This window comes from Schistocerca nitens, chromosome 5 (genome assembly GCF_023898315.1).
Source record: "Schistocerca nitens isolate TAMUIC-IGC-003100 chromosome 5, iqSchNite1.1, whole genome shotgun sequence".
NCBI lineage: Eukaryota > Metazoa > Arthropoda > Insecta > Orthoptera > Acrididae > Schistocerca > Schistocerca nitens.
The window spans coordinates 391964384-392036472 of NC_064618.1; positions in this window are offsets into that span (position 1 = coordinate 391964384).

The window sequence follows — 72089 nt, forward strand, 5'->3', positions numbered from 1 at the left end:
ATTGCACAATAATACACCTTCTTTTATTTCAGATATTTTCTGGCTTTTTTTGCAAATACATTTAGCTCATTTCTTATTGGAAAGCTGGCAACATTGGAGGAATTTTAATAGTAACCTTCTCCGTGGTGCACAACGCCTCTCTTGTAGCGTCTGCCACAGCAGTTTGATTAACATATCCTTGGCGCTTTGGAGCTTACTAAACGAACCTCTGGTGAAACCCTACAACCTCTTTGGACTTTCACCATCTCTCCAAACAATCCTACCGATTAAAGGTTCGAGATTGGCGAGGAACAATCAGGAAACGGCCGAGCTGTCTGGTTCAAATGGCTCTGTGCACTATGGGACTCAACTGCTGTGGTCATCAGTCCCCTAGAACTTAGAAGTACTTAAACCTAACTAACCTAAGGACATCACACACACCCATGCCCGAGGCAGGATTCGAACCTGCGACCGTAGCAGCAGCGCGGCTCCGGACTGGAGCGCCGAGCTACCTGTTTCGTGGGCGAGTTACCGTTCAGTAGAATTGTTCCAGTCAATCCCAGCCTGGTATGTGATTTTCCTGTAGCTAGTATCGTTTATTTTCGTTCTATTTTACGTTATTCTGGTCGGTTGTTGGTTCCAGTTGGTTATCGTCAACAATGTAATCTAATAGTAATGGTCATTTCTGCCTTTTTACGCGTAGTGCGTAACATTTATTAATGAAACTTCCTGGCAGAATAAAGCTGTGTGCCGGACCGGGACTCGAACTCGGGACCTTTCATATCAGCGCACACTCCGCTGCAGAGTGAAAATCTCATTCTTTAAACATCCCTTAGCCTGTGGCTAAGCCATGTCTCCACAATATCCTTTGTTTCAGGAGTGCTAGTCTGCAGGGTTCGCAGGAGAGCTTCTGTAAAGTTTGGAAGGTAGGAGACGAGGTACTGGCGGAAGTAGAGCTGTGAGGACGGGGCGTGAGTCGTGCTTGGGTAGTTCAGTTGGTAGAGCACTTGCGCGCGAAAGGCAAAGGTCCCGAGTTCGAGTCTCGATCCGGCACACAGTTTTAATCTGCCAGGAAGTTTCATATCAGCGCACACTCCGCTGCAGAGTGAAAACCTCATTCTGGAAACATCCCTTAGGCTGTGGCTGAGACATGTCTCCGCAATATCTTTTCTTTCAGGAATGCTAGTTCTGGAGGGTTCGCAGGAGAGCTTCTGTAAAGTTTGGAAGGTAGGAGACGAGGTGCTTGCGGAAGTAGAGCTGTGAGGACGGGGCGTGAGTCGTGCTTGGGTAGCTCAGTTGATAGAGCACTTGCCCGCGAAAGGCAAAGGTCCCGAGTTCGAGTCTCGGTCCGGCAGTTTTAATCTGCCAGGAGGAGGAGGAGGAGATTAGTGTTTAACGTCCCGTCGACAAAGAGGTCATTAGAGACGGAGCGCAAGCTCGGGTGAGGAAAGGATGGGGAAGGAAATCGGCCGTGCCCTTTTAAAGGAACCATCCCGGCATTTGCCTGTAGCGATTTAGGGAAATCACGGAAAACCTAAATCAGGATGGCCGGAGACGGGATTGAACCGTCGTCCTCCCGAATGCGAGTCCAGTGTGCTAACCTCTGCGCCACCTCGCTCGGTTTAATATGCCAGGAAGTTTCATATCGGCGCACACTCCGCTACAGACTGCATTCTGGAAACATTTATTAATGTTGAGTGTCAGCTGCCAGTCCCTGTAATAAGTTAAGCGTCTGGAGGGGTTCGTGCGTTTTGCTACAATTTTCAAAAAATGGTGGAAATGGCTCTAAGCACTATGGGACTTAACATCTGATGTCATCAGTCCACTAGTCTTAGAACTACTTAAACCTAATTAACCTAAGGACATCACACACATCCATGCCCGAGGCAGGAAACGAACCTGCGACTGTAGCAGCCGCATGGCTTGGTTCAAATGGCTCTGAGCACTATGGGACTCAACTGGTGTGGTTATCAGTCCCCTAGAACTTAGAACTACTTAAACCTAACTAACCTAGGGACATCACACACATCCATGCCCGAGGCAGGATTCGAACCTGCGACCGTAGCAGTCGCACGGTTCCGGACTGCGCGCCTAGAACCGCGAGACCACCGCGGCCGGCTGCAGCCGCATGGTTCCGGATTGAAGCGCCTAGAACCGCTGGGCCACAGTACAATTTTCTGACGGTGCAACTTTCCTATACTCAAAATCATCGTCCTTACACCAACAGGATGCGTAACTTGCTATTATTGAAGCTCGTATACCATCGATATTACTTCTGCCTCAACATGCTTCGTATATGATAGCTTCTGTGTAATTAAATCAAAGTGTTTGCATGTCGAATTGTGGATTAGACTTTCTCTGCGCCTAACAGCAATGATTTAGTGTGCGTTTTAGGAGTTGTTGTGTCTTATGTTATCCGTTCATGACACTGGTTTGATATTTGGGACTTGTCTCAGAAAGCGGGAACCATGGGAAACTTTACGCCTCAATGTCTCTTTTACGTGCTGATCAAATACTACTGCCGGGATCTGAACCAGCTACCTTGAGAGAGGGCGCCATTATGTCACCGTAAATTACCACAGTTCATCGCTTCGGTGTGTGCAGCTTGTGTCCTTCACACCAGATGCAAAAGTGCCGGAAAAAAAATAAAGCAAGAATGTTCACGGGGGAATTTGCTTACTGTTTCAGCATAATTTCCATTGTCTTTACAATTTAAGCGTAAAAGCAGCGTACTTCGCGTTGGAATTAACGTGGACTACTTTGCTGGTAGCTTGAGTCAGTATTAGATTGTGGTACCGGTACCCAGCGACAATTGAGCAAACTGGGCGGGGCGGGCTGGAGGAAATGCAGATATAATAGCCGGTGAGTGAGTCAAGGTGCTTGGCAGGCGTGGCGCGTTGTTTCGGCGTGTCGCGCCTCTGTATGCAAATACGGGGAGGCGCGGGCCCGCTCCGCACTCGCGATGCGTTCGCGGCTGACGTAACCGGCCCAGCGACTCGCGGGCGCCCATCCGGCTGCCTAGGTGCCTCCGCTGTACACAGCAGCTGGCCGGCCTCAGTGTTATTCTTCAGAACTAATTCGCACGTCGGTCTGTTGCAGAATTTTGTAACAAGTTCTACGCTCCCGAATTACGACATTTCTGGAGAGCGAAAATCTTTGCTTGAGAAATAAACAACGGTTCCGAAGACAAAAGATCGTGTAAGACCCAGCTCGCTCTTTTCGTTCTCGAGACCCAGAAAGCAGTAGACTCCGGCTCCCAGGTTGATACCGTGTTCCTTCACTTCCGCCTAATGAACGAAATAGGAGCTTACGGAACACCATCCCAGCTGTGTGATTAAATAAAGAAAAAGAACCACCATAGGCGTATCATCAAAGAAATTTATTTCAGACGACAAGTTTCGGCGCAACATTTACGCCATTTTCAGGTCGTGTCTACCACAGGACGGTTTATATAGCTACAATGCTTAAGTCTAATCGCTGCCAAGGGGACCCTCCATACTGTAAATCACGGATTTTGATGCGCTTCAAATATATTGTAGAGCCACTTACTCGGAGTACCTGGCTATCCGGTTTTTTAGCGACGGGCCTTGGTCTTTGAGAAAAGCGGTTTTGAAGTTCATTGCGCGCTTTGTATATCCGTAACATGAGATGTATTTCGAGCAAGTCAGCGTTCACGGCTACCGCGCTGGAGGTACTGTGTTCGAATCCTGCTTGTGTACTTTTCTTTTTTCCAAAATCGACCGAATTTTTCAGTTTTATTTCAAAGAATATCAACAAACAGTGTAAAGTGTGCGAAATTATAAAGATGTATTCAGTTATAAATTTTTTCAAATATAATCCCCACAAGGATGAAGAGCAATTCATCCTTAAATTGCCACCGTAAATATGAAACATGTACATCTTTTCCTCAGATTACTTCTGAGTTGTCGGTGTAGAAATTCCAATTTGAAGTCGTAACCAGTTATAACCACGTCACGGGGACCGACGGTTTACGGTCTTACAGTCAATAATCGCACAAACCCGGTTTTTGCTTTTTTTTTCTCGATAAAAAATTTTGTCTTTAATTTTGAGGCTGCCAAGGAGTTAACTCTTCACAAAGCAGCAGAAACACAGTATGCCTACAGTATTTAACAAAACAGTACTGCTGGAGAGGGATTAAACAGAATTTTTCTTATGTTTATGCAGTACGTTCAGGAATAAAATGCCAGCAAAATGCAAACACCTTTGAAAAGTTAAGAAAGTAGCAGCAGCATTGTAAATTACTGAATAATGTCGAACACGATCTTGGGTAATGAATGAGATAAATTGTTGAGCATGTTTAGAACTTGCTGTAAGTTCTGTATATTATACCAGGCACTTCATTGTAAATAGCAGAGTAATCACGTAGATGTAGATGATAGTCATGAATGACACACCTCCGTTCCTGTTACTTAGTTATGAAATTTAACCAACAGTACCAAAATGAAAAGACAGTATTCTGTACATAAATTACATGAAGGCCTACACTTTCTCCTATATCTCGTTCAAAATGTTTTACAAGTGTGATGTACTGTACCTAACACGCACTAACACAAAACATCAATAACGAAAACACTGTTATTCAACTTCTGTACATTGAAAAGTAACACATTTTGGAATTTAATTTTCTTGTTTTCTACGCTCAGAGCAAAGACAGTGTTGTTAAGTTTTTTAGCCATTTACTTTAACTTTAAAAGGCAATACAGTAACGCATACTGCAGTATCCTATCCTGCTTAAGGTAATCAGTTATATTTGTTTGCTTTTTGCATCTAAGATGTGCGTATGCATTTTGCAGTAATCGATGATGTATTCGTTTTGACGTCTGATTTGGAATCAACAATCTGCAGAAAACAGGAGTTTGGCAGTAAGCATTATATCGTTCTTAGTTATCGCCAAACACGTAACAAACAAAATTGAACATTGGACATTATAGCCGATATATTTATCTGAAAATGGAATAAAAATACGTCGCTTTATGAGATAAGTCGCAATGAGCGATGTCGTACTAAGAATTTTTTTTAAATATAGCGTTTACACAGGTTTTGGACGGGATCGTTAGATCTCGCTGCTATAGCCAATACGTCGTTAAAAGCGATGTCGCTATAAACGGTGTCGACTGTAGGATTATCCGTGTAATTAGAACGTTTAATAGGGATGTGTTCCGCGGAGTAACTTATTCAGAGAAACTGATTAATTATTAACTGCCTGCTCTTCTGAAGAGCGTCGTTTTCACATCTTTTAAATGTATAAACCTGCCAATCGAATAACTTCGCGGATAGTGCGGTTATTCCTTGCAGATTTACGCATAGTGAACCTGGTCGCTTACATAGACATCATTTGTGAAGTGACGTGTCTTCTGTCGCTTTTGTTTCAAGTTGTGGATCAGATGTGTAACGCCAGGTTTGTTCACTAGAAGAGGATGTACGGGTGAGACAATGCGGGCACTGGCGTGCGCTCAGCGTCACGTGCCGGTCACGCTTCTGCGTGCGGTGAGGGCCGCAGGCCGTCCTCCCCCCCCCCCCCCCCCCCACTCATCGCAACATTAATGACAGAGAGTAGTCGGACGCTATTCCTGTTGCCACCGATTCCTCCCCGGAACGGAATTTCTGTACCCCATCTGACTACATCTAGTGTTATATCTTAAGTGAGGATAACAGTCTGATACTCATTTAGTCGGATGTGGGAACCCGCGTAAATCACAAATCCAATCCAGGCTGGCTGGCATACCGGTTCAAAAAAAAAAAAAAAAATTCAAATGGCTCTGAGCACTATGGGACTTAACTTCTGAGGTCATCAGTCCCCTAGAACTTAGAACTACTTAAACCTAACTAACCTAAGGACATCACACACATCCATGCCCGAGGCAGGATTCGAACCTTCGACCGTAGCAGTCGCACGGTTCCGGACTGCGCGCCTAGAACCGCGAGACCACCGCGGCCGGCTAAATCAGGACACTTTGTAGGAAAATGATGCATTTCTTCTAAATGTTGCCACAAGTTTAGTCCGGTGGACGTGAGACACTTCGCTGTGGAAGGTACAGCTTTGTGATCCTCAGTGACATGACGGCCACTCAACCCAGTTTGCATTACTGGAAGATCTGTGCAGTTCTTTGGATTCAGGGCTGATGATGATGATGATGATGATTGGTTTGTGGGACGCTCAACTGCGCGGTCATCAGCGCTCGTTCAAAGGCCCAATTTTTAGACAGTCCAACCGAGCCACTGTCACGATGATGATGATGATGATGAAATGACAACACGAACACCCAGTCCCCTAACAGAGAAAATCCCCGACCCGGCCTGGAATCGAACCCGGGCCCCTTGATCCAGAGGTAGCAACGCTAACCACTAGACCACGAGCTGTGTACGGATTCAGGGCTGAGAAGCCCCGATTTAATTCCAGCTCTTTATAACAAAGGAACATCAAAGTCTTCAGCGTATCGTACCATAGCTTGAACCCAGTCATTCGGCGGGTAATCGTCCTGAAGCCGCGCGTAGTGGCCGCGTGGTTAGAGGCGCCATGCACGGTTTTGCGCCGCCACTCCCGCCGGAGATTCGAATCCTTCCTCGGGCATGGGTGTGTGTGTTGTTAATAGTATAAGTTAGTTTAAGTAGTGTGTAAGTCTAGGGACCGATGACCTCAGCAGTTTGGTCCCTTAGGAATTCACACACATTTGAACATTTTGTAGTCATCCGTGGTCTACAATGATCACAACGACGTGCAAAATTCAAATGCTGGAAGAAACTTGAATTGTCTCAGCAAAGAACAACCTTTCCGTCCTTCAGAAGCCACCAGTTCTCTGTACTACTCTAAAGTTAAGCTGTGGTCGTTGTGGGCATGATCTAGCGCGCATCTCTTTGTTCGTCGCTTCTGCAGATGCACGTGCGATGCTTTCCTCGCCTGTAATGAACATTTGCAAAATTTGTTGGGCTTGCGTAACATTCGAGAATTGATGACTCATCGGCTGATGACAGCGAAAGGCGAAGATCTAGTTATCAAAGCTAGCCCAGTTTTAAACTGTTTTGTGGGTCATCATGAACGAACACAATGCTTAAAAGTTAAAGTTTTATTCTGTTATTTAACTATTAGTGTCGGGTATGATGGAAATTTTCGTTGTAAGATGTCAGACATCAAAAGGTAAGCATTTCACTTTAGTTATAGCATATTTGTATGTTAATATGTAGGATCCAAAATAAAATGTACAACTACAAGTGGAAGAGGGATAAATTGTACAGTCATTGTCGAAAACCTTAGGAAAGGAGCACAAATTTGTTTAGGATAGAAGTGGGGGAGGAAAACGCGCGCGATGATGAAGAAGGATGCATACGAGCAGTCATTTAGGGTAATACGAGGGGCGTTCAACAAGCAATGCAACACTTTTTTGTGGGGGGGGGGGGGGGGGCAATTTCGGTGCAAAAATGCGGAATTTGTTGTGCGACATCGTGGAATATTCCCGCTTCAGCCTCTATAGTTTCATGAAAGTCTGATAGGTAGCAGCGCTGTACGCAGCCTTGAAAGTGGCGTTCCGAACAGAGAGATGTAATTTACGTTTCTTTTGGCGGAAAACCAGAGCATCGCAGATGTTCATAGGCGCTTTCAGAATGTCTTCGGAGACCTGGCAGTGAACAAATGCACCGGGCAGCAAGGTCGTGCAAACCTGTCCGATCACAGTGCGCCGCACACAACTGTGACTACTGCATGTTGGAACGTTTGGAAACTCATGGGAGGTGGTCGACGATAGCAATCTAACACCTCCCTGCTCAACTGGACATCGCTGTTGATAGTGCTGACACGCTCGCTTATCAGTTCCCTGATTCCGGGGAGGGGACGAAACACACCAGTTCGGGTACTCAAATGCGTGTGCCCGCTGGGTTTCTCACTGCCTATTAGAAGACCGTAAAGAGCAACGAAGGACCATCTGTGCGGAGCTGATTGAGCGTTGCGAGGCTGACGTGACAGTATTTTGTCGAACATCGTCAAAGGGGGTTCGTCACTTCGAATCGGAAATGAGTCGACAATCCATGAAGTGGCGGCACACCACCCCTCCTCTGACGAAGAAGTTCAAAGCCACGCCCTCAGCTAGTAGAGTCATGGCAACAGTCTTCTGGGACTCTAAAGGTGTTACCTAGATGTCCTCAGCCACGGTGATGTGTGTTGTGTTTCCCTTAGGAAAGCGTACAAACGACTTGAGAGTTTTCGTCTCCACAATAATTCCAAACGAATTTCTCCTTCTCCATGACAACGCAAGACCACACACACACGCACGCAAGAGTAGCTCGCAAAACTTCGACGGACAGTTTTTCCTCATCCATCCTATAGCCCAGGTCTCTCACTTTCCGAATTCCGTCTCATTGGCACACCGAAGGATGCACTCCGCGGGAAGCAGTACGTGGATGACGGGAAGGCTACTGATGCAGCAAGATGTTAGCTTCGACATAGACCAAATAAAAGTCCAGTGCGTTAACCTCTGCTCCACGACGCTTTCCGTTACGGCGGGAGCACTACCTCCATTGGAGAAGGCTGATTCAAAAATTCGGCGGCGATCTTGCACAAGGAAACATGTTTCCTAGCATTCGCATACGTTGCTTAGAGAAGATCTTGGATATCAGTAAACCGTTTCAGCTGTATTTAGTCCTTTATTTTTAGATCACTACCGATTTCGTGGTACTAAAAGCCAGATATTCAGGCGAACATCTGTACAACAGTAAATCCAGAAGCAATAACAACCGTGAGACATCCACTGATACGGTAATCTAAACTTCGTCCGAACAGTCCCCTAGAACTTAGAAGTACTTAAACCTAACTAACCTAAGGACATCACACAAATCCATGTCCGAGGCAGGATATGAACCTGCGACCGTAGCGGTCGCGCGGTTCCTGACTGTAGCGCCCAGAACCGCTCGGCCACTCCGGCCGGCTAGACTACAGGCGTAACTGGTTGCGGATATGGAGAGGCATGTGGTCAGCACACCGCTCTCCCGGCCGTATGTAAGTTTACGAGACAGGAGCCGCTACTTCTCAATCAATAGCTCCTCAGTTTGCCTCACAAGGGCTGAGTGCACCCCGCTTGTCAACAGCGCTCGGCAGACCAGATGGTCACCCATGCAAGTGCTAGCCTACCGCGACAGCCCTTAACTTCGGTGATCTAACGGGATCCGGTGTTACTACTGCGGCAAAGCCGTTGGCACTGATACGATAAATTTTCTAAAATTCTTTTAAGATTAAAAAAAATGAGAAACTATTAAAAACTTGAAATGAGAACATTAAAATATTACTCATGGCTGTGGTTGCTTTACCTACAACTTTGTCGTCATAAGTAATCCTCAGTAATGTTGAAATATACGAACTGGACTTGTGTATGGTCTTCGGAGTTACAAAAGAGGGTTCAGTGCTTTAATCTTAAGCTCGAATTAGGCGGTGGTGTCTGTAAGCGTAAAAACGTTTTCCAAGATATTGTTAGCCACACGGAAAAAATAAGAAATTTCGACACACGTTTTAACTACATTTCAAAGTTAGACTGTTGGTACAGGTGGAGCTTTGTCTAACTAGGTGACGGATGTGGTCAAGGAAGGTAGGTAACTACGTGATGGATGTGGTCAAGGCAGGTGGAATCACTACCCGCGAATAGACTGAGTGAAGAAGGTGACGACGGTGTTACTGATTCACGCGTCGCGTGAAGTTAGACGCGATTAGCAGTGCGTGGACAGCAGTAGAGAGAGGAAGCGAAGCACAAATGCGCCGGGCGGCGCGCCAGCAGCGGTGATCGCCCCTCTGAGAGGAGAGCGGCACCAAGACAAAAACCACTCGCTAACCGCCGAAACGCAATCCCGGCGTCGTTAAACGCCGGCGCTAAGTGTTTATACGAGTCTCCGGACAGAAAAACGCGCGGCGGGTCTCTCTTCCTCTCTTGTCTTCCCGCTTCCCGGACGATCGTGCCCAAGTCGGGCCCGCGACGCCGCTCCGGTGCAGGCGACGGCCGTGTGTTTACGCGGAGAGGCAGTGCAAGTGGCGCAATAAAAAGCCAGCGAGCCGGGCACAGCACGACGCAGGCCCCGCGCCTGTTTGTTTGTGCTAGGGGCGGGTCGTGTGTACTCTCCCTTTCTATTGCGTCCGCCGCGAATTTATGAGCTCGCTGTAGCAGCAGCCGGCCGCCTCCTGTCTCTCGGCCGTCTTAAAACGCACTTCTCTCGTCAGTGTCCGACAACAAAAACACGATCTCGACGGCTGATCGAATGGCCGCGCTCAGTCAAACAGCTGTACGCGCCATTCAGATGTCGCTCTCGCGTTGTTTCGCGGCAACGAACGAAAGTACGTGGGAAGTTTCAATGGCTTGAAGGAATATTTAGAAGACTGCGATGTTGTTATCGTGGACTTCGGTCTGAATACTGGTTTCATGCAACTGGTCTATCTGATACAGTCCTCTTCACCACTGCATAAACTAGCCTACCTACATCCATTTGAACCTGCTTCTATGGTCGAGCTTTGGTCTGTCTGTACAACTTACAACTTGTACCCCCCTACACTTCCTTTCATTACGAAATTGTCAACACCTTGGTACGTCAGTACGTGTCATGTCAACCGATCGGTTCCTTTAATCAAACTGTACCGTAGCACTTTCGTCTTCGATTCTGTGTTCCCTCATTAGTTATCCGACCTGTTTGATAGGCCACATTTCTATCCGTACGAAAAAAATGGTTCAAATGGCTCTGAGCACTATTGGGACTTAACATCTATGGTCATGAGTCCCCTAGAACTTAGAAATACTTAAACCTAACTAACCTAAGGACATCACACAACACCCAGTCATCACGAGGCGGAGAAAATCCCTGACCCCGGACCCCGCCGGGAATCGAACTCGGGAATCCGGGAGTGGGAAGCGAGAACGCTACCGCACGACCACGAGCTGCGGGCAGAGTATCCGTACGAAGCCATTGTTCCAGAGCAATATCTTCAGAAATGTCTTCCTAATATTAAATTTATATTCGATGTTAACAAACTTCTCGTTTCCAGTCTGCATTTTATTCTTTCTACATTGTATGTAGTCATTTAAATACCCAAATAGCCAAATTCGTCGACTACTTAGTCTCCTGTCCTAATCTAAGCTCTTTAGCATCGCCAGATTTAATACGACTACGTTCATTACAATTCTTGTTTTTGTAGATTTTCATCTTATAATTTCATTTCAAGATACTATTCATTTCGTTTTAACTGATCTGCCGTGTCCTTTGCCGTCTGTGGCAGAATTACAGTGTCATCAACAAACCGCAAAGTTTTTATTTTTTCCTCCTAAACGACGACACTCTTCCCGTTTTTTTTTTTTTTCTTTGCTTTACTTCACTGTTTCCTGAATTGACAGACTGATTAACTGTGAGGGCTACAAACGTGTCTCACGCCTCTGTTGTCTTCCTTTAGTGTCCTCCAACTTTTATAACTGGAGTCTGCTTCCTGTTCAAGTTGTAGGAAATCTTTCACTCCCTATATTTTCTCCCCCGCCCCCCCCCCCCCCCCCACACACACACACACATGCCCGAGGGAGGACTCGAACGTCCGACGGGGGCAGCCGCGTGGACCGTGACAAGGCGCCCAAGACCGCGCGGCTACACCACTCGGCATATTTTATCCCTGCTACTATCAGAGCGCCTATTCCAGTCAACATTATTAAAACGTCAAATATAACTAACAGTGAAACAAACGAGGTTCCAAATCAGTATAGCATGATGGTTCAAATGGCTCTGAGCACTATGGGACTCAACTGCTGAGGTCATTAGTCCCCTAGAACTTAGAACTAGTTAAACCTAACCAACCTCAGGACATCACAAACATCCATGCCCGAGGCAGGATTCGAACCTGCGACCGTAGCGGTCTTGCGGTTCCAGACTGCAGCGCCTTTAACCGCACGGCCACTTCGGCCGGTAGTATAGCATGATTCACTGCTTGGTGATATGGATGGACTCCGCTGTTCTGCTTCCCAGTGAGGATGAAGAGAGTTTACGCTGGGCAAAAGGAGCTTTAGAAGGTATTACGTCCTCTGCGGAAGGACAAAGCATGAATTATCACTACTAAACAAATTTTGAGAAAGCTTTTCATCTGGTTTCAACCAAATCTGAACAAGGGATTGATTCAACTTGTGTTAGTATACTAAAGAATATGTGGGCTACGTCAGTGGTATAGTTTCCTCTGGATTTCATCTGTTTTGTGGAATGCGACTTCGGAGGGTTCAGGCAAGAAGATACCACGTGTTCCCTTCCTGCTTATATGAGGCTGCTTCTTGTAATTTGAAGATCAGGGTAGTCTTTTTCTTGAATTTTCTAAATAAATATCTACTGTCAGTCTTCCTGAGGCTAGTGACTAAGCCGATGCCTGTTTCCTTGGAGCTTGTTGGCTGTACTGAACAGGGCGTCAGAGTATTCCATAAATTCATTTTTACACAGTGTAACCTCCCAGCAAAATTTTGAAAGACAATATTTAAATGTTAATGAGAATAGAACCTAGTGTAACCTCCCCACAAAAATGTAAGTCAATGACAATAAATGTGTGAACTAGCAATCTGAGCCATGTGTAAGCTTCCCACAAAAATGAAAGTCAGTTCAATAAAAAAATGAAGTCTCAGTGACAATGAAAACGCAAATAGACCGAAATGTCGATCTTAGGCCCTGTGCAACTTTGAATTTAAGTGAAACTTTTCTTTAAGGAAATGCATGGGAAACTTTCTTTCAATTCAAATGAGTATTTTCTTAAAAATGCTTGGTTTGAAAACAAAATAATTATTGGGGCGATTCTTGAACAAATTAATTACAGTTAAGATACATTGCATTATCAGATGTGCGTAATGCTGCTTCATTACCGTATTTAAAAAATATACCTCGTCGTGAATCTTGACCACAGCGCCATGTCGACGCCCGCCGACTCCTGACACAACTCCGACTGTCTCTCGCGCGCTACTAGCACTGACTGAGTGCAACTAGTAACTACTACTACCTACATGCAACTGAACTCTCGCGCGGTCAAGCGCAGACTAGCAACGATAAATAACTCTCTGGTCAGAGATTCTGTCATGCCTCGCCATCGCTGCTACTGAATACGTACGTGTTTCAACAGTCAACAGACAAAGCAACTGATTTCCAACGATTGGCTGCCAACTGTTTCGCTTCAGTTTTCCTGGAAATCTTGCAACTTGATTTTCCCAGTTTGAGTTTATGCCAAGTACTGAGTGAAGATGGTTCTATTTGATGGTGATAGAATCAAAAATTATGTTTGGCATCTTACGGTGTCCCACAGCCCCTTACGTAATCGGTATTTCATACATTTCATAGACGTAATTTGAATACAACAAAATCGTTTAGGGATCTAAGAGTAAACACTCTAAAGATGATATGAAGCAGCCAGTTTAGGGACTTCATAGCGACCACTTGAAAGATGAACAGCGAGAAGCCGCCGTGGAAAAAAAAGACCGCTTTTAAGCGATATGACTGAAGAAAGTATTCATCATACGGGAGCAGAGAATTCACCATCTCAATAAATTTCTCAGCATTTTAACTATGAAAATACATTTTTGCTTTCAGGAGGAACCTTGAGGAATGAATCTGTTGTTAGCTGAAGTGACCATACTGCTTTTCAGCCTGCAAAGGGTTGCGCAGTTTCACTGATTTACAGGTTATGTTGACAGTGTGGAAACTCGGCTACAGTTGGAACTTACACCCTACTGTGTGACGCTTGCGTGATTATTTCCATAGCAATATTAGTCTCGGAGACTTCTGTTTCTTCAGTGCAAATTTTCACGACAGCTACAGTTATGGCGATGTTTATATTTACATGTAAATGCTGCTTTTCTCGAAATTAAGAGAACCAAATCCACCCTCAGTAGCTTACTGGCAGACTTCAGATTAAGAACTTGTCTTCGAATTACCATTAAAGCCAGCGCTAACAGAGGGCGCTGATTTTGTGCAGCACTATGTTTTCTTTCATTGTGGCCTCTTTAGCTATTTGTTTTATAGTTTTTATATTATTTTCTGCACTATGAGCGATGTTTATTACCTATGTCATTATCTAGAATATTGGCACTAGAGCAGATGTCAATTACTGTCTCGTAACTCTTCCTCTTTTTAACAATCTGCCTTTGACGTGTTCTATTTCATTGCTTTTTATTACTGTAATGCCTTTTATACCTTATAAGCTCATTACAGACTTCAACGATTGCAACCCCCCCCCCCCCCTTTATTTTACGCTGTTCAATTAATCTCTGAAAACTAGTGTATGCCTACAGTAGCGACATCTGGTGAACTTGCAACACAAACATCTTGTGGCTACTGTAAGGCAGCTTGTTTTGAACAGTAGTGCTACTGACAACATGACTCGTGCACATGCTGTTATTTATATATATTTGACGATGCTGGTGCTGATTTTGCATTTAACATTTGACGCTGCCACTATGGCTGCAGTACATTAGGACACTTGTTTTTATAAAAACACAGGTATGCTTCTTCACACTTACAGCGCACAAATGTATATATACGTCAGTAGTACTTTTCATGATGGTCTATTTATTGTTTTTAAGGTGTAGATAGTCTGCGAGTGTATTTATGTTTTTTCCCCATATTTTTTTTTTTTTTTTTGCAGATCTGAAGATGGTCATTGTAGACCGTAACCGTTAATCTGTGAACAAAAAGTTTGTGACCATAGACGTGAATTAAAGGAAATTTATTCTCTATACGGGTCACTGTTTTATTCGCGACAATGTCGCAGCTTGTGATATTAGAAGAGAGATTGAAATTCATTGTCAGCTCTCATTAATACAAGTCTTAAAAATAAATTGGCCACGAAACGCGCTAATGGGCGTTACGTGGTTGCTCACTGCTGTGGGGTGAGCGCCAGCCAGTTCGCACCAGCAGCTGTGCTGAACTGCTAGACTTCTTATTGTGACTGTACCTGTGAAAAGCCGGTTAGCCCGGCAAGGGCCCCAGGCTCCGTGCAAGTGTCATTCCGAGCAAATGTCACTCTTGCAAGTGTTCCAACCCCACAGTTGAAAGCAGTAACGACTGAAGTTTTTGGACTATGATGATGCAAGTTAGCACACTACCGATGGCTGGCGTTCGGAAGCATCGGCCCCGCCGCGCGGAGGGGCCGCGTGGTCTGTGGCGCTATGTCATGGATTGCGCCAGCCCTCCCGCCGGAGGATCGAGTCCCCCCTCGGACATGGGTGTGCGTGTTGTTCTTAGCATAAGTTAGTTTAGGTAGTGTGTAAGTCTGAGGACCGATGACCTCAGCTGTTTGGTCCCTTAGGAACTCTCACACATTTGAACATCGGCCGCGCGAGACATTTCATGCGCGAGTCCCAACGGAAACAACAACCAACACGGGCTGAACACCGACAACAGCTTGTATCACACGCCCAAAAACCAACTTTAATACACAACTCACTTAACAAAATCACCAAAACGGTAAAATACTGGTGGAAAACAAATGGAGATAAGATTCGGCTCATAGTTTCCTAAATTCGGTTTTGCGTAGTAAAATGTAGCTACAGTTGTTGTTAATTCTGCTGTTAAGAAAGCTTGAATCACATTAACATTCATAAAATGTAATCTGCAGAGCCACTCACGACTTTGCCCTCGTAAATAACGAAAACATGCACACCGTTTTAACTACTAAGAATACCGCCCTTTGGCGGTACAAGGTTTTCAACAAGCTACAACTGCCCACAGGCAGAAGGCGGCGTAGCAAAGTCCAACTTAACTTGAAAGTAACCTTTAAGATGCAGGCGAGGAATTCATTGACAAATCATGAAAGTAGCAATCCACTCAGAAAAGTTACAAATTTGCCGAATATCGGCAACAACCTACAGCAATCAAGAGCTGATAGAAAAATGAAGCAGGGCACAAGTCAGTTAATTTCAGTCGGACAATTAATAGTGATACAAACTCAACATACAAGCGATTTAGAACATCCCTCTAACAAACAGAGTAACCACACGGAGCAATCGCGGTTTGAGAACGGCCCACCAGACAAATAGGTCACCATTTTTCTAGGGGGCTGCCGTAGGTGTAAGAGCCAGACCAAACTCCGGGGGATGTCTCGTTACAGCGCGAAGGTGGAACGACTCTAGAACAGAACCTGTGTTTACTGGTCGCGGGAGCCACACCCCACTTCCGCTCGCCAACAGCCACCGGCGCCGAACAACACCACCAATGCGGCACAGCAGTACACCACACACCAACAGGTCCCCTGCTATGCCTCGTGCAGACTATCTCCTGCAGAGCGCCGGGCCCCGCATATCAAGGGGGACACTAGCCACCGAGCGCGCCGCAATGCGTATCGTTTAGACAGAGAAAAATCCGAGAAGCCAGAGCATGACAGTAGGTCGCAGCACTGATTACATTCGGATACCCTGTGAGGTACTGTCAAAATTTTGATGCCTTTCTGGAGGTGCCTGCTGTCTTGTCCTGCTGGACATTCCATGTTCAACGTTCATGTCCTGATGGACAATTACTGGATTGAGAATTCTGTCAGCATACTGTCGAGTAGGCATTCTGCTCTCAATCATAACTAATAGCAAAAATGCTTCAAATGGCTCTAAGCACTATGGGATTTCACATCTGGGGTCATCAGTCCCCTAGACTTAGAACTACTTGAACCTAACTAACCTAAGGACATCACACACATCCATGCCCGAGTCAGGATGGAACCTGCGACCGTAGCAGCCGCGTGGTTCCGGACTGAAGCGCCTAGATAACTAATAGCGATTTCACGTGAAAGATAATAGCTCCGTCGTCTGTACTGCGTGATGATGGTTCCGAGCATCTCGCATTCTGGAGTACGGCGGTTCATCCTGATTTAAGTTTTCTGTGATTTCCTTAAATCGGTTAAGGAAAATGCCGGGATGTTTCCTCTGAAAACGGCCGATCTGTTTCCTACTCTATCCTTCCCCAGTTCGAGCTTGTGCTCCGAATCCAATGACCTCGCTGACGACAGGACGTTGCATTCTGATCTTCTTTCCTACCTTCCAAGCGTCCCTCGATACTGACAGCGGTTCGGCCCGTCTCCCCTGCTGGTCGTCAGGCATGGCTGCCGTGGTCACTGCTGCCAAGACAAAACAGAGATTCGCTACTGAAGGCTGCATCGTGCCATTGGTCTGGCCAGCGTGTTTTCTACAAGGACGCAGGAACGTGAGCTAAGTACCCACAAATGATTCTCAGTTGTTTGCCACGAGAATTGTCTGCAGCAATCATTCGCGGAGGCAGTATGCACACAAATGACCAGCCAGAAATAAAGAGATTCGTATAAGTAGACGACGTTGCCACCACTGTTCAACGAAGAACATTTGAAGAGGTTGAAAGAAAACTGACATAGGTTTTGCATACCTTGGGGAATTACTATGAAGAAAATCATCTCCTACCTAATCCAGAAAAAAACGAAGTATGCGCATTCCACCTGCGTTCTGGAAATAGAGTGCAGATGGGGTTAGACTATAATACTGCACCAAACCAAAATTCTCCGGTGTCACCCTAGACTGTGCACTGCACTGATCTAAAAGTATATATATATATAATATATATATATATGCAGAAAACAATATTATACGTAAACTGACTTGTTCAACATCGGGAGCGCAACCTGAAGTTCTTCGATCATCAGCAGTGGGACTGTATTTTGCAGCAGGAGAACATGCGGCACCAGTATGGGAGGCGTCTAGTCACTCCATACAAGAAGATGTCGCTTTTAAATGAGACTGCAAGGACTGTCACGGGATGTCTGAGGCCTACACCTATCTACAAAATTTACGCACCTGCGGGCGTAGCACCACCAATGTTAGACGCAAAGCAACCAGTGAAACAGAGACGAAAGAGCAGCAAACCGACTTACGGCACTTAATGTACAGGGTGGCGCACGAAATGTTTCTTTCACAGTTTACGACGCACATTAGATATCCAGCTGGGATCTACAACAGTACAGCAGAGCTTGGAAAAACAAATGAGTTACGAAATGACCTGTAATTCACGATACTGCCGCTAGGAGACTAGCAAGCAGCAATGACTGACAATGGAAGACTGACGACACAGCAACGATCGGCAATTCTGTTACTTTTTCATGAAACGAAAAGCCTTGTTGTGACTCAGAGGCGTTTTCGACAACAGTTTAACACACGATGCGTCCCTTGCAAGAAGACCATCCACAGGTTGTACAATAAATTTGTACAGGAAGGAACAGTATTGGAAGCGAAGCGACCTCGGCCTAAGCCTGTTTGTTCGCCGGAGAATATTGAAGCAGTACGAGTTGCTGTACAGAGAAGTCCCGAGAAATCGTGTAGAAAGGCAGCAGTGCAACTGGGAATATCCAGACGCTCCGTTCAACGCATTCTTAAAAGTGACCTCCATATGTACCCATACAAGATGACCTGTGCACAGTAGCTCACTGAAGAACATAAGCAGCACAGACTACTGTTTGCTCAGTGGGCGGAGGATAGGGAAGAAACTCTCAACAACGTTTGGTCTTCAGACGAGGCGCATTTTCAAAAGGTTCAAATGGCTCTGAGCACTATGGGACTTAACTTCTGAGGTCATCAGTCCCCTAGAACTTAGAACTTCTTAAACCTAACTAACCTAAGGACATCACACACATCCGTGTCCGAGGCAGGATTCGAACCTGCGACCGTAGCGGTCGCGCGGCTCCAGACTGTAGCTCCTAGAACCGCTTGGCCGGCGCGCATTTTCATTTAGACGGTGTGGTTAACAAACAAAATGTACGCTTTTGGGTCACTGAAAACCCACAAGTGCCTCATCAACGACAACATTATGCTCCGAGGATTACAGCGTGGACAGCAATTTCCAATCACGGACTTATTGGACCCTTTTTCTTTGAAGAAACTGTAAACAGCGAGCGTTATTTGAGCATGCTTCGCAATAGCTTCACTCCACAGCTTCTTGCTACTGCCTTGCCCTTCAACACGCAGTGGTTCATGCAAGATGGAGCAAGACCACATACTGCAAACACTGTGTTGGAGTTTTTACGCGAGCATTTCGCCATGCGGATCAGTTCACTCAGGTTTCCAGGTCGCTTCAATGACAGACAAAATTGGCCCCCCAGTAGTCCAGACCTCAATCCATGTGACATTTTTCTTTGGGGGTACCTAAAGGAAAAAATTTTCCCGAAACGTCCACGTGATTCAATGGAGCTCCGAAGACTTATTCTTCAATCTTGCAGTGAAATTACGGAAGACATGTGCCGTAGGGTAATTACTAACTTCAGTGTTCGTTTGAAGGAAGTTAGGAAACGAAAAGGTGGACATATTGACCATGTGCTGAGTTAGAACAAATCTCCATGGACGGCTCTTCATTGTTCCTTTCAGATTGTATTGACAATAAAGTTTATATTCAAAAACAAAATGGTAACACATTTCGTGCGCCACCCTGTATAACCACGAAACATTTCCAACTTCTCGTAAGTCAAGAAAGAGGTTTTAACCAACGGACAGGACCTCCAGAAGGCCGAGACACTTGGCCTATCTTTTTTCCGTCGGAATCTCTGCAAAATACAAACCCGCATGCCAAAGAAGAAATCACAGATAGGCACCACTGAATAGATTAAGGAGTCGCAAAATGCTTGGTTACGTGGTCTACTCTGAAGAGGAGCAGTGTGAATGTGGAGAAACACAGCCGATTGAACATTTGCCCACGGATGGAGTTTGTTATTGCGCAGCGGAAGACCTATTTTTATGCAGTGACAAGGTAAGTATAGCTACAGAGTTTTGGAGGAAGAAAGTTTATATGTTCATGCCCGGAATTGCTATGGAGGCATTCGTTTTCTGTCTACACGTGCAGTTACAATCCTCAATGAAAACCCGTTCTCACTCTGACCATTTTTCCACTCCTGTATCAAAGGGCCACATTTGTTGACTCCCTTTTCATATTTACCATCGAGATATGTTTTGCTGGCAAACCATTTCGTTTCCCTTCACAAACCGAACGTCGAGCCGTATTGAGCTTCACTCGCTGGTGGCAGGCTGTCACGCGACTAGGGTCGCATAAATAATCCAATTGGCCCGAGAGCAGTATCGATTGCGCGCTAACCTGGCACAGTCCCCATCTCCAAACAGGGTACAAACGACCAAGTCCTTTTGTCGCGGCAACAGAGAAGCGACCGGTGGCAGTCGGCAGAGCACAGCGACGAGGAGGCGTGGTCCAGGTGTGCCGCCGCCGCCGCCGCCCCCGCTCCCGGCCCCGGCCAGTCCACGTTGCGCTGTCCAGTGGGGGACCTGTCGGCGGCGCGTGCCTCGCTATTGATCCGACGCCGGCCGCTGTCCGTTCAGGCCTGGCGCCTATATTTAGCGTCTCGATGCGGACCGCCGCGTTTAAAACGCGTTCCGCCTCGTAGCGACGGGGCACCGGTGTGAGATTGCGCGGTGAACCCATCTTGTCTTCAGGATATGTCCGAGTCTTCCAACGCCGTTACTGGAGCTGAAAGGGGTTCGACACAGTACCACATCGTCGGTCAATTACTGGGTGTGGGAAAAACCGACCGACACCGATATATTAGTTCTGCATAACCGGAATTTTTCGGTGTTTGTTTGGCCTCAGTTATAACTGGTGTTTTATTTTTTACTAATAAACGAGTAAAAAACCGAAATATCAAATAGGTATAGGAGCAGTGCTAAAATTTTTGGTTTTTAAATACCTCTTTTTAAAAACGAGTAATTTTTATTCGCAGAATTTCGGTTTCTGTGAAATACAGTACTGCTCTATAACAGAACAGTCCCGACAGAAACGAGCAACAAACACGTAGCAAACAAATGGTACAGCGTTGATGAGATAATGTACCTGTTACCATGTGGTGTTGCCTATTAGATGGTACGCGCGTACATTCAGTGTGCAAGACATGCCCCATCTGTGATCTATACGGTAGTTTCTCAGTGTCGTTGTCGGACATTACTTCTATTACACAATGACACCATCCTTAATCTGGAAGTATTTTACGAAGTGCGGTATCAATGAAGCACAATGCGAAGCTCAGTGCTCCATTTGCTTTAAAATTTTAAAAACAGGAGGAGCCATAACAGACTTGCGACATCACATGAAGAGAAAATTTAAATATTAACAGTTCATTCATAGTTCACGATCAAAATGGAAAGAAGCTTATCTGGTGCTTGTGTCTATATAATATGCCTTTACTTGGTGGTAGCCCTTGAAAACAGACGAATTAACACAAAAATATTCTTCAACCACAGCTTTCACCCTTCAGCGCTGACTATTCGTGATGCCCAAATAGTGCAATGATCCCCTGTTACAACATTATTTTGGAGCAGAGTTTCAAAAACTTATAATCAATAGGAGAACACTGGTGATATCTTTATAGCATTGAGCCACTTATCGGTTTTCGAGAAGAGCAGCGAACAATGGACGAACTAAGTTTTCTTTTATTAGGCGATTTAATACGTATTTTCTGTCTTGAAACAGAGGGAGTCAAATTTTTAAAATCTTTATTCGATTTCTGTGTTTATTAGAGGAGGTAATACGAATAAAAAAACCGAAAATTGATTGTTTGAGAGACCGGTTATTTTGAGCGGTTGTAGCACTCAGGTTAAACTGGAGTTGGAGAAAACCGATATAACCGAAAACCGAGTGTTTTAGCGATAACCGCTATCTCTACTAATTACCGAGATCCATCATATGAAGTGACTTCATAGATAGGCGATTGCTCGATGACTTTTCGAATAACAGAGCGTAATATAATATACTGAACGTCGGATATTCAACGGAAATGGGAATGACATTGATGTGTATGCCTCAAGGACACCTTACTGGTTCTTGATATTCTCAATACACACTGCCTGATAAAAAAGCATATCACCCAGAAGATATAGCTGGATGTCAATTGAACTTCGCACATCTACGTCTGCGTCATTACGCTGCAATTCATAAGTGGTTGGCAGAGGTTTAATCGAACCATTTTCAAGCAATTTCTCTACCGTTCCAAACCCGAACGGCGCGCGGGGGAAAACGAGCACTTAAATCTTTGTGTGTGAGCTCTGATTTCTCGTATTTTATTGTGATGATGATTTCTCCCTATATAGGCGGACGCGAACAAAATATTTTTGCAGTCGGACAAGAAAGGCGGTGATTGAAACTTCACGAGAAGATCCTGCCGCAACGACAAACACCATTGTTTTAATGATTGCCACCCCAGTTCACGTGTTATATCCGTGGCGCTCCCTCCACTATTTCGCTATAATACAAAACGAGCAGCCCTTCTTTGAACTTTCTCGATATCCTCCGACAGTCTCATCTGATGCGCATCCCACGCCGCATAGCAATACTCTGAAGAGGGTAGACAGGCGTGGTGCAAGCAAGCTGTTTAGTAGACCTGTTGCACTTTCTAAGCGTTCTGGCAGTAAATCGCAGTCTTTAAATTGCTTTCCCGGCTACGTTATGTATGCAATCGTTCCAATTTAAGTTATTCGTTATTTAATTCCTAAATGGCTTAGTTGAGTTTACAGACTTTAAATTTGTGTGACTTAGCGTTTACAATTGGTTTTGATCATCTGATCACTTTACAAGACGGTTCACGACATTATCATCTGCAGACAATCTAAGAGGGCTGCTCAGATTGTCTCCTGTGTGGTTTATGTAGATCAGGAACAGCAGAGAGCCTATAACTCTTCCTTGGGGAAGTGTTGGGTTTTACTCAGTGACTATCCGCCAGTTAATATGAACTGTGACCTTTCTGACAGGAACCCACGAAACGAGCTGCACAACTTAGGCCATTCTCCATAGGCAGGCAGTTTTAATAGTAATCACTTGTGAGGAACGGTGTCGAAAGCCATCTGGAAATATAGAAATATGGAATGAATTTAACGTCCTCTCTCGACACCACTCATTACTCTTCCCGTGCGTCTTCGACACATACCTGACGTTAAACTCTCTGCAGATGCATCACAGTTACGTGCACTGGTAAGATACAGTTCAGACACATACACACATTTTACCAGTGCGATGTGCCACTGTGCGCTTCAGAGCCTTTCCAGCTGGGATCAGTACCCATTTACTATATTTCCTGTACAAATCTTATCCTGTCTGATTTGTAACCAGTATTTTGTAAGTGATGTGACCAGGTTACTTGGATCTTGTCATAAAATTTCTCTAGTCTGTAATCACCAGTCTTACCACCGTCATAATAAAAGTACAGTAAATTTGTTCCGTACAAAACGCGAGATTATCGTTTACTAAACTACTGCATCTCAGTGACATTTTCGCAAAATTAGCTCCCTTTGCGCAGGAAGCACAAATATTTCTTGTAGCTGCAGACTAACGGTTAACCAAAAGAAGACGTGATGATGAAGATGAAACATTTGCGGGTAAGAAGCAAGATCCTTTGTGTCAACGTGGATTCTTATTGCCAGTTACACACCAAGATCGTCCCTTCCACCCCCCACCTCTCTCTCTCTCTCTCTCTCTCTCTCTCTCTCTCTCTCTGTGTGTGTGTGTGTGTGTGTGTGTGTGTGTGTGTGTGTGAGAGAGAGAGAGAGAGAGAGAGAGAGAGAGAGAGAGAGAGAGAGAGAGAGAGAGGGGCGCTAAACATAGACCAAGAACAACATGATAAAAAGCGCTCATCCTCACTGAAACTCACATTTCTGGAAAAAAAATTGAGCAACCAGATGCTGCAATTTGCAGCGCCTTATTAAGAGTAAATCCTAGTATTTACGCGAAAAGTGTGTTGATTACAGCAAGAGGCCTCTTGCGGTTAATCCGAAGCAAGGCTGCACTTTCACCAGAAAAGGTCAAGGTTTTAAAATAAGTAGGATTTGCAAATGAGACGATTGCTGAAACGAAAAGAAACTAATCGTAAATAGAGCTCTGTATATTCGTCATTTTAACAAGTTATCTGGCATGAAAATTTATGAACGATTAGCAGGTGGAACGCTTGTAAGTGACATGGGATGCAACGTCTTGGCTTGAGGAAAACATAGAAAATGGTACTGCCTAACATTTTTGCGGTACATTTCTCAACCATAGAAAGTGAAAATTTGATATTTGTACTATGTCTGCAAAAGGTGTATTCCCACGCCAAAACTTATTTTTTACAGTTCCTCAATACGCATTAATCATGGAAAGTTCACAGGAGCGAAACATTCCACAAGAAATTCTTTCATGCAACAAACACTCAAAATGCTCTCCATCAACGCTGATATAAGTATCAGACCTCCATCGCGTTGAAACCCCATATGTTCTGATGTATCCCTCGAGTATTGTGTATGGTTCCGAAGCCTTCCACAACGCCATCACGCAGCTTCTCCGCGTCTTGTACGGGGGATCGGTACACGAGAACTTTCAAATGCGTCTGCCAGAAACAGTTTAGGTGATTTTTGAAAAAGTTATTGGGAACACGGCGATCCATACTGAACTTCATGAGAAATAATCAATCGAGATCGCAAAAACAGTTTTGTAAAATATTTGATTTTAATGCTAACCGGTTTCAGTCTTGACGATTACCAGAAAAAAAAATAAATAAGTGGTAATAACATGGACAATAAAAGTTATAATAACATATAGAAAGATTTATACTCTTAGGTGCAGGGAACATACACTATGTGATCAAAAGTATCAGGACACCTGACTGAAGCCGACCGGTGTGGCCGAGCGGTTCTAGGCGCTACAATCTGGAACCGTGCGACCGCTACGGTCGCAGGTTCCAATCCTGCCTCGGGCATCGATGTGTGTGATGTCCTTATGTTAGTTAGGGGATTGATTACCTCAGAAGTTAAATCCCATAGTGCTCAGAGCCAGTTAAACCATTTTTTAACCTGACTGAAAATGACGTAAAAGTTCGTGGCGCCATCCATCGGTAGTGCTGGAATTCAATATGGTGTTGGCCCACTCTTAGCCTTGATGACAGCTTCCTCTCTCGCAGGCATACGTTCAATCAGGTGCTGGAAGGTTTCTTGGAGAATGGCAGCCAATTCTTCACGGAGTGCTGCGCTGAGGAGAGGTATCGATGTCGGTCGGTGAGGCCTGGCACGAAGTAGGCGTTCCAAAACATCCCAAAGGTGGTCTGTAGGATTCAGATCATTACAGGGTTGTTACTGTCGTGTAACCATTCCGCCACAGGCCGTGCATTATGAAGAGGTGCTCGATGGTATAGAAAGACGCAATCGCCATCCACGAATTGCTCCTCCATAGTGAGAAGCAATAAGATGCTTAAAACATCAATATAGCCCTGTGCTGTATAGTGCCACGCAAAACAACAAGGGGAGCAAGCCCCCTCCTTGGAAACCACGACACATCATGACACCACCGCCTCCGAATTTTACCGTTGGCACTACACACGCTAGCAGATGATGCTCACCCATTCACCATACCCACAATCTGCCAGTGGATCGCCACATTGTGTACCGTGGTTCGTCATTGCACACAACGTTTTCCCACTGTTCAGTCGTCCAATGTTTACGCTCCTTACACCAAGCGAGGCATCGTTTGGCATTTACCGGCGTGATGTGGGGCTTACTAGCAGCCGCTCGACCATGAAATCCAAATCCGCCTAACTGTCATAGTACTTGCAGTGGATCCTAATGCAGTTTGGAATTCCTGTGTGATGGTCTGGATAGATGTCTGCCTATTACACATTACGACCTCCTTCAATTGTCGGCGGTCTCTGTCAGTCAACAGACGAGGTCGGACTGTACGTTTTTGTGCTGTACGTGTCCCTTGACGTTTCCACTTCACTATCACATCGGAAACAGTGAACCTAGGTATGTTTAGGAGTGTGGAAATCTTGCGTTCAGACGTATGACGTAAGTGACACCCAATCACCTGACCACGTTCGAAATTCGCGAGTTCCGCGGAGCGCCCCATTCTGCTCTCTCACGATGTCTAATGATTACTGAGGTCGCTTATATGGAGTAGCTGGCAGTAAGTGGCAGCACAATCCACCTAATATGGATAACGTATGTTTTGGGGGGTGTCAGGATACTTTTAGACTCTTGTATGTACACTCATCATGCAAGCTGGACTACTGGTAGCACTGGAGCAGTTTTTTACAACCAACATCCGCTATGTTCGACGGTCCCTCGCGTCAGTACGAGATGTCTGCCCTTTTCTTGGTTTAGCTGTTGTCGTTCCTTCGCGTTTCCACTTCGTAATCACATCATCAGCAATCGCCTTGGGTATCTTTAGGAGAGCTGAATTATCGCTGGTCGATTTGTCACCCAGATGAGATCCAATGATTAGTCGACGTTGGAAGCCACTGAGTTCTCCAGACCTATCTGTTCTGTTGATACTGGTTGACTACTGACAACACAAAACCTCCCCACCTCCCTTAACTGGCAGCTCCGCCTCTCGTGACATCTAGCGGTAAGTTCCTTGCGACATATATGTGTCCAGATACTTTTATTTAGATGGCGTTGACTCATGTGTCGGCTCATAATCGATACTAGCCATCCCTCTGCTGCATCTTTGGCGTCGTAACGTAAGAGCGAGTGTTACAGCATCCCGCTAGAGCGCGCAACCTGCCGCGCCTGCCCGATTGAGGATCCCTCCGTGCCCAGCCTCGCTCATTGTGACCAGTGTACGGCGCCACACGGCGAGCTGCTGCGGTGCGTCCTGCTGTCCGGATTAGCATCGTCGGCGGACGCTACACAGTGTGTCCCAGTTCCGTTAGGACTGCATGTGTGAAAGTCCAAACTGCAATCCTACTTTCCTGGCGAGTTACGGCGTTACGACCCTTGAATTTTCAAAAAAAAGCTGCTTAGAAACTCAAGAGATGCAGCAGGCGCCGAGGCCGCGAATGCAACAGTTCATGTCTGACACTGATCGGAAAATGGCCGTGGAGCAGTGAGAAACCATAAAGTTCTTTGAGTCCTCCAGCGTTTGTGAGCGAGAATTCCTCGAATTCGAACCAAATACCGAGAGGCAGGTTCCTGGTTGCTCCTGTGATCCTGCTTGACGACACCCAAGCTCACAACGCGAAATCTGTACAAGAGTTTTTGGACAGCAAATGGGCCACAGTCCTGGATCACCTGATTTGGTCCCAAAGGCATCTGCTTGGTCCCCAAAATGAAGTTGGCAACGGAAGGATACGACTGTAACGCAGTTAAGGATACCCAAGAAAATTATACTGCATTACTAAATGCAATTTCAACCCACCAGATAAGCTGAGAGCGCTAATGCTCTGCTTCCTGGACTCGGGTAGGCGCGCCGTCCCCGGAATGAATCCGCCCAGCGGATTAACGACGAGGGCCAGTGTGCTGGCTAGCCTAGATGTGGTTTTTAGGCGGTTTTCCACATCCCACTAGGTGAATACTGGGCTGGTCCCCACGTCCTGCCTCAGTTACACGACTCGCAGACATTTGAAACACGTTCGCACTATTTCATGGTTTACTCTAGACGCAGACAGCTGGGGTACACTGATTCCGTCCGGGGGGGGGGGGGGGTACAGGGTGGCGGCATGAAGTGCATCCGGCCAGCCCTTCAATTAACCATGCCAAAACCTGGGGGACAAAGGCGCAAGCAAAAGAAGAAGAAGACTAAATGCAACTCCAAAAAGGGATTACACCGACTGTTTCAAGACAGTTTTAAAACTATTTCAGCTGTGTCCGATTCACGGGGAGACTATTTTGAATAAATAATCCGTCCGGCTGTTTATGGTCAGAAAGGTTGGGCTAGAGACAGACCGAGGCCACCTGCGCCCGAGGAGCTGGCAGTTGTCCGCTTCGTTCACGGAACCGCCAGCGGAGCGCCGGAGAAATTAATCTGGCGAGAAGCCTTTTAGAACACGCGCTTCCAGTTGCCTGTGTATGACAGCGGAGTAGCTAGTGTGACAGGTTGTGACAAGACGCAACTCTAAAAAACTTTGTTTAAATCGTTCAGCATTTTCCTTTTCATTTTCGTGGAAGTGCGGTTTGGCTTTGGTTGTGTTTCCTATTATAATAACATAGCCACAAACCCTTCCCCAGAGTCTTAAAAGTTTATAACTTACTGTCATTGGGTTTAAGTGTTCGATATATATGCATCTGTACACTGACGGAAAACAGATCGAACACCAAAAAATAATTATTGTAAAGTTATGAAATTTCAGGAATACATTTGTCTAGTTAACTTTTTGAAGTGATTAACATTACAAGATCCAACGCAAACGTGCATGCATTGTTTTGTACAGATGCTGGATGTCTGTCTGTGGGATGGAGTTCCTTGGCTGTTGCACTTCGTCGGTCAATACAGGGACGGTTAATGCTATTTGTGGATAACGTTGGAGCTAAGGTCCGATGATGTCCCACATGTGCTCGATTGGAGACAGATCTGATGTCGAGCAGGCCAAGGCAATATGTTGACATCTGTAGGTTACGACATCGGCATGTGGGCGAGCGTTATCCTGTTGGACAACACCCACCTTAATGCTGTTCGTGAATGAAAGCACAACATGTCGAATCACCAAATTACGCACAAATTTGAAGTCAGGATGGTCGGGCTACCTACGCGAGTACTCCTGCTGTCATAAGAAATTTCAACCAGATGTGCGCCCAGTGCGTCTAGCACGCAGGCACGTTGGTTGCAGGTCCTCAGTTGGCGTCTTTAGTAACACACAGCCATCACTGGCACTGAGGCAGAACCAGCTTTCATCAGAAAACGCAACAGTCCTCCACCTTGCCGTCCAGTAAACTCTCGCCTGACGCTATTGAAATCGCAGATGGCAGTGGTTTCTGGAAAACGGAATGCACAGGGCGCCTGGCTCGGAGCTGTCCTTGAACTAACCGATTTGTAACCGTTCGTTGTGTCACTGTGGTGTCAACTACTGCTCAAATTGCTGATGCGAATGCAGTACGATGTGCCAGAGCCATACGCCTAAAACGATACTCTTCCCTCTCGATACTGCCATGTAGCCGTCCGTAGTCCGGGTTTCTTGCGACCGCACAACCTCGTGACCAGCGCTGCCAGCAATCATGTACAATGGCTACATTCTTACCACGTCTTTTGCAGTATCACAGAAGGAATATCCAGCTTCTCTTAGCCTATATGACACAACCTCGTTCAAAATCAGTGATGTGTTGCTAATGGCGTCTTTGTCGCCTTGAAGGCATTCTTGACTAACATCAGCTCGCCAAACCGAATCTCAAAGGTAACTAACGCTCACGAGCGTTGCAGCGTGTATTTAAAGCAAACCAGATTTGCATCCTCCTAGTGGCGCCACTAGTACTGGCGCGAAATCTGAATGGACATCATCTTTCACCAATTTCTTGCTCTTGAAAATTTTTTCCGTCAGCGTGCACCCTAGGTTGTGGTCACTTTAATTATTTTTTTTTGGGATTGGTATTGAGTACCACCTACTCTATGGTTCTTACATGTTAATAGCTTTTTAAATTAATACTATTAGATTTTCGTAAATATTTATTCAGGTATCTTCTGACTCCCCCCCATGAACCATGGACCTTGCCGTTGGTGGGGAGACTTGCGTGCCTCAGCGATACAGATGGCCGTACCGTAGGTGCAACCACAACGGAGGGGTATCTGTTGAGAGGCCAGACAAACATGTGGTTCCTGAAGAGGGGCAGCAGCCTTTTCAGTAGTTGCAGGGGCAACAGTCTGGATGATTGACTGATCTGGCCTTCTAACATTAACCAAAACGGCCTTGCTGTGCTGGTACTGCGAACGGCTGAAAGCAAGGGGAAACTACAGCCGTAATTTTTCCCGAGGACATGCAGCTCTACTGTATGATTAAATGATGATGGCGTCCTCTTGGGTAAAATATTCCGGAGGTAAAATAGTCCCCCATTCGGATCTCCGGGCGGGGACTACTCAAGAGGACGTCGTTATCAGGAGAAAGAAAACTGGCGTTCTACGGATCGGAGCGTGGAATGTCAGATCACTTAATCGGGCAGGTAGGTTAGAAAATTTGAAAAGGGAAATGGATAGGTTAAAGTTAGATATAGTGGGAATTAGTGAAGTTCGGTGGCAGGAGGAACAAGACTTTTGGTCAGGTGATTACAGGGTTATAAATACAAAATCAAATAGGGGTAATGCAGGAGTAGGTTTAATAATGAATAAAAAAATAGGAGTGCGGGTTAGCTACTACAAACAGCATAGTGAACGCATTATTGTGGCCAAGATAGACACAAAGCCCATGCCTACTACAGTAGTACAAGTTTATATGCCAACTAGCTCTGCAGATGATGAAGAAATAGATGAAATGTATGACGAGATAAAAGAAATTATTCAGGTAGTGAAGGGAGACGAAAATTTAATAGTCATGGGTGACTGGAATTCGTCAGTAGGAAAAGGGAGAGAAGGAAACATAGTAGGTGAATATGGATTGGGGGGAAGGAATGAAAGAGGAAGCCGCCTTGTAGAATTTTGCACAGAGCATAACTTAATCATAGCTAACACTTGGTTCAAGAATCATGAAAGGAGGCTGTATACATGGAAGAAGCCAGGAGATACTGACAGGTTTCAGATAGATTATATAATGGTAAGACAGAGATCTAGGAACCAGGTTTTAAATTGTAAGACATTTCCTGGGGCAGATGTGGATTCTGACCACAATCTATTGGTTATGAACTGCAGATTGAAGCTGAAGAAACTGCAAAAAGGTGGGAATTTAAGGAGATGGGACCTGGATAAACTGAAAGAACCAGAGGTTGTAGAGAGTTTCAGGGAGAGCATAAGGGGACAATTGACAGGAATGGGGGAAAGAAATACAGTAGAAGAAGAATGGGTAGCTCTGAGGGATGAAGTGGTGAAGGCAGCAGACGATCAAGTAGGTAAAAAGACGAGGGCTAATAGAAATCCTTGGGTAACAGAAGAAATATTGAATTTAATTGATGAAAGGAGAAAATATAAAAATGCAGTAAATGAAGCAGGCAAAAAGGAATACAAACGTCTCAAAAATGAAATCGACAGGAAGTGCAAAATGGCTAAGCAGGGATGGCTAGAGGACAAATGTAAGGATGTAGAGGCTTGTCTCACTAGGGGTAAGATAGATACTGCCTACAGGAAAATTAAAGAGACCTTTGGAGAGAAGAGAACCACTTGTATGAATATCAAGAGCTCAGATGGAAACCCAGTTCTAAGCAAAGAAGGGAAGGCAGAAAGGTGGAAGGAGTATATAGAGGGTTTATACAGGGGAGATGTACTCGAGGACAATATTATGGAAATGGAAGAGGATGTAGATGAAGACGAAATGGGAGATAAGATACTGCGTGAAGAGTTTGACAGAGCACTGAAAGACCTGAGTCGAAACAAGGCCCCGGGAGTAGACAACATTCCACTAGAACTACTGATGGCCTCGGGAGAGCCAGTCATGACAAAACTCTACCATCTAGTGAGCACGATGTATGAGACAGGTGAAATACCCTCAGACTTCAAGAAGAATATAATAATTCCAATCCCAAAGAAAGCAGGTGTTGACAGATGTGAAAATTACCGAACTATCAGTTTAATAAGTCACAGCTGCAAAATACTAACGCGAATTCTTTACAGACGAATGGAAAAACTGGTAGAAGCGGACCTCGGGGAAGATCAGTTTGGATTCCGTAGAAATGTTGGAACACGTGAGGCAATACTGACCTTACGACTTATCTTGGAAGAAAGATTAAGAAAAGGCAAACCTACGTTTCTAGCATTTGTAGACTTAGAGAAAGCTTTTGACAATGTTGACTGGAATACTCTCTTTCAAATTCTGAAGGTGGCAGGGGTAAAATACAGGGAGCGAAAGGCTATTTACAATTTGTACAGAAACCAGATGGCAGTTATAAGAGTCGAGGGGCATGAAAGGGAAGCAGTGGTTGGGAAAGGAGTGAGACAGGGTTGTAGCCTCTCCCCGATGTTATTCAATCTGTATATTGAGCAAGCAGTAAAGGAAACAAAAGAAAAGTTCGGAGTAGGTATTAAAATTCATGGAGAGGAAGTAAAAACTTTGAGGTTCGCCGATGACATTGTAATTCTGTCAGAGACAGCAAAGGACTTGGAAGAGCAGTTGAACGGAATGGACAATGTCTTGAAAGGAGGATATAAGATGAACATCAACAAAAGCAAAACGAGGATAATGGAATGTAGTCAAATTAAGTCGGGTGATGCTGAGGGAATTAGATTAGGAAATGAGACACTTAAAGTAGTAAAGGAGTTTTGCTATTTAGGGAGTAAAATAACCGATGATGGTCGAAGTAGAGAGGATATAAAATGTAGACTGGCAATGGCAAGGAAAGCGTTTCTCAAGAAGAGAAATTTGCTAACATCGAGTATAGATTTAGGTGTCAGGAAGTCGTTTCTGAAAGTATTTGTATGGAGTGTAGCCATGTATGGAAGTGAGACATGGACGATAACTAGTTTGGACAAGAAGAGAATAGAAGCTTTCGAAATGTGGTGCTACAGAAGAATGCTGAAGATAAGGTGGGTAGATCACGTAACTAATGAGGAGGTATTGAATAGGATTGGGGAGAAGAGAAGTTTGTGGCACAACTTGACTAAAAGAAGGGATCGGTTGGTAGGACATGTTTTGAGGCATCAAGGGATCACAAATTTAGCATTGGAGGGCAGCGTGGAGGGTAAAAATCGTAGAGGGAGACCAAGAGATCAATACACTAAGCAGATTCAGAAGGATGTAGGTTGCAGTAGGTACTGGGAGATGAAGAAGCTTGCACAGGATAGAGTAGCATGGAGAGCTGCATCAAACCAGTCTCAGGACTGAAGACCACAACAACAACAACATCTTCTGACTGTCTTGGAAAGTACATTCTGTAGTTGTCTGTTTATATTCTTGTTTATTTTATACTCGTTCCATGTTTAATGGAAATTATTGTTCAATGTACGGCCAGGTTAATGACTGAAATTGCGAAGTGTGCTCCCCTGGCCTTTGTGACAGAGGCCAGCTGGGGTAACGCACGTAAGTGCCTGTACGGCATGTGATTAATTCTGACATATTTCTTGTTAAGCCTCCGCTAATAAACTTCCGCAGTTTTGTTTTTTGTGCAGTACAGGTCTCAAAATAAAATAATTGTCTCTTTGCGGGTCTTTTAGTGGCAACTCCAATTCACTCTCTACACTTCTCAACTGAACACCAGATTCGTTGTCGTCGTGTCGTGGTAACGTTCTCCATTAGTGCGGGTAGTTCGTCACTGCGAAACTGGTAATAAACACCACCAGTTGATTTGCCCAGTAAAGTGTATGGCCCTTCATATTAAAACAAACATGTCTAGCTTCCGTAATAGCCCTGCGATCTGAATCTGCCCAACACGTCTTTACTACCTTACTGCGTGAATAAAATACAAGCTGTGCACTGCGAAACTGTTCTTCACTAATTACCCATTGTCATTACTTTATTCTAGCTGTGACTGACGTTAACATCAGTCAGAGGGTTCAACACGGTGACATGCACAGCCAATAAGAAATACGCCACGAATGTCAGTAGGAAAACAGAAGTAACTGATTTCTTCGAGGTAACACTGTTGACAGTTACAATAACAAGCATACTTTTCAAATACATAGAAAATAGAATCTTAAGCATGGCTGCAGCAGCAACTGTGCAAATGTAATATATGGAATAGCCGGCCGCGGTGGTCTCGCGGTTCTAGGCGCGCAGTCCGGAACCGTGCCACTGCTACGGTCGCAGGTTCGAATCCTGCCTTGGGCATGGATGTGTGTGATGTCCTTAGGTTAGTTAGGTTTAAGTAGTTCTTAGTTCTAGGGGACTAATGACCTGAGAAGTTGAGTCCCATGGTGCTGAGAGCCATTTTTTTAATATATGGAATAAAAACAGCCACCATTCGCGGAAGGTAGTAATCATAAGCTCTTGACCTGGGTTATAACCCATATGAACCGACCTTCTTCAAAAGTCTTATTATGTTTTACAAAAAAAAAAAAAAAATGGTTCAAATGGCTCTGAGCACTATGGGACTTAACATCTTAGGTCATCAGTCCCCTAGAACTTAGAACTACTTAAACCTAACTAACCTAAGGACATCACACACATCCATGCCCGAGGCAGGATTCGAACCTGCAACCGTAGCGGTCACGCGGTTCCAGACTGAAGCGCCTAGAACCGCACGGCCACACCGGCCGGCTATGTTTTACAAGCTGATAATGATGTGCTTACACCTGTTGGCGGCACATCATGATCAACATGTAAAACATAATAAAACCTTTGAAGAAAGTCCATTTGCATGGGTTGAAACATACATTAAGAGCTTTTGACTACTGCATTCCGCAACATAGAAAATACACTACCACTGATGTTGCCATTAACACCACCTCATGCCACCAAAACCACCATAAAATTCTTGGGATGTGGGTAGCCTAATGCGACTAAATGAAACGTTATTTGTATTTTTCCATACCCGTTTTGTTTCTTTTTGTTTGTGAAGTATCTGCAGAGGTGATTTGTCATCTTATAGGTGCTTATGTGCCATCCTGGAGTTGCAATTATTTGTCTTCGTATCCATAGTTTCTGTTTTTTGGAGTTTTACGAAAGCTTTTGGAGTTGCCACATCACTCGCACTATTCTCTTGGTTTTTGTTCGTTGTGTTTACTGTTATTCTTTCTATGTAGGACAAACAGGGATTATCTTTGCAGTCTGCCGCAAAACATTATGGATGCCCTCCGACCAGCTGTTCGTCTCGTACTACCCAGAATGAACACACTGTTGCTGACATCGACAACTTTTCTGTGTTCCACATTGATGACCAAGGGCTACAGATGGGTCTCCTCGAACAGGCAGTGGTTTACATTCACACGCTGAAATTGCCTCATTATATAGTTAAGGAACAGACTACTTGACACAGAACTTTTTCGTCCAGAATTTCCAAGACAACCTAGTGACAAAACACCTTCTACAAAATGCAGTAATAAGGTAATTTCGTAACCGAGTTGTGCGCACCTACAGCGTCCCAGGTTCTTTTGTATCTACCGTTTGTGTTTGTAACGCTTTCATTCTCTTATTCAGGTAAGAACTATTTAACTCCGTTTACTTGTCACTGTCTAGCTCTTTATTATTATATATTGCCGTGGATCGACGAAGAAAAGCTCGTGTGATATTTGCGTGTAACACACGCCATTTTTTTTATCGTTTGCGTAACTTTTTGATCCGTATTACGTTTACACGGTGTAGTCACATTAGTATAATAGACTGTCAAAACCCTGAATAACCACATTTTCCATCGTGGACCGCAACGAGACGTGCAGGAGGAGTATCAGTGAGCTTAAGGAACGTACCGACAGTGTTGTGGAATCATGCCAACTCTAGTGCTGCACTAAGTTTCTCGATTGAGGTGCTATGGCGCCAACAGCCCGATCAACGTGATTATAAAACCGGGGAGTTGGTGGCACAAGGGGTGTGGTAAACTAAACCTGGTGCTCTTGGAACCACGCATGCACACTGCAATTTTGTGATATGTTGCACTGCCCTGCTGGTAGGTGTCATAGTGCCAAAGAAATACAAACTGCTTTTAGGTGCGTACGTGGTCCACAAGGGTAGATGCATACTTTGTTGATGCATTGTGCCGTCTAGAATGACGAACAACCCAGCGAACGTCGCGAGAGCATTCCCCAAACCATACCGCTCCCTCTTCCGACCTGGACCCTTCGACGGCCATCTGACCGATGAAGCATGAAACGTGATTCGTCTGAAAAGGTCACCTGTCGCCACTCAATATACGGTGGAGGTCCAGGAAGTGAAGGAAGGAAGATAGGTTTTAACGTCCCATCGATATCGAGATCATTAGACACGGAACGTAAGCTCGGAATGTGTCAAGCATGAGGAAGGAAATCGGCCGTGCTCTTTCAAAGGAACCATCCCAGCATTTGCCTGGTGAGATTTAGAGAAATCACAGAAATCCTAAATCTGGATGGCCGGACGTGGATTTGAACCGTCGTCCACGAATGCGGGTCCAGTATGCTAACCACTAAGCCACGTTACTCGGTGACTTCCAGTTGCGGTATTGCCGTGCAAATTATTCCAGCCTTCGTCGCTGATAAACAGTAGTCAGCAGCAGGCCCCTGCTGCGGAGGCCCATACGCTGCAGCGTTCACATAAAAGTCGATGAGACGCTGTTCGTTGCCCCTTGGTTCATCTGGGCTGTCAGTTAATCAGCATCTGCACGTCTATTGTACACATCTCCGAAGCCGTGGTTCAACCCTGTCATCTATGCCCGTGGTGCACCACAGTTGCTTCGGCGCCAGTTTTGGGTAGCGCTATTTTGCCACGCACGCTATAATTTAATTACGGCGGCACGCGAACAGTTTACGTACTTGAAACTTTCTGGCAGATTAAAACTGTGTGCCGGACCGAGACTCGAACTCGGGACCTTTGCCTTTCGCGGGCAAGTACTCTACCAGCTGAGCTACCCAAGCACGACTCACGCCCCGTCCTCACAGCCTTACGTCCGCCAGTACCTCGTCTCCTACCTTCCAAACTTTATAGAAGCTCTCCTGCGAACCTTGCAGGACTAGCACTCCTGAAAGAAAGGCGAAAGGCAAAGGTCTCGAGTTCGAGTCTCGGTCCGGCACACAGTTTTAATCTGCCAGAAAGTTTCATATCAGCGCACACTCCGCTGCAGAGTGAAAGTCTCATTCCAGTTTACCTACTTAACTGTTTGGGAAACGTTGGCCCTCCAAAGCCAATCATAATGCTCCTTTGGACGTCAAGTAAATGGTTTCGTTGCCGCATTACAGCGGCGACTGCGCTGTTTACCGTGTCTCCCCGGCAAGCTTTATATAGTGCTGTCACCTGCCGTCTGTGAGTTGAGTTGTTATTGTACGTAGACGTCGAACATAAGCGGTGGTCGCATTCATGTGACTGGGCCGGTATATTGACGACATATGAACATTTCTGCAACGTGCAATGTCACTGACGTCCATTGTCTACATTTGTAAATATTTATTCTATAATTTAATATATTTTAGGTCAAGATGTGGTATCTAGCACATTCATATCCTTTATACTTACGTTCAAAATTTGTATGCTGAGAAACGAAGAGCAGTTAAATAGTGAGATTGTGTGTGTGTGTGTGTGTGTGTGTGTGTGTGTGTGTTTGTACACGGAAGCTGGACGAAATGTACTTGATGGGAATTAATTCCTCATGTATAGCACTAGGCAGTGTGATGTAATTATACCAAAACGTAACTGTCTTTTAATTTCGTAAACTTTTGGTAACTTACGCCTGAATTTCGTTATTTTCGCAATCTCTGCGGCGCTAGCGTCTAGCTGCACGTGGCCTGCAACATGTGTATCTTATAGTGAGCCCGAAGGGTTTTGAAACCTAGGTAATGACACAGTAAATCTTATTAAATTCAAAAAGTGGCTGTTTGCATATAACACATGTACCACTGCGTGTGTAATTGGCAACCACTCCGAATTCGTCTAAACTGGCGTGGTAATCCACTTAAAAGCCATATTCAAGCTCGCCTGAATGCCAGGCGAATGGTCGCGCACGCTGAATCCGCAGCTGTTATACCTTACACGTAAAATGAAGGTGGAGAGGGGAAGAAAGGAAAGGAGAGGGATCACTGCTGTCTGCTGCATTTGGACATTACGCGGAACCGGAGTATCCGAAGGAACAGACACCACACATTCATACTATCTGATAGGCCTAGCTGTGCAATGAATCCACTTTCTTCAGTGCGGATGCGCAAACGCGTCCGACGTCCAGTGGGAATCTCGAAGGAGTGGATATGGAGGAAATGGACCGTGGCTGCCGCTAGGTGACGCTCGATGGGACTGGGATAACACTGTGTCCCGGATGGCGCAGTCGTTACCGCACCTGCCAAGTAGGCAGGAGATCCTGGGTTCGAATCCCAGTCCGGTACACATATCACTCGCCGCCGTTGATTCCGCGTAATGTCCAAGTGCAGCTGACAGCAGTGATCCCTACCCTTTCCTTTCCTTTCGTCCGTTCCATCTCCACCTTCAATTTACATGAAACGGATGTGTTCATATCTACAAACGATCTATCTAAGCCTTAAATCGTACTGACGCCACATTGCACCAGAGTGTCTGGAAGAGGAGTGGAAAAAAACCTTCGGTCAGTCCTAGTTTTTTAGGTGACCTCGAAGCCTGCAGGACGTTCAGCTGGAGACCGTCTCCACTGAGTCCATCCGCTGTGAAGGTCTACTTGTTCGTTAGCGGCCTCTCCTAGTTAGCTAGCGGCGGAAGTCTTCGCTCCACTGTACTCTTTAACCACTTTCCGCTGATAGTCTATGGACGGCGGAGTGGAGTACGCCGCAGTATCTTGCCTCATTACAAACCTGTGAAGGCAAGGCACTTAAGCGGTAATAGCTCTGTATCGAGTCTTGCATTTTCGCGAGTAATGCAGCGTATTGTCCCACAAACGACGTGATAATGACAACAGGAGGCGAAAAGAAGGCGATCGACTGCGTTAGATCACGAAGATAGTCGATTGTACTGTATCTGATTAATAATAAGTGTTTGTAAGTGATATGCACCACGCCGCGTTTGAACTGACAGCATATGGTGCCTCTTTCCCCTTGCGCACTCGCAGATAATAGACAACAATAGCGCAATGCATATGGCATGTGTTAGCCTGCCGGGTCCACACACTGCTTCGATACATTTCCAGGCCACAGTACACGTCGTTCCAGAATTTGGGGACTCTACTTGAAAACTGGGAATTCGTATATCTAAAAAGACACGGCTATCGTTGCATAATTACTGAAGACCATAATATACGGGAAAGTCCACACACGGCCTTTATCCGGCAGCAGATCTAAGAGGGTCGATGGCGATGGTGATAGTAACGATCATGATCATGTGCAAATTTATGGCTTTATGTTTAATAACTTAAACATGAAATGTGTGAGATTGTTCTTGAAACTGCATAATGCGCGAGGAAGGTTCTTACTGACGGTAGAATTTAGTAATTTTCGGCGTGATAAAATGGTTTGTCGGCAGTACACATTGAGCTCGTTTGCCTACACGTTGTGTGTAAAAAAATGTTCCAAAACCTATTCGTTTCGGCGTTGCAGCTTCTGTGGCAGACGAACCACTTTGATTACAAGAACGAACACGTGAGATTTCCGAGCGCGTAGAATTTAACCTTTCACGCGAAATACGAAAAACATAATCATTAAACGCATTACGTGGTAAAGAGTAAAGTTTCCAACCGTTGTCCGTTTCTGAGGCTCCTTAAGGTTTCCGATTCTTAAGAAGTAAGTGGCCACCAACTTCGTTTTTAAGACACTAATAGGGATAATCGCGTGCTTAATGAACCGAATGTATTTCAAATTTAGAAAAAGTGTTCTAACATAATGATATTTTCACGCTGCATTAAATCATCAGTCTCATGATACACTATGTGATCAGAAGTATATTTACACGCGTATGTAATGTGGAATCTGCCACTAGAAGTAGAGAAACAGTAACAGCAGACTGAGTCGATTAGGAAGGACAGTGACTTTGAGTGTGTACTAGTAAGTGGATGTCACATGAATAACAAACCCATCAGGGACCTTTCGATCCTCCTAAAGCTGCCCAACTCACGGTGATGTGATTCTGAAGCGGAATCGAGAGGGAAGGACCGTATCCAGACCAAGACCCGGTCGACCGGGCTCCGTAGCCATTCCTCTCGCGGTCAGGAAAATGGGACCCGTTCCTCCCAAGCACGAAAGGGTCCGTAAAGGATGGGACCCATTCCTCCCGTTTACAACGGGTAGACGCATCTTTCGCCGGAGTGCGTGGCCAGCCCGATGCGCTGAAGGGCCGTCACCCGTTGCGAAAGATGCGTCTACCCGTTAGCGTTCTAGCGCGGACTTTTCCGCTCAGAAAACGGCTCTTATCCCGGCCCATTCTTCAGTCTAGACTTTATGAATACTCCAGGCAAGCAAAGCTTTCTCGCATGTGAACGTATATTAGAAGCTGTAAAATTTTTTCGCGATTATCGTGGATGTGGTTATATGTGACATGGAGATTCATTTTTTTATTCGTGAAGTTCCTTTAGACCGTAAAAAGTCCGTAAAACGGCCGCGTATAAAACAGCACAGAGCAATGAAAGATAGGAATTGGCTGAAATTTCTTGTAGGAACTACTAGACATAATAAAAGAGGTGTGCCCTGAGGATATTCTTCAATTTAGATAGGAATGTGCGAGGATTACCGCTAGTATATTTGACATTTCATGGTAACTTATTGACAAAGGAATGCAGGACACACCTTTCTGTACAAGAGTCAGGATAGTGTAATCCAAATTAATATTGAATTTCTGTCTAGCATCAGTTGAATGAAAGCCCTAATTCTTGGGAATAAGCTCATGCTGCTAAAGGCAAACATCGTTAAAGAAAATGCATGTTGAGTATACCAGTTCGTTTAGCGTTTCCCAGGGTGCACCACGAAGAGACGAAATGATTCACACGCCAAAAATATTTATATGTTTAGTGTTTTTTGTATTTTTAAATATTTAAAAATTTTTTTCATTTATATCCTAATACGTGTATGTACATCTAAAATCACAACTTTTTTTCGTACTGTGTAATTCCTGGTTTGATTTTGCAGGAAAACAATTTCACATATTAAAGTCCAGCTTTGAAATTTGCGACATACTGTACCATGAATTTCAAGTCTGGACAGTAGCTTTCCTTAAACTAAACACTCAAGCAACAATTCATAAATTGCATAAAGTTGATAGAAGAATAATCCAAACGCTTATCAATAAAAAAACACCAGGTTAATAGTCAGTGGAGACTTTTCCCCAATTCGGTCGTTTACCAAGAAAGTGAATCCATTATCGATATAATGCGAAAAAGAAGGGTTGCAGTTTTTGGCCACATTTCTCTCTTACCGAATTGTAGACTTCTCAAGCAACTTTGTGACCACTTTTTGGACAGTAAGACAAAGAACAACTGGTTTAAAGAAGCGCAGATCGACCTAAATGAAATGAACATTAACAAACATCAAATTGAACATAGACAAGAGAAGCTGCTGCTGAAGAACAAATACTTACGACTGACATTCAAAGTATCACAACGGAAGAAGTACGTCATATCTGCAGAAGAACGAGCCGCCAGATCACTCCGAATGAAGAAGTTTCGGGAAAGGAAGAAATTGTTGACTTATTAATTGTAGAACCTGTTGTATAATGTTTGATTTTAGTGCTCAAATGTGGCCGTAAATTACGTAAATAAATAAGTAAGTACATAAAAATTGCGATCATAGCGCCGAGCTGAATTTGCATCACCTCGAGAAATCAGTAAATGTATAGACTGCAGGAGTAGAACTGACTTATATTTGCTATGGAAACTTTCACAAGCGTTGGTGGTTCGCTGTCTATTGGAGCTTAGTTCTGGCCACATAGATGGAGAAAAGTGTGCATTTTCTTGTATATAAGTTTCCACTAAGTAATCACGGCACGTATGCAATTCTTCCAATTCAGGTATCGGTGACACGAAATCCTCAACAAAACAGTCACCAAACACATTAGCATCCAGCATCAGTAAACCAAATATGACAGAATTTCATTTCTTGCGTAATATTCATGTGCAAGTCTGAATGTTTGTATTTTTCGCCACTAGCCCTGGGTTAAATGAAATTTGCGTCCTTTGATTTCTATATCAGTCCATACTTCACTTTCAGCTCTCATTCTGCCGGCTTCAAAGTCTGAAAACATCGTTGACGGTGAACGTTTCTCACCTAGATCATTACATTTATCGACAGCTGCTTGAAAGACATAGTGATCAAGTTTTCTTGACGTTCAGTGAAGAAAAACTATTGGAATATAATGTCCATTAACTATGTCGAGTATTTTAAACATATGACAAAAAGCCGATGCGCAACAGTTGAATGCTTCAACAACATACATTGTGTCACACTGAATAAGTATTTTAAAGTTTTTAGACTCACAAAATATTACAACTTTTTTCACGGCATTATTTACAAATTTGTCTCATCCGTAGTTTCCACATTTAGCGTGATAATACCGCCATGAACCTCTCTTCAACACTCGTCAGCAATTTCGGCAGAATTTTTCACCTATCTTTGGAAATAAATTTACGAAAGCTGTCGACATCTCTGTTATTTTTCAAGTATCTTTTCCATGTAACTGTAAATTAGCTTTGATGGTCACCGCAGCGTCCAGATCCTCAATAGAAATAGTTTTAATAAAGCTTCTGCAACCCTTAATTGGCACGTCCGTCGTGTTACACGATTTCTGAGCAATATTGGAAACCCGAAGATGTTATCTTCCAGGAGTAACAATTTCGCTCCCTTGCCGCTTAATGAAACTGCAAGCGAGCCGGAAGGACTTGTTCACTCTAAAATGATTTGCTGCTGACGGAGACGTGAGCGCACAAACTGTGGCAGATATGGGGGCTGTTACCTGGAGCCCATTAGGCTAGTTCGCGAGGACTAGGTCCTGTTACCTGCTAACCTACCCAGTTTCTAGAGGAATGGGTCATGTGGTCGGTAGACCTCATGTACTGACGCCACGAACCGTCGAACATTGCTGAGGGTGGTCGGAAAGCAAAAAAACAATGGGCTGCCATTGTTCCACAGACAATCAGACGTCATGTTGAAAGTTTCCGCAGCAGAGTTCAAGCCGTTATAATGGCGAAGCGTTGAGAAACCCCAGATTGATATCTACTAAAAGATCTACGGATACTGTGGATCAGACAGTGTACAGGGTTGAAAATTCGAGTTGATGTGTCGTTTATTTACAGAAAAAGGTAGAGCGTACATTGCGCAGACTAAGCGCCGTTCGAAATATTTGCCTTGAATAACAGTCACTGTAACGCGTTTATGCATTTGGTTCAACCAGTTTCGACTTCTCCATTGCCAGTTATTTGCCCTTTCTTGGCTGGCCGGTGTGGCCGTGCGGTTAAAGGCGCTTCAGTCTGGAACCGCGTGACCGCTACGGTCGCAGGTTCGAATCCTGCCTCTGGCATGGATGTGTGTGATGTCCTTAGGTTAGTTAGGTTTAATTAGTTCTAAGTTCTAGGCGACTAATGACCTCAGAAGTTAAGTCGCATAGTGCTCAGAGCCATTTGCCCTTTCTTCTTGTAATGTTGTCTTCAGGGACTAGTATTTGTAATATATTTTCTGTTGCAAGATTCTGAGGCACTCCGGAAATTTTCAGTCGGTTTCTGTGGAAGTGTCTTCAGCTGTCTTGGACCGTTGCACAGGAACCACGACGTAGTACGCAGAACAGTAAACTTAAGATCGTTGTCCTGTGGTAAGATGAAATTGTTTTCGAGACGTAGTTTGCACGCATTCACGTGTATGTTTACCGTCGGTATACCAAACTCGGTCGTATTGTTTATAAGTTTTGTTTCTGAGAAATGAAAATTTCTGAGTTCGACCGAACAAACAATGGCCCAGCTCTGTGCTCTACGGTTGTAGTTAGATGTTTTGGGCTGCAGATTGTGCGGCATCCAACAGTATTTTGAACTTCAGTCCGTGGCGAAAATGAAGTCTTTCAAAGCATGTGGAGCTTGTTTTCACCGCTTAAAATAATAAAAATCTATAAGTTTTTAGCATAACTTCGATACTCAATGGCTAATGCCACTCCCTGTTTTGCCGACTGACTTCACCGCTTTGTCTGCTTCTTCCTACCTGTCCATCTTTGATCGGCTTCACATTGGCCAATGTACTTATTCATAATTTATGTCCTCTATTGAGTACTCCAGTGGCAATTTTCGAAATGCTGATTTTTGACTAGGTGAACTTCAGAATAGGTCCGTTGTTTCTGCCTTTGTACCATAAAACTCACAGCTGACGAAACCTGTTCGACTTGTAATTGACAGTATTGCTCTGTCACATCTTCATTCGATGCGAGTAATAACTTTCCACTCCACTTTTCTGAATGTTGGAGGTCCTGTAGTAATTCATCCCATAAAACTTTCACAGAAGAACATCGTTATATCAGAAGACTTTCTTTGTAAGTTCTTACAGACATTAGAAACCATGTTAGCGCAATGATCTGTCTACAGTAACTATTAAAAGCTAAGAAACTTGAGTTTCAATACCAGTTACGTGTCAGAAGTTGACTACTGCTTAAAGTTCAATTTGACATGTCTGTCGCGTGACAGGAAAAGCCGTCCTCAATGTTCAGTCTCAGTTGTTGTTAGCTACACGAGGCGTCGAATGCCGTACAGTTATACAGAGCAGATTAGTTAGCACTTGTTAATAAGTTAATTGGTATCCATAGAACCCCCTTCTTCTTACCGCAAACAGATTATACGAAGGAATAACAGCAGTTCAGTAGGGACAAACAGAAAGGAGAAATGCGAAGGGAGGTAGGAAAATTTGCTCCCTTCCCAACAGTTTGATATTTGTGCACTGCGTAGGTATGGATTGCAGCTAGCTCTCCATTGGGTTCAGAGGACGCCTTACTGTGGCATATAAAAGTCCATCCAGGATAATGAAGCTCGCCGCAAACAAAAACGTCTCCCACACGCTCGCGACGTTATTTTCCTCGGCGCAGGGGTGTTCGGCCAGCGCACGTGGTCTGCAGACGCGGGTGGAGGAGGGGGACGAGAACCAAGGCCGCGCCCTGCACGTGGCAACTACCCCTACTCCCCGGCTGCCCCCTCCCCTCCCACCCTATTGGAGCACCGCTGGGATTCGCGCCCTCATAACCGAGAGAGAAGCCTGTTCATATCCAGCATCGTCACCAACGGACCGGCACCTGCATTTTTTTCATTTGAAGCCACTCCCGACCCCCTTCCCCATAGACTCGTTCCTTTGTCGCACTTACCCTTTCCTCTGCATTTTTCTGTCGTAGGAGGTAGACTGAAGAAACAAAAAGCTACATTTGTAGCCTTTTTAGGTTTAGATAAAAATTTTGACGTCGTTGACTGGAATACACTTTGAAGTAACCAGGGGCAACTTTGCCTGACAATAAAGTGAAACACCCAAAAGTCATGGTCGGATGTCAATGTAATTTCATCCTCACACAGACCGTCGGCGGGCATGTGAATGAGTCGAATTGCAATTATCTGTACCTGGCACAACGGCCACCAGGTTGCGTTAGTGTTGTTGACATGGTAAACACTGAGGTGATAAAAATCATGGGATAGCGGCAGATATACAGATGGCTGTAGTATCACGCACCGAAGTTATAAACGGGCAGTGCATTGGGGGGGCTGTCATTTGTAGTCAGGTGATTCGATTGAAAAGGTTTACGACGGGAATTAATAGATTTTGAACGGGGTATGGTAGTTTGAACTAGACGCATGGGAGATTCCATTTCGGACATAGTTAATCTTAGAAAAATGCCAAATTTCATACATTACCACTCTTAAAAATTACCGAAGTATCAGTTTAATCAATCCCAGCTGCAAAATACTAACGCGAATTCTTTACAGACGAATGGAAAAACTGGTAGAAGCCGACCTCGGGGCGTTTCAGGCAAATGCCGGGATGGTTCCTTTGAAAGGGCACGGCCGATTTCCTTCCCCATCCTTCCCTAAGTCGAACTTGTGCTCCGTCTCTAATGACCTCGTTGTCGACGGGACGTTAAAAAACACTAACCTAACCGACCTCGGGGAAGATCAGTTTGGATTTCGTAGAAATGTTGGAACACGTGAGGCAATACTGACCCTATGACTTATCTTAGAAGAAAGATTAAGGAAAGGCAAACCTACGTTTCTAGCATTTGTAGACTTAGAGAAAGCTTTTGACAATGTTGACTGGAATACTCTCTTTCAAATTCTGAAGGTGGCAGGGGTAAAATACAGGGAGCGAAAGGCTATTTACAATTTGTACAGAAAGCAGATGGCAGTGACAAGAGTCGAGGGACATGAAAGGGAAGCAGTGATTGGGAAGGGAGTGAGACAGGATTGTATCGTCTCCCCGATGCTATTCAATCTGTATATTGAGCAAGCAGTAAAGGAAACAAAAGAAAAGTTCGGAGTAGGTATTAATATCCATGGAGAAGAAACAAAAACATTGAGGTTCGCCGATGACATTGTAATTCTGTCACAGACAGCAAAGGACTTGGAAGAGCAGTTGAACGGAATGGGCAGTGTCTTGAAAGGAGGGTATAAGATGAACATCAACAAAAGCAAAGCGAGGATAATGGAATGTAGTCGAATTAAGTCGGGTGATGCTGAGGGAATTAGATTGTGAAATGAGATGCTTAAAGTAGTAAAGGAGTTTTGCTATTTGGGGAGCAAAATAACTGATGATGGTCGAAGTAGAGAGGATATAAAATGTAGACTGGCAGTGGCAAGGAAAGCGTTTCTGATGAAGAGAAATTTGTTAACATCGAGTATAGATTTAAGTGTCAAGAAGTCGTTTCTGAAAGTATTTATATGGAGTGTAGCCATGTGTGGAAGTGAAACGTGGATGATAAATCATTTAGACAAGAAGAGAATAGAAGCTTTCGAAATGTGGTGCTACAGAAGAATGCTGAAGATTAGATGGGTAGATCACGTAACTAATGAGGAGGTATTGAATAGAATTGGAGAGAAGAGAAATTTGTGGCACAACTTGACTAGGTGAATGGTTCGGTTGGTAGGACATGTTCTGAGGCATCAAGGGATCACCAATTTAGTATTGGAGGGCAGCGTGGAGGGTAAAAATCGTAGAGGGAGACCAAGAGATGAATACACTAAGCAGATTCAGAAGGATGTAGGTTGCAGTAGGTACTGGGAGATGAAGCAGCTTGCACAGGATAGAGTAGCATGAAGAGCTACATCAAACCAGTCTCAGGAGTGAAAAGCACAACAACAACAACAACAACAACAATCACTCTTCAAGGACAACGCAGTGACCGACGGCCTTCACTTAACGAAGGAGAGCAGCGGCGTTTGCATAGAGTTGTCACAGCCAACAGACAAGCGACACTGGGTGAAATAACCTCAGAAATAAGTGTGGGAAGTAGAACGAACGTATCTGTTAGGACAGTGAGGCGAAATTTGGCCTTAATCGGCTACAGTAGCAGACGACCGAAGCGCCTTTACGTATAGTACATCGCCTGCAGCTCGTCTACTGGGCTCGTGACCATATCGGCTGGACCCTAGACGACTGGGAAACCGTGGCCTGGTCAGATGAGTCCCGATTTGGGACCAGTTGGTAAGAGCCGTGATGGTAGGTTTTGAATGTGCTACGGACCCCACGAAACTGTGGGCCCAAGTGGGCTGCCTCTGAGCACTATGGGACTTAACATCTGATGTCATCAGTCGCTTAGAATTTAGAACTGCTTAAACCTAACTAACATGAGGACATCACACACATCCATGCCCGAGGCAGGATTCGAAACTGCGGCCGTAACGTGGAGGTTCTGTTGGAACGAGGGATTTTCGGCTCATGGACAAAGTTGCCCGTTCCCCCGACTTAAACTCCATCTAACGGTGTGGGATGTGATGCGGAGACCATTAGCAGGCGTCCACATGCACCGACGACCATCGAGCAGTTGCCAGTCGCGCTGGTGAAGGAATGGGGTGGCCGAGCGGTTCCATGCGCTACAGTCTGGAACCACGCGACCGCTACGGTCGCAGGTTCGAATCCTGCCTGGGGCATGGATGTGTGTGATCTTCACAGCACTTGCCGCGCAAGGTAGAACTTTTGAGCAGATGGAAGAAAAACTCGCAATAAGTCTTGAGGCATTATCTAACTACTACGATAGCAACTAGCTGAAGCCAAAACCCCTCCAAAACACAAGTGTGTGCATTCCACTTACGGAATAGAGTGGTACGGATGAAACTTAGAATAACCTGGAGAGGTCAACAGCTGACCAACTGTGACACCCCAAAGTACCTCGGAGTGAAGTTGGACCGGTCCCTCACCTTGAAGTACCACTGTACAGATACAAAAATGGTTCAAATGTCTCTGAGCACTATGGGACTAAACATCTGAGGTCTTCAGTTCCCTAGAACTTAGAACTACTTAAACCTAACAGGACATCACACACATCGATGCACAAGGCAGGATTCGAACCTGCGACCGTAACAGTCGCGTGGTTCCGGACTGAAGCGCCTAGAACCGCTTGGCCACCGCAGCCAGCCACAAAAATGAAAGTCAGTGCGAGGAACAACATTATTAGGAAACTGACCAGCAACAGCTGGGGAGCACACCCACAGGTCCTCCGCACATCTGCCCTCGCTTTGTGCTTCTCCGGTGCTGAATATGCAGCATCTGTATGGCAGAACTCCAGCCATGCCAAACAGGTAAATATTGCCCTAAATGAAACAGGACGAATTGTAACAGGCTGCTTGCGGGCAACCCCTGTTGACAAAATCTACCACCTCATGGGCGTAGCATCTCCAGACGTACGAAGGAGAACAGCAGCTGAAGTGGAAAGAAAGAAGCAGGAGACGGATCAGAGACACCCTCTGTTTGGATGCGAACATCGAAGACCAAGACTCAAGTCGAGAAAATGATTTCTCCGGACAACGCAACCAATCCAGACATCACCTGCAGACCATAGGATACAACTGTGGCGTAGCACATCATCAGAGAAATATTGGGACAACCCCAAGGAAGAACTTGCTACAGGTCATCATCTCCCATACACGACATGGAAGGTACTCAATAGACTGAGAACTGGAGTATCTCGATGTAGGGAGAACATGAAGAAATGGAGATACATCTCAGGGGACGAACTATGTGAGTGTGGTGAACCTCAAGACGATCAGCACCTACTCAACTGCAGGAAACTGTCGGAACCTGTGTCCATGTACGGTCTGATTATTGCCAATGATAAGGCAGTCTGTGCAGCGGAATTCTGGGCAGCACATGGAATGTAAATATGCACATATTCTCTGTAATACTTGTAATATACAGGTTGTTACAAAAAAGGTACAGCCAAACTTTCAGGAACATTCCTCACACACAAATAAAGAAAAGATGTTATGTGGACATGTGTCCGGAAACGCTTAATTTCCATGTTAGAGCTCATTTTAGTTTCATTCCAACGTGATCAAATTGTAAATTTTCAGAATCAACATGTGTGGGCTGACGAGAATCCGCACGCAATTGTGCAATCACGTCATCAATACATATTCTGTGAACGTTTGGGCAGGCATTGTTGGTGATGTCTTGATTGGGCCTCATGTTCTTCCACCTACGCTCAATGGAGCACGTTATCATGATTTCATACGGGATACTCTACGTGTGCTGCTAGAACAAGTGCCTTTACAAGTACGACACAACATGTGGTTCATGCACGATAGAGCTCCTGCACATTTCAGTCGAAGTGTTCGTACGCTTCTCAACAACAGGTTCGGTGACCGATGGATTGGTAGAGGCGGACCAATTCCATGGCCTCCACGCTCTCCTGACCTCAACCCTCTTGACTTTCATTTATGGGGGCATTTGAAAGCTCTTGTCTACGCAACCCCGGTACCAAAAGTAGAGACTCTTCGTGCTCGTATTGTGGACGGCTGTGATGCAATACGCCATTCTCCAGGGCTGCATCAGCGCATCAGGGATTCCATGCGACGGAGGGTGGATGCATGTATCCTCGCTAACGGAGGACATTTTGAACATTTCCTGTAACAAAGTGGTTGAAGTCACGCTGGTACGTTCTGTTGCTGTGTTTCCATTCCATGATTAATGTGATTTGAAGAGAAGTAATAAAATGAGCTCTAACATGGAAAGTAAGCGTTTCCGGACACATGTCCACATAACATATTTTCTTTCTTTGTGTGCGAGGAATGTTTCCTGAAAGTTTGGCCGTACCTTTTTGTAACACCCTGTATATGTATGATAAATCATATTTAATACGTTATGTTCTGGACACGTGTAAATAAATAAATAAACAGGTAGTCATATTAATGTCACTGTACAGTGTAGCTCCAACGAACTGGGAGTACTACCTTTGGGCGCTCTGCAGAGAACATGCATACTATTCTCAATGGGCCTTATGGCGATCTGAGAGAAACGCATCCCCAAGGCAGTCTTGTTACACGGTTGGAAATGCTCCTGAAACGCCAGACGAAAAGAGCGGCTAGCTGCCCGATATAGTAGTCGGCAGTTAAGCGGATATTTGTTACGGCAGGCAGTCGCGCGGCCGTGCGCTTATCCCGCCGTCCATCGCATCGCCTTGCATCGTATCACGTGTAGTGGTGGAGCGCTGCGCCCCCCGTGGAGGCCCGGCCTTGGGCGTGGCGTGGCGTGCTGGTCGCGGTCTGCGGTCGAGCCGCGGCGTGCGGCTGCGGCCGCCGCTCCAGCTGCCGACTTCCAGCCTGGCAGCCGTACCTGCGCTCAGCCGCCGCCACTCTCTCTCCTACTCTAAGCTCTGTGCTGAGGGGACGGGAGTCGTGGGGTAGCGATATGCACCTGTACAGATGGCGGTAGTGACGCGTACACAAGGTATGAGAGGGCAGTACACTGGCGGAGCTGTCTTTTGTACTCAGCTGATTCACGTGAAAAAGTTTCCGACTCGACTATGGCCGCACGTTGGGAATCACCAGACTTTTAATGGGGAATAGCAGCTGGAGCTAAACGTACGGGACATCCCTTTCCGGAATTCGTCAGGGAATTAAGTATTGCGAGATCTACAGTGTCAAGAGTGTGCCGAGAATATCACATTTCAGCGATTTCCTCGCTCCACGGACAACGCAGTGGCCTACGACCTTCACTTACTGACCGAAAGCAGCGGCGCTTCCGTAGAGTTGTCAGTGCTAACAGAAAAGCAACACTGCGTGAAGTAACTCCAGATATCAATGTATTACATACGACGATCTTATCCACTACGACAGTGCGGCGAAATGTGGCGTTAATAGACTGTGGCAGCAGGCGACCGACGCGGGTGCCTTTGCTAAGAGCACGACATCGCCTACAGCTCCTCTCCTTCCTCTCCTAGGCTCGTGACTAAATCGGTTGGACCCTAGACGAATGGAAAACCGTGTCCTGGTCAGGAGAAGGAAGGTCATTACAGGCGGAACCTAGTCATATTAGTCTCGATTTCAGTTGGCAAGAGCTGAGTGTAGGATTCGATTGCGGCGCAGAGTTGGCTTGGGTTGTTTGCGGGGAGGAGACCACACAGCGAGGTCATCGGTCTCATCGGATTAGGGAAGGACGGGGAAGGAAGTCGGCCGTGCCCTTTCAAAGGAACCATCCCGGCATTTGCCTGGAGCGATTTAGGGAAATCACGGAAAACCTAAATCAGGATGGCTGGACGCGGGATTGAACCGTCGTTCTCCCGAATGCGAGTCCAGTGTGCTAGGCACTGCGCCACCTCGCTCGGTGCGGCGCAGACCCCACGAGGCTATGAGGCCATGTTGTCAACAAAGTCCTGTGCGAGTTGGTAGTGGCTCAGTATTGGTGTGGGCTGTGTTTGTATGGAATGAATTGTATCGTCTGGTCACACTGAACAGATCATTTATTGGAAATGGTTATATTCGGCTATGCGGAGACCATTTGCGGACGAGGTGTTCCTGAACTACGATGGAAGTTTTATGGATGACAACGCGCCGTGTCATCGCGCCACTAGCTATTCGCGATTGATCTGAAAAATGTTCTGGATAGTTCGAGCGAATGATGTGGCCACCCGTATCGCCAGACATGAATCCCGTGGTACTTTTATGCGACATAATCGAGACGTCAGTTCTTATGGGACACAAACGAGAGAGCCGTGCGGGGTAGCCGAGCGGTCTGAGGCGCCTTGTCACGGTCCAAGGCGCCTTGTGACGGTCCGTGTGTCTCCCCTGTCGGGGGTTCGAGTCCTCCCTCGGGCATGGGTGTGTGTGTGTTGTCCTTAGCGTACGTTAGTTTAAGTTAGATTAAGTAGTGTGTAAGCATAGGGACCGATGACCTCAGGTTTGGTCCCATAGACCTTACCACAAATTCCCAATTTCCATATTCGAGAGGTCAGTTCGTGCATAAATTCTTGCATCGGCACCACATTCACAATTATGGACAGGTGTAGAGGCAGTGCGTTTCAACATTCCGGAAGGGGACTTGAACGAGTTCTTGAGCCCGTGCCACGTCGAGTTGCTGAACTAAGCCGGCCAAAAGGAGGTCCGACACGACATTTAGGAGGTATCCCATGACTTTCGTCACCTCAATGTAATACAGGTATTCTTTGGTATCGGTTATGCTTCTGAGCTTCGGCAGGACCTACGCACTCTATGGCACGTTTATATCATGTCTTTTGCCAGTAAGAGTCATATGATACGTGTCCTCAGCAAAATTAAAGTACCTGATTCTCTTCTAAAATATCTTTCTCCACTTACAGACACTCATTCGCAAGGTTTTCTTGTTGAAAATCGCTGTTTCAATTTGCTGGGTCAGATAGTGTACAGCACATCTAGTTAGCAAGACCTATTTCAGTGAAATATCGTTGTCTCAGGAGAGGCGATTATTAAAGGATTTCTAGCGTCGCTGCGAAGCGTCAGCCAACATTTTGTCTCTAACCAAAGTTGATCCCCAGGAAGTGATCTGTCACCCCTGGACGTTTGAGGACAAGACTTCGAAACACCTTTTGTAACGTCGTTCTTTAATAAATGTTGTATAATCTTTACAAACACATTTATTATATGATCACAACAAACAAGTATTACCGGCCTCTAATGATGCTTCATAAATGAAAAGAAGCGAAAAATTGTGTGGTATGAAAAAAGTCTTTTATTGGTTCAAATGGCACTCAGCACTCTGGGACTTAACTTCTGAGGTCATCAGTCACCTAGAACTTAGAACTACTTATACCTAACTAACCTAAGGACATCACACACATCCATGCCCGAGGCAGGATTCGAAACTGCGACCGTATCGGTCACGCGGTTTCAGACTGCAGCGCCTAGAACAGCTCGGCCACTCCGGCCGGCTGCCTTATATTGAATTGCCTAGACGGACCTCATCTCCAAGAAGATAACACAATAATAATGAAATTGCGCTTGTATAAAAGGGCGCTACGTGGAAAAATAGCGAACATTTGAAAACAACAGCGTTCCGCTGTTACATAGGACACGGGGGAGCGGCCGTAACGCAGGTATTTTTGCAGCCGCAGCGTCGGCCGCAGGTGCAACAGGTGCCTGCTGGGGGCGGCCCAGGCCGGAACTAATGAAGCAATCCCTCACACTGTCTCGCGTGGCGTGGCACGCGCCCCTCCCCCACCGCTCACCGTGCTCTCCATCACTCGGCGGGCAGAGAGCCTGCGCCACTACCGTGTGGCCACTTTGCAGCAGCGCTACGAAGCCAAAGAAAGCCCTATCGTGCTCCGTGTCTTATTTATTTTTTCTTTATACGCTGAATATCGCGTCGTTGTTCTGTTTGACGAGAGAACTATCATAAGAATCTGTTCATTTTGTCTCGGATAGGGTCCACAGTCGTACAAAATTCACAGTCGTACAAAACTTTTTAAAACACATCACCATTGTAGTCTTCGGCTGTTGGCATTATTTATTTATAAACTCTGCGTTGCAATGTCAAGTGGAATATTGCGAAAATTCCTTGTTTTAGCACATGTCATAAATCATCAGACAGTGTACGTACGTCATAGTCACAAGAACCAACTCCAGTTGCTGTGTACATAACGTTTACTGTATACTTTGCATAAATATGTTTGAGATAACGAGGATGCTTGACGAGAACCTTCCTCTGAAGGCTGTTGCTTGGGCGCTGCACAATGGCGAGGAGCAGTGTACCACGTCACTCTCCGAGCAACGGCATCATCCTGCTGCGTCCACCTGCAACTTGCCCTTCGGGGTGCGCGTGTATAACATTTAGTATTGATTTTGTTGTTATTTTATGGATGCTGAAGGTACTTCAGCCACTATATTGCTAATTATGTGCGAGATAATGCAAGCGCTGCAAGTATTACGTTGACTGGGTCCACATACTGGGACCAACGTTGGTGCGAGCAGTGTTGGTCCAATGTGTGGATCGATGAAATAGTGTTGGACCCAACGTTGCCGCCATTGTTGGTACGGCCCCGTTGCTTATCGATATTTCGACCAGACATCAAGGGGCGGTGGGATCAGTACCAGTACACCGCACCGACCACATATTGCCGCCATCGTAGTTTTGGTTGCCGTTTTGAAACCCGAGTTTGTTTGTCGCTTGTACTTCCAGGTAGGATATTTGAAAACACAGTCTCAAGGAACAGTGGAGTAACATGCAAGTTTCTGAGTTTTTGTAACTTTAACAGTAGTAAATATATTTGTGGAATGCTACTATGAGGAACCACAAAAATCGCAATGTCACTGCGGACGCATGAGAACCAAAGAGCTGCACAGTTGCAGAATCTCTTTTCGGAATCGTACCTTTTAAGGTTTAAACATACGCACATATCTAAAAAAAAAAGTCTTATTATTGGTCTATATATTTTTATTCATGTTATGTAACTGTGCTGTGTTTTTTTATGTTGATGTATTTGTTTACTTGCGCAATAAAGCTTGATTCACCCAAGTTCTTCCCATAAACCTTACGCCATTTCTAATTCCGAGAATTTTGCGACGATGGAGAATCCTGACAAAAGCTTGCATTATACTTTAATATTTCCGAAACTTGAGGCCCATGAGTTTTCGAAAAATGTTCAAATGTGTATGAATTCCTAAGGCATCAAACTGCTTAGGTCATCGGTCCCTAGACTTACACGCTACTTAAACTAACTTACACTAAGAACAACACACACACCCGTAACTTCCTATCCGCAGATAGTTCCTATGCAAAGTAAAAACTGTGCAAATTACTCTATCAAACACAATGTTGATAGGCATTTTCAAAATTTGTATCTATACAACACTACTAATTCAGGAGGAATCTAGTTTAGAAAAGCTGTATCTTAAGTCTTATTTCCATAAACTTACGATCAAACAAAAAACTACGTATATTCGATTTGCTGGGTGTGTTAGGTCGTGATGTATCTGATACGTGAGTTAGAGTCTCCGTATTTCATCCACGTAACACACAGTTTAATTTAAATAAGCATTTAATCATATGCCACGAACTATTTATATGAACATATTTCAGAATGTTTTTCTTTTAACCCCGTTCTCCGAAACTAATTTTGGAATTTTTGTGCATTGAATTTATCATACGAAAAATAAAGGGGTTTTTAAGTCATACGAAGACTGATCCTACACTGAATTTTCCAAATTTTCTTATTCTGAATACCACGCAAGAGATCGTCTGATACTGGAGTATTTGTATGTATTTGTTACAGTTATTGCCCATGATCTTCTTTTAAATGTTTCCGTGTTTTGTTTTCCAGTATCAAAATATAATCTTTCACGTTCAAAACCGCAAATACAGCGGTCGCGATGTGTCGGTAAGACATGCTTACATTGGCTCGTGATGAATTCAACTGAATGTTGGCTTCAATGTGTGGGGGCTGTCATATAACTACTCCCAATGCTGGCACCAGCATTAGCACCAATGTGTGGACGAACAGCAAGAAGCGGCAGCGATAGTTTTCGAAGCATATAAATTCTTCAAACTTCCTGGCAGATTAAATCTGTGTGCCGGACCGAGACTCGAACTCGGGACCTTTGCCTACCAGTTTCATATCAGCGTATACTCCTCTGAAAAGTGAAAATCTCATTCTGGAAACATTCCTCAGGAAGTGGCTAAGCCATGTCTCCGCAATATCCTTTCTTTCAGGAGTGCTAGTTCTGCACTGTTCACAGGAGATCTTCTGTAAAGTTTGGAAAGTAGGAGAGGAGGTACTGGCAGAAGTAAATCTGTGAGGACGGAGCGTGAGTCGTGCTTGGGTAGCTCAGATGGTAGAGCACATGCCCGCGAAAGGCAAAGGTCCCGAGTTCGAGTCTCGGTCGGGCACACAGTTTTAATCTGTCAGGAAGTTTCATATAGCGCGCACTCCGCTGCAGAGTGAAAATCTAGTTCTGGATATAAATTCTTGTAGGGAGAGCGAGGAGTAGAAACAGTGGCCCAGCGTAGTGCTCACCCCAGCGCTGCCAGTTATCGGCTGGAGGGTATGGCCTGGAGAGAGAGAGAGAGAGAGAGAGAGAGAGAGAGAGAGAGAAGTCGGGCGGTGGGCAGGGGGGGGGGGGGAGGGAGGGTCGCAGCGTCTCTCTGTGCGCAGAATTTTTCATGTAGCTACCTCGTGTGGTGTACACACCATTATGGCAGCGTTTACATCCCTGCGCCTGCCGATGTGGCCGTGCGGTTCTAGGCGCTTCAGTCTGGAACCGCGTGACCGCTACGGTCGCAGGTTCGAATCCTGCCTCGGGCATGGATGTGTGTGGTGTCCTTAGGTTAGTTAGGTTTAAGTAGTTCTAAGTTCTAGGGGACTGATGACCACAGATGTTAAGTCCCATAGTGCTCAGAGCCATTTTTTGAACCATAATTAACATACATTGAATCTGGCAAACCACTATCATTTGCTTGTGATACATCAAAACTGCACACACACACGCACACACACACACACACACACACACACACACACACACACACACACACACACACACCAAACGAAGTAGAATACTACTTAGCTTTTCTCTGTAGTCGTCAGCACGACGAGATATTCCAGCGGGTCCGTTCGCCAACAAGCTCAGCCCCCGCAGGTGTAGTTTCTGGGTCCACACACCGGCCACTGATGCCAACTGCCGCAGACTCCCGGCTGCTGTTGCTCGTTGCCTCGCGATGTTCAGCTGTCGCCGACTGCCTGACTCTTGTTTGTATGTGACAAGCAACATAAGTATTCAGTATAAAGTGCAGCACACGGGAAATATGTGCCATGCAACGAACTTCTGTCGTCACGCTAGTTACGTTGTCAGACATAAGTGCGAACACTCACCTACGTCCGAGGCCAGGCAGGAAAACAGTATATCAATGGAAAGGTACCCAATAAAGTCGTCAACTTTGTCATATGTTATCGAGAGCTGTAACGTAGCAGGTTATTACGAAATAACATTCGATGCAGTAAGGCACCCAGCCTTAGCACGGTGGTTTCGGGATGGCTACATTTTTTTCTTCCCTCTGACCCACAGCGCAGCTAACGCTACCAGGTGTGAGAGCGGTCTCAAACATTCAGTCGGTACGTGAATTCACACCCCCTACGAATTTAAATAAACGATAGTAATTACCATCCGATTTTGTTCAAACTTGGTACGCAATCTTCTGTTATTAAGGAAGGGATCCTGTCAAAATTTCAGATTTTTATCTACACTCCTGGAAATTGAAATAAGAACACCGTGAATTCATTGTCCCAGGAAGGGGAAACTTTATTGACACATTCCTGGGGTCAGATACATCACATGATCACACTGACAGAACCACAGGCACATAGACACAGGCAACAGAGCATGCACAATGTCGGCACTAGTACAGTGTATATCCACCTTTCGCAGCAATGCAGGATGCTATTCTCCCATGGAGACGATCGTAGAGATGCTGGATGTAGTCCTGTGGAACGGCTTGCCATGCCATTTCCACCTGGCGCCTCAGTTGGACCAGCGTTCGTGCTGGACGTGCAGACCGCGTGAGACGACGCTTCATCCAGTCCCAAACATGCTCAATGGGGGACAGATCCGGAGATCTTGCTGGCCAGGGTAGTTGACTTACACCTTCTAGAGCACGTTGGGTGGCACGGGATACATGCGGACGTGCATTGTCCTGTTGGAACAGCAAGTTCCCTTGCCGGTCTAGGAATGGTAGAACGATGGGTTCGATGACGGTTTGGATGTACCGTGCACTATTCAGTGTCCCCTCGACGATCACCAGTGGTGTACGGCCAGTGTAGGAGATCGCTCCCCACACCATGATGCCGGGTGTTGGCCCTGTGTGCCTCGGTCGTATGCAGTCCTGATTGTGGCGCTCACCTGCACGGCGCCAAACACGCATACGACCATCATTGGCACCAAGGCAGAAGCTACTCTCATCGCTGAAGACGACACGTCTCCATTCGTCCCTCCATTCACGCCTGTCGCGACACCACTGGAGGCGGGCTGCACGATGTTGGGGCGTGAGCGGAAGACGGCCTAACGGTGTGCGGGACCGTAGCCCAGCTTCATGGAGACGGTTGCGAATGGTCCTCGCCGATACCCCAGGAGCAACAGTGTCCCTAATTTGCTGGGAAGTGGCGGTGCGGTCCCCTACGGCACTGCGTAGGATCCTACGGTCTTGGCGTGCATCCGTGCGTCGCTGCGGTCCGGTCCCAGGTCGACGGGCACGTGCACCTTCCGCCGACCACTGGCGACAACATCGATGTACTGTGGAGACCTCACGCCCCACGTGTTGAGCAATTCGGCGGTACGTCCACCCGGCCTCCCGCATGCCCACTATACGCCCTCGCTCAAAGTCCGTCAACTGCACATACGGTTCACGTCCACGCTGTCGCGGCATGCTACCAGTGTTAAAGACTGCGATGGAGCTCCGTATGCCACGGCAAACTGGCTGACACTGACGGTGGCGGTGCACAAATGCTGCGCAGCTAGCGCCATTCGACGGCCAACACCGCGGTTCCTGGTGTGTCCGCTGTGCCGTGCGTGTGATCATTGCTTGTACAACCCTCTCGCAGTGTCCGGAGCAAGTATGGTGGGTCTGACACAGCGGTGTCAATGTGTTCTTTTTTCCATTTCCAGGAGTGTATGTTGGATAACCGTGAACTTGGAATGATAGAGCATTTGCATTATTAAATACGGAGGTGATAGCCATTTCATGTGCTTCCTTATGAATAAAAAAGACGTTAATAGAATTTTCAAATGCTTACTGCAGTTAAACTGCATTCTCCAACCGCCTGAAATTTGTGAAAATGAGCTTACAGGAAATGATTTGCAGCTTGAGCTACGCGGCCTCTGTGTGGTAGGTATTAGGTCGTGGTTTCATCAACGCTGCTTTACACTGCCTAGCGTGTATCTACTACTGCAGAGTGAAGGGACGTCGGTAGGAAGAAATATAGAGGTAGGTGAACTGTCCGATAAAAGTGACTTTATTTATTTTTATTTCATCGTATGGCAAGGGCCCCCCGTCGGGCAGACCGTTCGCCGGGTGCCGGTCTTTCAATCTGACGCCACTTCGGCAACCTGCAGTCGATGAGGATAATAGGATGATAATGAGGACAGCACAACACCCAGTCCCTGGGCGGAGAAAATTTCCCGACCCAGCCGGGAATCGAACCCGGGCCCAGAGGATTGACAATCCGTCACGCTGACCAATCAGCTACCGGGGGCGGACAATAAAAGTGACTGAGAGAGAGCAAAGGAGACGAAAGGACGACAGACCGAACCCGCCCCGCCGCAGAGCGTGGGTCTAAGTAAACACGCATCTACGAAGTATGAAATTGGTCTCGAATAGTAACTCTCTCCCCATAGGAGACGATTGCTGCAACTCTTAACCCTTTCATGGATGAAATTCATTTTTTACAGATTTTTAAAATATTAAGGTGACAACGTTTTCTTTTCAATCCCATTATTATATTTTCACCACCAAAATATTTTTTAAGTTCTCCATTTTTTCACAACAGGAAGTGGGACACATATGTCCCATGAACCAACGCGAGATATCTTTTCTGCTGACAGACTGATTTTGTAATTTTATTTTTTTAGCCATTATCTGGATTTTGTGGAGAATAAAATAACTACAAATTTACTTGCATGTAATATTTTTATTTGTGTAGAGCCAGTGTAAAAAATATTCATTACATTTCAGTTTTCATGGTACATGACCAATACTTACAAAACTTTACATTCCATGAAACTTGGAAAAACATGGTGTGGCACAAAGTGATACACCACAAGCAGTGCAAACAACTTTTGTTCTCAGAATGAGATTTTCACTCTGCAGCGGAGTGTGCGCTGATATGAAACTTCCTGGCAGATTAAAACTGTGTGCCGGACCGAGACTCGGACTCGGGACCTTTGCCTTTCGCGGGCAAGTGCTCTAACAACTGAGCTACCCAAGCACGACTCACGCCCCATCCCCACAGCGTTACTTCTGCCAGTATCTCGTCTCCTACCTTCCAAACTTTAGAGAAGCTCTTCTGCGAACCTTGCAGAACTAGCACTCCTGCCTTTGCAGTGCAGTCCCAATTTTTTCTCAGGTTCAGTACAGTCGTCCCTAAATGACAGCACCGTGCAGAGCTGGGTAAGATATATCCCGACACTCGAACTGGCGCTCAAAGTTAGTGGGACATATATGACCCATCAACCACGAAAGGGTTAAGATGTGTAGCGTTACATGCAGGGCCCATATTTCTCTCGATCCCGGTATAAAATCAGTGACGCTGTCAACGTTTCTCTTAAAAATGCTAACAAGTACATAGCGCAATGGTTATTACATTGACAAGTGTAGCACATTAACATGATTTAACATTATTTAAACAAACTATATGGCTAACATGTAACAGAATGTACGATGTGATGACGGTTGTAACATGTCTACATTTCACATACCAGTGCTGAAGAACTATGTTTCAGAAAGTTTTACAAAATACATTTTAGCAATTAAGACCGGTAGTTGTAACATAAGGAACGTATCAATAATGAATATGTATCGCTGATCATTATATTTATATAGCATTATTTACAAGTTGATTATAATTTAAGTCAGACTTTCAAACCGCTGTAGAAATAACACCACTGTTCAGAACGACGTCAAATTGCAAGGGAATATTACTGCAGAAAGGGGACAACGTACGGCAGAAGAAAAATAAATAGTTACAAAATGTAGCAATAGAAGGCGCTGTAAGCATCATAATTTAACTGCAGTCGACTACAAATGACAAATGAATCATACAAGAATGCCTAGGTGTAGCCGGCCGGTCTGGCCGAGCGGTTCTAGGCGCTTCAGTCTGGAACCGCGCTACCGCTACGGTCGCAGATTCGAATCCTGCCTCGGGCATGGATTTGTGTGAAGTCCTTAGGTTAGGCGGGTTTAAGTAGTTCTAAGTTCTAGGGGACTGATGACCTCAGATGTTAAGTCCCATGGGGCTCAGAGCCATTTGAACTTAGTGTGATGTGGACCGCCTAAAAACCACATCCAAGCCGGCCTCCGCACCAGTCCTCGTCGTTAATCGGCGAAGCGGATTCAGACTGGGCTCGGCTAATCGAAAGGATATGAAGATGAATCTCTCAGCATCCTGAACACACTGGCGCAACCTCTCCAGAAGATGAATTTGAGTTTGCGTTTTTATTGTCGAAAGGAATCGGATTCCGACTACTATTTTGATTTTCTGCTTGGTTCCTGGCGTGAAGTATTGGACCCATCAGTAAATATTATGCGCCTACAATCAGTTTGAATTCTTTTTTAAGACGTTCCAACCGTTGTGATTCTACAGCTTCTCCCGACGTACTTCATGACACGATGGAGCAGACAATCAGAGAGAGAGAGGGAGGAGATAAATGCGCGGTGCCGGTTCTTCAGCACAGCCGATGATGGCAACGTGTTCGTTTGCCGAAATATTGTGCCAGTTGGACACTGACACCCGGTGGTTCACCCGTGAAATATTTCGTTCGAAACACTGCTCATAATTTCGTTTCCGCATTAATTTTTTGCTCAGTGTTCAACAAATCAGGCACTCATCTTGGACAAAACTTTGTCCTATTTCGTTTCTCACGAAAACTACGGTACCCTTTCTGGTGCTACACGTCAAGTGTTTAACACATTTTTAACCGCTGATCTTCAAACACCCTTTTCTACTTTGCGTCAGCTTTTTTTTTTTCGTTAGTACATCTTCATCTACATCCATACTCCACAAGCCACCTGACGGTGTCTGGCGGAGGGTACCTTGAGTACCTCTATCGGTTCTCCCTTCTATTCCAGTCTCGTATTGCCCTTGGAAACAAAGATTGTCAGTATGCCTCTGCGTGGGCTCTAACGTCTCTGATTTTATCCTCATGGTCTCTTCGCGAGATATACGTAGGAGGGAGCAATATACTGCTTGACTCCTCGGTGAAGATATGTTTTCGAAACTTCAACAAAAGCCCGTACCGAGCTACTGAGCGCCTCTCTTGCAGATTCTTCCACTGGAGTTTATCTATCATATCCGTAACGCTTTCGCGATTACTAAATGATCCTGTAACGAAGCGCGCTGCTCTCTGTTGGATCATCTTCCTCTCTTATACCAACCCTATCTGGTACCGATCCCACACTGGTGAGCAGTAGCCATTTTAGGATGTCTGTCACATGGAAATATCGTCAAGGAAAATATAGCACTTTCAGATTAGACCATTTATTTTTTAAACCCTGAAAATGAGGAAAGAGACCCATAAATTACACTACTGGCCATTAAAATTCCTACACCACGATGATGACGTGCTACAGACGCGAAATTTAACCGACAGGAAGAAGATGCTGTGATATGCAAATTATTAGCTTTTCAGAGCATTCACACAAGGTTGGCGCCGGTGGCGATACCTACAACGTGCTGACGTAAGGAAAATTTCCAACTGATTTCTCATACACAAACAGCAGTTGACCGGCGATGCCTGGTGAAACGTTGCTGTGATGCCTAGTGTAAGGAGGAGAAATGCCTACCATCACGTTTCCTATTTTGATAAAGGTCGAATTGTAGCTTATTGCGATTGCGGTTTATCGTATCGCTACATTGCTGCTCGCGTTGGTGGAGATCCAATGACTGTTAGCGGAATATGGAATCGGTAGGTTCAGGAGGGTTATACGGAACGCCGTGCTGGGTCCCAACGGCCTCGTATCACTAGCAGTCGAGATGACAGGCATCTTATCCGCATGGCTAGGCATGCATGGTTGTAACGGATCGTGTAGCCACGTCTCTATTCCTGAGTCAACAGATGGGGACGTTTCCAAGACAACAACCATCTATCTGCACGAACAGTTCGACGACGTTTGCAGCAGCATGGACTATCAGCTCGGAGACCATGGCTGCGGTTACCCTTGACGCTGCATCACAGACAGGAGCGCCTGCGATGGTATACTCAACGACGAACCTGGGTCCACGAATGGCAAAACCTCATTTTTTCGGATGAATCCAGATTCTGTTTACAGCATCATGATGGTCGCATCCGTGTTTGGTGGCATCGCGGTGAGCGCACATTGGAAGCGTGTATTCGTCATCGCCATACTGGCGTATCACCCGGCATGATGGTATGGGGTGCCACTGGTTGCACGTCTCGGTCACCTCTTGTTCGCATTGACCACACTTTGAACAGTGGACGTTACATTTCAGATGTCCTACGACCTGTGGCTCTACCCTTCATTAGATCCCTGCGAAACCCTACATTTCAGCAGGATAATGCACGACCGCATGTTGCAGGTCCTGTACGGGCCTTTCTGGATACAGAAAATGCTCGACTGCTGCCCAGGCCAGCACATTCTCCAGATTTCTCACCAATTGAAAACGTCTGGTCAATGGTGGCCGAGCAACTGGCTCGTCACAATATGCTAGTCACTACTCTTGATGAACTGTGGTATCGTGTTGAAGCTGCATGGGCAGCTGTACCTGTACACGCCATCCAACCTCTGTTTGGCTCAATGCCCTGGCGTATCAAGGCCGTTATTACGGCCGGAGGTGGTTGTTTTTCTCAGGATCTATGCACCCAAATTGCGTGAAAATGTAATCACATGTCAGTTCTAGTATAATATATTTGTCCAATGAATACCCGTTTATCATCTGCATTTCTTCTTGGTGTAGCAATTTTAATGGCCAGTAGTGTAAATCAGTTGGGACTGATGATAAACCATCGAAAACTAAGGATTTTATGATGCTACCATAAAGCAGTTAACCACTGTGAACAAAGAGAACCCAACACGCTTACTGTTCAACAAATACAGTCCGCGCAAATTAAGTTGAAACTCGGGGCGGCGGCTGATGTGGCGAGCGGACAGCCATTTCCCATGTACGGTTGTTCCCATCAGCCACTGCGCCGCGAGCGTCAACTTCCTTCGCGCAGAAAGTATATAAATGAAACTGTTGCATATATCAAGCTCACTTGCGCTCTTATGTAACATGTACTGGAAGAACAGAAACAAAATTTCATGTCTTGTGGTACTATACGAGTCCCAGCGAGAGGAGCTTAGAATAATATAAGAACGCGCCCAGTGATAGTTACATTTTGAATCTGCCTGAAGGTGCTCACTTTTTCGTACATACAGAATATTTGCTCTGTTCGCGGCAGATTCTCTCCCCCTCCCTCCCTCCCTCCCTCCCTCCCTCCCTCTCTCTCTCTCTCTATATATATATCTATCTATCTATCTCTATGTATCTCTCTCTCCTCAACAGTATAATTATTCTCTTTGGATTTGATTAACAATAATGCATTAAACAAGTACAGAGCGGCACCGTATATTGTCTGGCGCGGGGATCAGTGCTAAATCAAATAATGACCCTGTGCGACGTCGCTTCAGGAAAATGTACTGATCCGAATTGTGCTGCCACGGCAGTAGAAGGCTCTAGAATGACAAGTACACTGTGCAGCAGTTCCTGGAACATCCACTTTTTATTTCTGCGCTGTTGGGTCTACGCTAACTGGCCAGCACCGTAACGTCGCATTGTGGCATGCGACACGAGAGTTATGTGGCGTAAAAGACATGGTACGTGTCAAGAGAAGCTGACTCAGCACTCTTCAAAGATCGTTGGGATAGGCAAGCTGCATACAAAGACATTTTATTTAAAGTTCCTCCATATACTTCAGGCTGTGTTTGCCCATAGACATAATAGAAACTTCGGAGATTGGAGTGAAGCTCACACTACTACTGGGGCAGCTTCTCTCTCTCTTTCTTCTTCTTCTTCTTCTTCTTCTTCTTCCTTCTCTTTTAACAATTCTTCGACGCACCGGGTCACGACACGCGTGGTTGATTGATCCCCATTCCCAGTTAACGTAAGCTGTAATCCCCAAACAATTAAAAAAAACAGACACACAACAGATTACGGGACAACGCAACACATTCTGCAGAACTGGCTACTGAAGTCTGTGACGACCGTAGCTGTGGCTGCTCAAGGTACCACACGGTTAAGCCGAGCTGTAAAACTGTTACTAACCAGATATTATGTAACCGAGCAGTTTAGTATTAACGCTGGGATGAGAAGTTAGGAGTTAGTAGACTGTAGTCAGATTATTATTAGATTCTAGATTCCGTCCTTTGCATTACCTGACAAAGAATAATTAAAAATATATCGACTTTTCACATTAATAAACACTAGCTTGAGGCTGTGGTAAGAAATCAGAAGGCAGGGAATAATGACAAGAATATCGGAACTTGGCGATTGATACTACAGATTATTTTACTGTTCGTTGTTACCATTAGGCGCTCGCCCGGTTAGCCGTGCGGTCTAACGCACTGCCTTCCGGGCGGGAAGGCGTGCCGGTCCCCGGCACGAATCCGCCCGGCGGATTAGTGTCGAGGTCCGGTATGCCGGCCAGTCTGTGGATGGTTTTTAAAGCTGTTTTCCATCTGCCTCGGCGAATGCGGGCTGGTTCCTCATATTCTGCCACAGCTACACTATGTCGGCGATTGCTGCGCAAACACTGTCTCCACGTACGCGTACACCATAATTACTCTACCACGCAAACATTTGGGGTTACACTCGTCTGGTGTGAGACGTTCCAAGGGGGTCCACTTGGTGCCGAACCCCACAATAACCCTGTGTTTGGTGTGGGGCGGCGGTGGGGTGAAGTGTACTGCTGTAGCCTGTTGTGGGGTTGTGAACCATTAGGGGTTAGGGCGGGGACGAAGCCTCTCTGTCGTTTCTAGGTCCCTAGTTCCATACATCACCATTAGGCAGCGGATTTGGAATTAGGCTTTGCTTAGTCACACGTTGAAGCTGGTTACGTAGTAGAAGGTAACGCGTGTTTGCATACGGTTTTGAAAGTTGGCTAAAACTACTTCAGTTACGTAATGTTTCCAGACAGTTACGAAGTCGTTACAAATTCACTGCTTTATCGGGACGACACCAGGCTCCTTTCGTGTGATAAGGACACTACGCGGACACACTTCTGTAGTGTTGTGAGACTTAGGGTGGCAATTAGTGGCAAATTAACGACAATTCATGAGAGAGAGGTACCGAACAACCGTTTACTAGATACTATTATCTATACTCAACACCAACACTTGAGGAACGCTTGTTTCAGATATCCTCTTTCTCTAACTCTTTGTCGTTATTAATATGTTTTGCTTGTAAATTATTTGCCTGATAGACTTAGTTGCAGAAACTACTCAGAACTATAGTAGATTTGTTTGCGTTACACCTTGGAAGCAGAGCCTGTAAATCATTTATGCACCTGTCGCTCACAAAGAGGAACATTTAGTTTTCTATTCTCAAGTGAAACTTATAACTGGCGCACAGGTCTCTTAATTCCAAGAAGATTGATGGCGGCGCTCGTGAACAGAAGACTTTTCCATTTCTAAACCAGACACAGCGTACATTTATGATGTACTAAATTGATGTAACTGCTTGTGTGTCTTCGAGCATGCAGTCGTGGTTTGAATGGCTTGCCAAGTTATTACCCGCTGTATATTGAAACATCATAGTGGACATTTTAAATAAACAGAGTTTGTGAAACCATAAGCATCTTGTCCACTCTAGTTGGAACGCGTCATGATTCGCGACTATTTTAATGTTTCCGTCAAGTGATGCATTTATATTATTTTAAGAAATACAGAAGCCAGCCAGTTTTTAATGTATTTTTCTTTGTGCTAATACCCGTTTCGGCTTTCACGCGTCTTCAGTTGGCGTAATACATAATTCAATCTTCAATTAGTACATCGTTAAAACATTGACTGCAGTTTGGATGCTGCATCTGGCCTGTGCAAAATAACAGTTTTGTTTAGCTGCTGTACTTCGCGCCATGTATATTTACGATGTATTACTCGTTAGATGTAAGTACTATCTACTGTGGTTGTTCCGATTTTCGCATTTACAATCGTTCATTTCTATGTTGCACAAAAACAGTGCAGTATCCAGCGTGTTCCCGACTGACATTTTTGTTTACATCGGAAAATTATATGTATAGTCGAAATTACATTTTACATAATGATTCCGAAAGTACTATTTTTAATTTAAGCTTTTATATGGCAAAAAAATTAAAATTGCGTAGAATGAATGTACTGAATTTATACTTCACGCGTCGAAGAAGACACGTCAGTCACAATCCGATGGTGTCCAGAATGATAATTCAAATTATGCTGAGTGAATGTTTGACGGCTGTTTTTGCTATCTGGAGAGTCAAACGCATATTCTGCTGACCTCCAACCAAACGGACCGACGCAAGATTACAGTGTGGACAGTCTATGTTTAAGAATATCGTGGCGCTGTTGCACACAGCAACATATTTTTACAATTACTGAACCATTCGGAGTATATTCGATGTATTTCTTTCAAGACAAGGTTAATTATTATACTGCTAAACAGATTACTTTCTTCTCTTTGCCAAGTAAATTCCCTGGAGAAGTAGATGCACTGGATTCTCAAAAGGATTTTTTTCATGTAATGAACTTATACATCCCCACATGATCGTCTTTTGGAGTTCAAAATATGAGAAAAGGCTGTGTAAGTAGGTCGAAATATTTTTACTGCCTACGAGGAGATTGGTGTTTGAAACAGTACGACTAGTAAGTGATCTCGTGGTTTCTAAAAGAGTTACTTTGACATAGAAGGGGAAAAAACAGCGATGCTTTCAGATTAAGAATACTTTTTACTCCAGCTGACAACGATGCATGTTGCCTGAACTAACACATTTTATTATGTGACGGTGACGTCGTCGTCTTAACCACTTAATACACTCGGGATTGACTCTTAATTGAGACAAAACCGGTTTGGAGAGGAAAACCGCAACATGACTGCAGCATCTGATTTCAATAAACATGCAAGTGTTGCGAAAGAACGCTGTCCCTAGAGGTGTGGCAGCTCTTTCATGAGCACGATTACTTTAGTAAATTGCTGAAAACTAGAGTTTGAACACCATACAGGCGGCGTGCAACCAACGTCTTTTGCTGGACTACGTGTTTGGATATGCAAATGATTAGCGTTTCGGAGCAACCACACGAATTAGATGGGAATAACGGAATCGTCATTCTGTTGTTGTTGTTGTTGTTGTTGTGGTCTTCAGTCCTGAGACTGGTTTGATGCAGCTCTCCATGTTACTCTATCATGTGCAAGCTTCTTCATCTCCCAGTACCTACTGCAACCTACATCCTTATGAATCTGCTTTGTGTATTCATCTCTTGGTCTCCCTCTACGATTTTTACCCTCCACGCTGCCCTCCAATACTAAATTGGCGATCCCTTGATGCCTCAGAACATGTCCTACCAACCGATTCCTTCTTCTAGTCAAGTTGTGCCACAAACTTCTCCCCAATCCTATTCAATACTTCCTCATTAGTTATGTGATCTACCCATCTAATCTTCAGCATTCTTCTGTAGCACCACATTTCGAAAGCTTCTATTCTCTTCTTGTCCAAACTATTTATCGTCCACGTTTCACTTCCATACATGGCTACACTCCATACAAATACTTTCAGAAACGACTTCCTGACACTTAAATCTATACTCGATGTTAACAAATTTCTCTTCTTCAGGAATGCTTTCCTTGTCATTGCCACTCTACATTTTATATCCTCTCCACTTCGACCATCATCAGTTATTTTGCTCGCAAATAGCAAAACTCCTTTTCTGCTTTAAGTGTTTCATTTCCTAATCTAATTCCCTCAGCATTACCCGACTTAATTCGATTACATTCCATTATCCTCGTTTTGCTTTTGTTGATGTTCATCTTATATCCTCCTTTCAAGACACCATCCATTCCGTTCAACTGCTCTTCCAAGTCCTTTGCTGTCTCTGACAGAATAACAATGTCATCGGCGAACCTCAAAGTTTTTGTTTCTTCTCCATGGATTTTAATACCTACTCCGAACTTTTCTTTTGTTTCCTTCACTGCTTGCTCAATATAGAGATTGAATAACATTGGGGAGAGGCTACAACCCTGTCTCACTCCCTTCCCAACCACTGCTTCCCTCTGATGTCCCTCGACTCTTATAACTGCCATCTGGTTTCTGTACAAATTGTAAATAGCTTTTCGCTCCCTGTATTTTACCCCTGCCACCTACAGAATTTCAATGAGAGTATTCCAGTCAACATTGTCAAAAGCTTTCTCTAAGTCTACAAATGCTAGAAACGTAGGTTTGCCTTTCATTAATCTAGCTTCTAAGATAAGTCGTAGGGTCAGTATTGCCTCATGTGTTCCGATATTTCTACGGAATCCAAACTGATCTTCCCCGAGGTCGGCTTCTACTAGTTTTTCCATTCGTCTGTAAAGAATTCCCGTTAGTATTTTGCAGCCGTGACTTATTAATCTGATAGTTCGGTCATTTTCACATCTGTCAACACTTGCTTTCTTTGGAATTAGAATTATTATATTCTTCTTGAAATCTGAGGGTATTTCGCCTGTCTCATACATCTTGCTCACCAGATGGTAGAGTCATTCTGTATGTGCGGAAAAATTGCGTAGCATTGTGAGAAGACGGTGGTTAGGCCTCTTGTAGGACGAGACACGTTTTCCAGCACGTGCCTGAATTCGACAGCGGCAGGGTCGTGGCCTTTCCAGTCTGTAGTTTTTCGTTCCGCAGTATTGCTGCTCGTGTTTTTCGAAGTCCCGCTACTGTCTTGCAAATATGGAATCGATGGGTTCGGGAGAGCCACCGTCAACGCCATGCAGCGTCGGCAGGGACACAAAACTAAAATACGCTACGCATTTCTGTTTTCCTAAAAAATGAACGCGCGAGCGCATTAACTGTTCAGAACACATGTACTCTCTGGGAAGAGTGTTCAAATAAATTGTTGTTACATTAACCAAAACGCTAATATACTGATGGATTGCGTGGGAGAGAAGAAAAGTAATTCCTGGGTTTGCTTACAATGAACAATGAAGAAGAGGATTGGTTGCTCTAGACTTACGCGAATCGCAGAGAAACGGTCAGCAATATATAACTTCCAGGCAGATGAAGACTGTGTGCCGGTACTTTTGGCTTTGGCGAACAAGTGCTCTGCCAGTTGAGCTACCCAATCACGACCCACCACCCGTCCTCGCAGCCTTACTGCCGCCAGTACCTCATCTCCTACTTTCCAAAGTTCACAGAAGCTCCTGGAAGAAAGGATAATGCGGTGTTACGGGTAGCTCATTTGGTAGAGCATTTTCTCGCGAAAAGGACCCGATTTCGAGTCTCGGTCCGACACGCAGTTTTAGTCTGCCAGGAAGTTTCATACCAGCACACTCTCCGCTGTAGAGTGAAAATCTCATTCTAGACAGCAGTGTGCTTTTGACACTGCGTCAATTAACAGTTTATCTTTCTTGGCACTGAAACACACTTCTGGTCTTCTAGCGCACTTTGTAGTCATATGTACGCAACCTTTACCCGACTTCCAAGCATTGCTTCACCAGAACGCGGGGTACAACTTATTAGACGCGTCCAGAATCATCTGGTGTGTCGCTCTTGATGTAAATCGCTTGCGCACTAAGCATAGCGTTCTTTCGAAAAAAAAAAAACCCTCACTATTTGTCACCGTGGGGACGGCTACGCTCTACGACAGGTGCATTACGTACTAAGCGGCTCCCAGGAAAAACTCGGCTTTAGCGCCCGAGAGGACAGACGTATCGTTCACTCGTTCGTGGATGATCGTACCTTGACTCAAGAAGTGGGCTTGTTTTGCAGCAAGACAAGCATCCATATGAACTGTAAGACTACGTCTGCAACGTCACGGACTATAAGCACGGCGAACATTTTTCCGGGTTCCCTTGACACAGCAGAAAACACACTCAGAGGGTGCCATTAGGTACAGAACACGATTGTCTCTACTTGACATAGCTAACAATTTGGACAGCAGCCGCTACATCTCGGACGTGTTAAAGCCGATGGTTGTGGCCTTACTTCGAGGGATTCATGACGTTACCTTCCAAGGGGTTCATGTCGTTATCCTCCAAATAGATGACGCCAGACCGCATGTTGCCTTTGCTGTCCTGACCAACTCGATACAGATGGTGTTTCACTCTTACCGTGGCCAGTTTTTCCACATCTGTCGCTTATTATAGTTGTCCTGTCTCTCTCTTTCATTAACAAAATACAACATGAAAATGTGAAACTCCCTTGAGACTACGAACGGGTACCCAAAAGAAACCGAACTTTTTTTCAGCTTATTTATTCGCACTGTAAGCACAAAGCATCAGCTCCCTTCAAAGCACTCTCCATTTGCACTAATAAACGTGTCTAATCTTTTATTTCATTTTTCAAAGCATTGTTTAAATTCAGCTTTTGTGGTGCTTGACAGCGTCTCCGTCATTTTTTTCCTCAACTCAGCAACTTCAGCTAAACGCTTTCTTTTCAAGTCTGTTCATTCTAGGGAAAAAAGTCGCAAGGGGCAAGGCCAGGTGATTCTGCTGTGTGAGGAACAGATGTCATACCATATTTGATCAAGAATTGTCGTACAGACAGGGCTGCGTGAGCATGGGCATTGTCACGATGGAAAAACCAGTCACCCGACTGCCACAAATCAGGCCGCTTCCGTCGCGCACTGTTGCGCAATCTTTTCAAAAGTTCCAAGTAGAAAGCCAGGTTAACTGTCTGACGCCGGCCGCGGTGGCCGAGCGGTTCTAGGCGCTTCAGTCCGGAGCCGCGCGACTGTTACGGTCGCAGGTGCGAATCCTGCCTCGGGCATGGATGTGTGTGATGTCCTTAGGTTAGTTAGGTTTAAGTATTTCTAAGTTCTATGGGACTGATGACCTCAGATGTTAAGTCCCATAGTGTTCAGAGCGATTTGAACCACGAACTGTCTGACCCAGCAGAACAAACTCTGAATGGACGACTCCTCTCACATCGAAGAAACAAGTCAACATTGTTTTAATGTTTGCTTTCACACGACGGCTTTGTTGCGGTGAGGCGAACTTGAAATCTTCCACTGGCTTGATTGTTGCTTTGATTCAGGATCGTAAGCATAATACTAAAATTCGTCATCTGTGATAATTTTTGAAAAAAAGTGTGGATCGTTTCGAGTCTCAAAGTAGAAAAAGCTTCCACAGGATCCTGTTTTTGATCAGCTGTCAGCAGGCGTGGCATGATTTTTGCAACCACAGTTTTCATTTCCAAATCTTCCGTCACAATTCGCTGCACCGAACTCCAAGTCACAACCAAGAGCTCCACGATTTCTTCAGTGGTCCGTCATCATCTTTGTTGATGATTGCACGAATGTTTTCAACATTTTTCTGTGTTTGGGCCGTGGGAGGACGACCAGAATGAGTTTTGTCATCAATTGACATTGCACCATTTTTGAAACTGGTAAAAGCGCTCAGACACTTGCGTTTTTCCGTAGCA